The sequence below is a fragment of the Sinocyclocheilus grahami genome, unplaced genomic scaffold (assembly GCF_001515645.1).
Source record: "Sinocyclocheilus grahami isolate Dianchi unplaced genomic scaffold, SAMN03320097.WGS_v1.1 scaffold286.1, whole genome shotgun sequence".
NCBI classification, from domain to species: Eukaryota; Metazoa; Chordata; class Actinopteri; order Cypriniformes; family Cyprinidae; genus Sinocyclocheilus; species Sinocyclocheilus grahami.
In genome coordinates, this window is record NW_015505465.1 from 883607 (window position 1) to 955695 (window position 72089).

Sequence of the window (72089 nt, forward strand, 5' to 3'; positions counted from 1 at the left end):
AGGACCCTTCGGGGTGGACACGGAGGATGATGATGAGGACGAGGAAGACGAACGCTGCCACCAGTTCCTCCAGTTAGGAGCCGCCCAGCCAGGCTTGTTTTCTTTGCGTATTCCCTTCTCTGGCTCCGAACCTTCCAGGCTGTCCACCACTTCTATGGTAACCTAAAGATTTTAAAGGATACTATCATTAGTAGAGTTTACTGAGGCAAACATCGCTTATTATTGCTCATCCTCGAGGTTAGGGATTTAATACCTCAAGTATATACCAATAATATAAATTATATATTCATAGATACTTAAATAACCCTGAAATGGGGTCATAAAGATTCATTTAAATAAATGAATCATTTTATTCAGCAAGGACGCATAAATTTATCAAAAGTAATAGTAAAGATATTCATAATGTCACAAAAAATATTTTCTATTCTTTTGAACTATGTTCATCAAAGAATCTTGAAAAAAATAATCACTGTTTCCACAAAAATATTAAGCAGTGCAACTGTTTTCAACATTGATAACAATAATTCTTTAGCACAAAATCAGCACATTAGAGAATGATTTCTGAAGGATCACATGACATTGAAAACTGTAGTAATGGCTGGTGGAAATTCAGCTTTTTTAATATATTAAAATAGAGAAATATTTCAAAATATTAATACTTTTTTTTACATGTCTACTAACTCTCAGAGTAGACTTAGGTTTAGGGTTAGTAGAATAAGTTGACATATACTTGCACATTTTCTCATAGTATGTTGTATGTTGTGGATCTGTCAAAATAAGGTGTTAGAAGATATTAAGCAGACAGTCTACTAATACTCTAATGACTGCTAGTTGACTTGTAGTTGCAAAGTTGCTTACTGTTAGTAGAATGTCTAAAGTGGACAATAAAAATAAAGTGTTACCTTATTTATTAACATGATATATGATAGTACCATGGTAGTACCATTTGATACCATCATGCCTCCAACAATTTCCTTTTGTAAGACACATTTCAAAACAGTAATTTCATGCTGTGCTATAAAACTAAACCGAACACAGCAGTCTGCATCGGTCCCTTTTATTGCAAATCTAATTTGTTTACTTGCACATGTTGAGAATAATCCTACAGATCAAGGGTGTTTGTTGTACTGAGAGAGGGTTTTTGTGGAACATCAAACAGTGAGGGGTAGTGTGATCTTGTGGAGGTCCAGGTGGACTTTGGTTTAGGTCATGGTCATGCTCCGTGACTCGTTCTGAGACACTGCCATTCTGCAGTGACACCCCCACCCCACCAGTAACACATGTGCCTCCCAGATTGGGGCAAGGGGTGGGCTTCCCCTCTCTAGCCTCTCTTTCTCTCGCTCTCTCCACCTAAACATCAAGTTCAAAGGGCCTCTCCTTAAGACCATGAAAGCCAGATGATGCTTTGGATCAAAGATATCCATGCCCCCACCCCGAGCCTCACACACACACACACACACACACACACACATTCACTGCCATCTTAAGACATCGATACACTTTATCCTTTCTGCCATTCTTGGTCAAAATTCACATGTTTTTCCTTCTGATGTGGATGGAGCCCGTGGTGGATTAGTTGGTGGTTGGTGCTGTACAGGTGTGTGTGGTTACTAAGACTAAGCTAGATGAATGTTAGAGGTTGTGTGTGTGTGTGTGTGTGTGTAAAGATAGAGAGAGAGAAAGCGGGGGGACCAAAAGGCTCCATTCTTGAAAAGAAGTGCTGATGTGCATCAAGGCTTTCTGACACTTTCTGTTTGCCAAGATTTTACTTTATGTGCTTGGTCAGCCATGTCTCCTTTAAAAGTCTTTGTGTTTGTGCACAGCAAAAAATTTTTTTTATTAATCATTGTTGTCTTATGCAAAAATCTAAACATATTTAAAAACTAGATATATTTATTTGAGAGTTTATTAGTTATTAATAAATCGTTAAAAATTCTTTGCCAATTGGGTAGGAAAAATATCAAAAATTCCTTGAAAACAAATGCAACTTATTCCCATGGCGGTTATGCTGAATTTTCAGCAACCATTACTCCAGTCTTCAGTGTCACATGATCCTTCAGAAATCATTCTAATATGCTGATTTGGTGCTCGGTTTTTATCAATTGTGCTCAATTATCAATGTTGAAAACAGTTGTGCTGCTTAATATTTTGTAAAAAAAAATATTTTTTCAGGATTCTTTGGCACATTTCTGACTTCTTCCACCTCCTGCTTCCTCTTCATTCCCTTTGCTTAAGGAGCATGACAGCAATTCAATTAGAAGCCTCTCAGGGGGTCTTCCCAGGAGACTGGACAGGAAACGAATGTTAAACACAAAGTGCAAAAGGCCTTTCAATGCAACACCTATATCAAGTTGTAAAATATTTGTTTTCTGACATTATCTGAGGAAATACACAACTTCTTGTAGACTGGACAATTTTCATGACACTGTTAATCCTATAGATTAAATAATAAAAAAAGAGAAGAAAAAAGGTAATAATCGATGATGTTTATGTTTAAAGGTTTGTAGGTGCTGGTGGTTCTCTACTGCATCTGTACATTAAGTTCTTCAAGATCAGAAACTGCCAGTGGGGCTTAACTGGCCATCACCAGGCACTTGAGTGACGTGAGTGACGTGACATGTGGCCAAGTATGGTTACCCATACTAGGAATTAGTGCTCTGCAGTTAGTGCTCTCCATCCAAAGTGCACATACACAGCAGTGAACACACACACAGCGTGAACACACACCCGGAGCAGTGGGCAGCCATTTATGCTGCGGCGCCCGGGGAGCAGTTGGGGGTTCGGTGCCTTGCTCAAGGGCACCTCAGTCGTGGTATTGAAGGTGAGCGAGAGCGCTGTACATTCACTCCCCCCACATACAATCCCTGCCGGACCGGAGACTCGAACTTGTAACCTTTGAGTTACGAGTATGACTCTCTAACCATTAGGCCACGGCTTCCCCACATAACACTGTCCCCAAATAATGATCTGATTAGTGCTCTGCAGTTAGTGCTCTCCATCCAAAGTGCACATACACAGCAGTGAACACACACACACCGTGAACACACACCCGGAGCAGTGGGCAGCCATTTATGCTGCAGCGCCCGGGGAGCAGTTGGGGGTTCGGTGCCTTGCTCAAGGGCACCTCAGTCGTGGTATTGAAGGTGAGCGAGAGCGCTGTACATTCACTCCCCCCACATACAATCCCTGCCGGACCGGAGACTCGAACTTGTAACCTTTGAGTTACGAGTATGACTCTCTAACCATTAGGCCACGGCTTCCCCACATAACACTGTCCCCAAATAATGATCTGCAATCGTAGATATTGTTAAAAACAGTCAATACATACCCACAATGCTACAACAGATGCAAGATGTATGCAAATATCACAGTATAGCTTCTGCCTCCAACCTTCACTGCTGCCCCCAACTCTCCTCAAACCTGGTGATGTTTGACACATTCTGTGTACATTCCAGACATTTTTTCAACAGCCGTGTGTCATAAACGTGTTCCCAGAAAAGTGAGTTCTGTCCCAAGACTCTCCGTAACAAAAACCACAGAATTGACCTCCAGGGCTAAACTGTAAAGACTCACTCGGGATTCCTTCATTTCCTTTAGCAGCCACTGACTGTAGTAAAACCAGTAACAGACTGTTCAAATTCAAACTTTTAGCTTTCAGCTTCTGAAAATCCAAACAGCTGTTGGAGAACTACATAATAAAGGAAATATCATTAAACTGTTCAGCTGAATCACATTGCTGCTGCTATTCCTCTACAAGAGAGCCACCATAGTGGATAAACACACATTCATCATGGTGTTGTGCCAATGTTTGCAGACTGACAAAGGCATCTCGGTGTCATGCTAAAAATACATCAAAAAGCCAGCCGCAGGGTTTTTAATGCACCCAACAAAGCCCTGATGATCTCAAACCCTTCTTGACCCCTTGGTCCGGTCTCTGGGAGCATTGCACTTGCTCCATAAACAGATGGCAGAACACTTTTAGCTGAAATCTGCACAGAGTCATTAAAGCCAGGTCTAATCTCGGCTAACGGCACTAAAGGACAGTCTAAACTGAGAATGTATTCTGTAGCCCTGAAAGTCACCCTGCTTTATTTTAATGTTGTGCACCAATGTGTTGAACACATTTAGTCTATATTTGGCTTCCCCAACCCCCCTTTTTAATCTGGGCAAATGCATGGTTTGAAGCAAGAACATATTAACAGGATACTTGAGTGACACTGATGAACTAGTGGTGATAAATGATAGCCTGCAGCTAGTCAACTAGAGAGAAAGAGAACATCTCTGACCCTGGCTGAACCCCAGCTCAGTTTGAATGCTATGTCAAAACTAACTGACTAGATTCAAAACGGTGCATAAATCTGTGCAACATTACAAATAATGATGTTATGGTTGTTTTACCGTCACAATGTGTATGCATATTCTATTCATGTCTATCTATCTATCTATCTATCTATCTATCTATCTATCTATCTATCTATCTATCTATCTATCTATCTATCTATCTATCAGGGGATCGATTGATCAGTGCAATGCAAAGATGGTGAAACATATTCATATTTTTCATTTATTTACTGTAATGCACATATAAACAATAAATAAAATAAAAAGTCAAGATAAAGTCATATGTCAACCCCCAGTCAAATGAAATATATTCTCAGTGACAACAAAATAGATTTAATTTTCTTTGTGTTTTCTTTTGCCATATGATTTTTTTTCTTTAAAATTTCCCCCACAAATTCTCATTATGGTAAGGAAAAATATATATATATGATAAACATAAACAAATATATAATTGTGATTAAAAAATCGTAATGGTCTTGCAATTCATTTTATTGAAGCAAAAATAAAACAACTTTGATTTTTGGAGAAAAACAATAAGATCTGGACGTGTTTTCATAAAACTCACCTCCGCCACCTGCTCCGAGCTCACGGTGTCATTTCCGTGCTGCAGCGGGCTGCTCCGCAAAACCGTGATGTGTAACGTCAGAAGAAGGAGTCCCAACAGCAACAGCAGCTCCGCCGCCAGCCGCACCATCCTCTTCACTCGAGCACTCTTAGGACCCTGCGCCGCCGCCGCTGCTGCCGGGCTTCCGCTGTCGCCTCCTGCCGCTGCAGACACTCCGATCTCCGGATCCGCCGCGGACGAGGAGCCGCCACACCACTGCGGAGCCACCTCGGGGTCCAGAAGAGCAATACTCACGGGAAAAAGAGTAAGTGGCTAGAAATGATCTCAAAGAAGCCCAATCACTCCCCGTTTGAAAACGGATCAGATCAATGAGGGATCTATAGCTCCTGATCTTAAAAATGGTATACCCCCGATGTCCAAAAATAACTTGAATTTCCTTTAAAAAGCAAAAAAGTAAGTCCCACAAACTCCAAAGCTATGTACCATTCCATTGAGCATCAGTATAAAATGCAAAAGTAGATTCTATTTTGAGATAAAAAGTTTTACTTCTTCATTGGAGTTTTACTTGTGCGCAGGTAAATCAGGTACACTGGCACAAGAGCACAATTCTGAGAACCTGCAGCATTCTTCTTCTGTTTTAAAATAAAAAATAAAACAAAACAACAAAGTCTCGAGTTCAAACCACTTCAAATCCTCGTGGTCTATCCTTCACGTCTAATATAAAACTTTGGGTACATTGTTGCGCTCCGGTGCATTGCGCAAAGTGCTGTCATCCTCTCCAAATGCCACTGTGTCTTCAAGGATTAAGTGTAGTTCACTATAAGCCCATCTTCAGAGTGATGAAGATCCAAAGTTCCTCCTCTGACTAACTCATCTGAGCTCTGTCCTTAGGAGGGTGTATGAGCCGCTCTTGCGCAAGAGTATCCACACACACCTTCTGCGTAAAAGCGCGCTGTCAAATAACACACGACACCACAGTTCAAGACTAGTGTGTGTCCGCGTGTGTTCCCTTCTGTCGTTGTGTGTCTTTAGTCCAGCACAAACACAGCCAGACTCGTGCCCACGAAGCCTTTGGTGTTTTTATATCCCCCTCTTCTTTTGGTTTGCTGTCACCTCCCCTCCCCACCGATTTAACCCTTCATGTCCCATTACACTAGTGCACTCATCAGCAGAACACGTACCAAATGTCTTTATCTGTCAGTGGATGAGGAAAAGATGAAGAGATAACATTTTGCAGGCCAGACCAACATTTTAGATGGCATAACATATAAACTATTATTACTATAAAATGTTAAAATAAATAAATAAATCTGTATCTTCTTTAAAATTCAGAACTCATGACCCTCTCTATTAAAATCATGCAACATTTTTCATTTTGAAAATCCATTCAACTGATAACAAGTTTAATATAAAAATAAAAAGCTTGTAATCTATGGAGGACACAATTTACAAAAAATAACCTAATTTAAGGCAATTTTGAGCAAACTCTTTATAGTAACATTAATAAATGCTGCTAGATAAAACATGCATTTTGCAATTAGAACAAAACCTGCTCAACTCTACATCATTTCTGCAAAATACTTGAGGGATTTAAGTGATTAATTCAATTTAAAACACTAATTAAAAGTGATTAATGGGTCAGAGTTTGTAAAGTCCTATTGGCTTTGCCTTTGTTTGAGTGATTATAGTGCTAATGAACTTATTGTAGATTCTAAGCTGAGAGGTGATGTAACAATATAAGGCTTTCTTTACCTCTTCCAAATTTCACACTTTCAGGAATGTGAGGACGGAGGGAACGAGGTGTGTCACGATTTGCATTTGTTTGTTCTTCATGGGTCGTCTGAGAGCCCACATCAAAAAAGTGCGACAAATGTTGTACCTCTTGTCCTGAACTTGCGTATTGCGTGGTTCAAAGGGGTTTGTGTTTTTTCAAGAATACTTGAACTTTCAAAAATGTTTGTTTGGACTGTCTACCTTCTGATTAAGCATACAAATCTGCATCGATGAAAAGGTGGTATGCAGAGCTAAAGTATTGTACACTTCACATCTCAGTAACATTTAAAAATGATCTCATTTAGTGCTGTTGAGCACGGAGTAAAAGGGAGAGGAATCTGGCAGGGTTCAGAATACCTTTGCAGTTAGAGTGGCACACAGTCTTGTGAGTTTCAAAGGGTGGATGAGCCAATTCATGGGGCCCCTTTGCTGATGGTCAATACTTAGACAGATGTTTTCTTGGAGCAGCACATTGCTGCATTGGTAGCAAGGAGATGGAAGGAGACTTGACATCTGTTCTCCAGACCAGCTAGACCCTCTGACACACAGGGTGGGGGTAAACTGATGGAGAGAGGCCCATCCTGTTGCGTGTGCATGTGTATTTGTGTGCTTCTGCTGAAATGTGTGTCCGTCCTTGATTTTCATATAAACAAGGATTTTTTCCCAAGTTGGGCTGTTAGAATTCCAAAATGTCAATAATCAAAGAATGAGTCTGGGTTTACGTACCTTGCAGAAGTGATAGCTTAGGATTCATCCTTTGCTGGCCCAAATCTTTTACGACTACATCACACCACCTTAAAGACAATAGTGAAGGCAGGATTTCTTAACACCAGGGTCAGATAACCTGGGCTTGGGGTAAAAAAAAATGGCACTGAAAAATACCACAGACATTAAAATACCTCCACAGTTTTAACCTGTTGTGTAATATTTGAGATATTTCACAATAGATATTATTCTTCTAGGTCAGTCTAGTCGTTGTTTTGAGCCTCTGCAGATATTACAGTGACCTATAGCTGTCAGAATAGATTGTGACGGTGAATGTGTAGCTAATATGTATTGGTTTTCATGCATGATAAACACAAAAAAAATATATATATATACATACAAAGACAAAAGTATTCAAAATGTTGGGGTCAGTCGGGTTTTTTTCTTTCTTATTTTTTTCCCCTTTTTTTGTTGAAGAAATTTATACTTCGATTCAGCAAAGATGCATTCAATTGATCAAAAGTGGCAGTTAAGGCATCCACAAAAATACTAAGCAGCAGCACAATTGTTTTCAACAGTAATAATAATAAGAAATGTGCATCAAATCAGATCAAATGATTTCTCAAGGTTCATGTGACACCGAAGACTGGCGTAATGACTTACATTTTTTCAGCTTTGCCATCAAAATAAATTACATTTTAAAATATATTAAAATAGAAACAAGTTTTTTAAATTGCAATAATATTTTAATATCTTTAATTATATTTCACAAGTTTTAATTGGTATGGTGTATATACATAAAATGACAGATGGAAAGAATTTTGGTAATAAAAAAACATCCTTAAAGGTTTAAAATTGCCCCTTAATAAAAAGTAAATTTCTGACAGGCAGAAGAGCTCATCCACTATGAATTTGTATTGGATGTCTTTTTTAGTAACACAACCTTGGTTGATAAATGTTGTTTTCCATCTGTTTGCAAATGTTTTCCAGTGCAACAACAAGTACTCCCACTGTGTCACTGAAATAGCTAGAACAAAAACATGCATTGTCCGATGAGTCTAGTCCCCAAGACATCTCCCCAGTTTCTCACCTCAGTCTTGAGAAATCTTCATCACTATGGTGTTGGTATTCTTGAAATAACAAACATTGTTTCAAACATAAGTGAAACAAGTGCAGACTAGACCCCATCTGTCTGTAGCATTTACTATCCGTCTTGATTCCTCCCAGCATTAATCAAGTGGTTACCCCACACCTGCGGAATGTGCATCTCTCTACTAATTACTAGTTTAAGGTGAATATTGGCTCGTGTGCAACATATTTGGCATGTTGAGCTCCAGCGCTCAGACAGCGATTTTGCGTCAAATGTAACAATTAAGTTTTGTCTCATTCAAAGCAGAGAATTTGGTAAAACATGTGCAGACACTACTTTTTGTTAGCACAAATAATTTTGCAGCAAATGAAAGTCAAAGAGGTAGTTACTATATGCTTTGGTGTTTACTGTGGTAAATACAGTTACTATAGAGACCATGTGAATGTGGAGGTGGCATGTCATAATTAAGGATGGAAATTGTAAGTTCTGTGCCTGATTCCTCTTAATGATTCTGATTCTCCAATCGTTTAATTAACGAAGTACTTTTGAACTTTGGAAGAGTATAACATAACAAGGGACAGTAAGCTGTATGTTTGATTCACTAAAAAGAACCCGCTCAAAGGAGTCATTTGTTTGGGAATCAGTTGGACTGCATTGGTTGTACTGCAGGATACTGATTCACTAAAAAGAACCGACTCAAGTTAATTTGAAAATCAGAGAACACCAAACCGAACTGGTGTTTTTTGAAAAGTGTAACTGTTTTTGAATGAGAAGTTTTCTTGGTGCCCAGTCCTAGGTACGGTCAAACTAGGTGTTTTGATTTCTGAAGAAAATATGAGTGAAATAAAATCTAAAATCCAGCAAATGAACAGAAGTTCTGCATCTGAAATATGCAAACAAATGACACGAAAACCCTTTCAAACTTTCCAAGCAAACATATGATTTTCAAGTACAATCAGTCTATAAATATTTTTTTATTATTATTATTATTTTATAATCAGAAGTAGTTTCCTGCACATGAAATACAAATAAATGCACGTCAGTGTAAATTTGAAGGACTTGGAGCTGAGGGCTGCAATGCGTGAATGTTTAATGATTGTGAATGAGTTGCACTGGGTCTGAAACACCCAGCCTTGTTCAATCTCTTTCAATCAATGTAGTTGTGGATCACACAAACACATAATCCAGCACAGAATGGAGCTCTTTCATCAGTCCATCTTAGCAGCAGGATAAAAAAACAAATAGGGCCACTTCAAGGGATTTCTTATCCGAAGCTAGTTTTGATGTAGGTCAGTGTTAAGGGAGTTAATTGTTTGATATATTTAGAGCAGCTTTTGATATACGTTCTATAAACACGGCCCCTCCCTTTTTCCCACAATCCCCTGAGGACAAAATAATTTAAAGGGGTCATATGATGCGATAAAAATGTTTCCTTTCTCTTTGAAGTGTTACAAGCTCTTGGTGCATAAAGAAGATCTGTAAAGTTGCAAAGACTAAAGTCTTAAATCCAAAGAGATATTCTTTATAAAAGTTAAGAGTCAACCACGCCTACCTAAAACGGTTCGTTCTAACACGCCCCCACATGTCTACGTCACGATGTGGGAAGATTTGCATAACAAATATTTCAACCCAAATGTTCGGATGTGTGCAGCTCATTTTATGGAGGATCCTGATCCTGGGAGAGTAGACTACAGTGCTGGCTGTTCTGACTCACAGACTGTAAGTACGTTTTTTATATTGAAAGAATTTGCCACCGACGATTCAAACACGATTTTTGAGCAGTGTAGAGTAGCGCTTGTTGTTTGTCATTTCTCTGATCACAAATGCAGACATGGTTTTATGTTTACATGGCGCGATGCAACGCAATGCATAAAAAGACAGTATAAGTCATTATAATCCGTAATTATGTTCCTCCTGGATCCAACAAATGCCTCGTTTATAATGGGTTATAATGTTTTTGTCTCGTCGCTCCGGCCGGGACAAGGCATCACAATATGGTAAGGGGCGTAACATTTCCGCCACACGCTTGAAGTATTCGGCCAATCACAACGCACTGGATAGCTGGCCAATCAGAGCACACCTCGCTTTTCAGACCGATGAGCTTTGTAAAAATCGACTCGTTTCAGAATAGAGCATAGGAGTAACAATAATGTACAGTATGTGGAAAATGTGTTTTTTTAACCTTAAACCGCATAAACACATTTCGTTACACCAAATACTAAAATAATGTTCTTTTTAGCAACATCATATGACCCCTTTAACAAACTTCTCAAAACTGTGAAACAGCAGTTAAAAAACCCAATTAAATATAATTTTACAAAATATACATGTAAAAATCAATGCCTCACAGTAAAACACACTTGAAAAAGCAATAACAAACAAAAATTCATCTTTTTTTTTGGAAAAGCAGAACTGTCCTGTGTGGAATTGCAGGACACTTTTTCTTCTAAAAACGAACAAGGCATTCACACCTTGGCAGTCTCTGGACAAGCCTTCACACTCACAGCGATGACGATGAGTGATTAGCTGTCCAGCTCAAAGTCTGTTTCATCATACAGCTCTGGTCGATAGGAAGATCTGTGACGGGAGAACTTCACCTTGATGTCGTCTCCAAGTTCATCAAGGCTCTGGAGAACCTGGAAGAACATGGAGTGAAATGTGAAGCTAAGAAAATCAGAGCTTGCTATATATATTTTTTTTGTTGGGAATATGTCTGAGATGAGTTGCGTCACTTCTGCTGCACTTTCCAGTGGCATTTTTTGAGGCATTAAATCTGCTTTGGATTGTAAAAAGCACTAAATCAATTGATCTAAAATTAAATTGAAGAGGTGTTCAATCAGTGTCATTCATCGCAACCCATGTAGTCCAACTGATTCTCAAACGAATTACTCTTTTGAGCCAATTCTTTACTCAATCAAAGATGTACAGCTTACCAAATACCATACCAAAATCATATTGGTCAAATTTGGGATATTTAATTGTGCATGCTTCCTCTATATTAACATTTAAAGTACATCATCTCATCGTAATCTATTGCTCAATCTAAATTAATCTGTAAAAACACTAATAATTGCATACTTGTTCAATGTAATCTTTACCCAATCTCAAAGTGAAATCCCCATTTCATTTTAATTTGGCAATGCCTACATTCACATAATTTTTTGTAATGTTTTATTTTTCCATTATTTAGACAAAAGAGTATAGAATTTTAATACTGGCCATATATCATAACATAATTCTGTCAATATGTATCACATAGAATTTGTATATCAGTGCATCCCTATTAGGAAATCTTTGGAAATAAACTAGATTTTCAGCTTTTATGTTTACAGATTTTTCTTTGTGCCTCAACACTAATTTTTATTTCACTGGACAAAAGTCTAACACTAACAGTGTGCGAAAACAACAACAAAGAATACAGATAGAGATAGATAGGTCTATGAGATGTTGGGTGTTGTAGTTTATTACCTTATCAAGCATTTCTCTGGTGTGGGCGGCAGACACACAGAAGCGAGCCCTGGCTTCTGTAATAGGTGTAGCTGGGAAACCTACAACTACAATGCCGATCTTTCTCTTCAACATGGCCCGTGAGAACGCCCTGTGAGCAGATGATTAACAACTTTTTGGCTTATCATCCCTATGGATTTTAGTGAAGTTTATACACACACACACACACAAGCAAATGTACTACTGCCAAGCAATCAAATGTTCTAGAACAACTTGCATCTTCATGTTTTTTAGTTTTTTTTTGGTAGGGCTGTTTAGTATCGATGTCATGATTGATGGTATATAACAGGCAGAGGTTTTCAAGCTAATCCTGAAAGCAGTACATGCCTTATCCAAAAGTGTTTTCTACATTCAAGCTTCCAGACATTATTAGTGCTCTTAGTATGACAATCTTCATTACAAACTTTTAGCATATCTAGAATTTAAAGTAGAAACTTTATGCAGGGTAAAGCTGTTGAGAATCCCATTCAGAGTTTGCACTGTCTGCTACCTTTCCTCACCCTTTGAGTGAAGGGAAATCCATTGTAAACCGCACAGCTGGACTGTCATTTGCATTAGCCAAGAGGGAGAAAAATAAATGGATTGACAGGGAGAGAAAGGCAAAGGGAAAGGTATAATGGAGGAGGAAAAGATTGAGAGCGAGAGGAGGAGAGTAGGCCTCAACTTTGTCAGCAGAGACGACGTAGAGTGAAAGCTGGATTTAAAAGGCCTCACAGCTGCCGTCGTCTTTGTTGGTGTGCCAGGAAGCTGTTATCTTTGGAGGAGTCTGAAACGCCTGTGCAGTGATGAGCCTCTCGCATGTCATGTTTTCTTTCTGCCTCTCTTGTTTTTTTTCCTCACCACTGATTCATGGATCAACCAGACCATCCAAGATGGCTACGGTCCAACGTCTTCTTGAAAAGACCACATCGCCGCCTTTGGAATGACCAGTGGAGATGACTGCAGCTTTTGTTGGGGTGTCCTCAAGCAGTCAGTACATTTTCCACATGGCATTCAAAGCTATCACCTTTGTAACCCGATGTAAGCCTGGCATTGTTGTTTTATTGGCAGCCCAAAATGTGGGCAGGTTCACAAGTTCAAAGAAGGATTACTATAGTGACCAGACAGTGGAAACTGTCCTTAATCACAAAGAAGACACGAAAAAAGCTCACAAAGAAACAATGTTTTGCTTCTCGCTGGCCCAGCGATCTAAGCTGAAGGCTTTCAAATAGACTAAATAGGGTTTGTGTAAATGCGAGCTTGGAGATTATATAGTGTAAACTGATGCTCTTTTATACATGTTGTGCGAATTGGACGAGGCCAGAATTGGTAATCCGAACGGGCCACTGGCTTTAGGAGCTGCTTACCCAACTTTCCCAGGTAGATAGAGCAGGAGCGGTACCACTGGAGAGTCCTGGTTGCCGTAAATGATGAAGCCCATCTTCTTCAGCCGAGATCTTAAGTAGCGTGTGTTCTCAGCCAGCTGCCGAACTCTTCGCTGGCCTGTGGGGGAGATGCAGACAGAGGCGTCATCGAGGAGAATTTGTTAGCTTTCATTGGAAAAGGAGAGACATAAATGGGAGACTACAATAAAGTAAAGGTCATGATTTACAACAGAGCAACCACAGGTCAAAAGGAAAAGTGCAAATAATCTCAAAGGGCTCCTCCACTGGGACTGTATCTGAAGGATTTGATTGTCCTCAGGATGAGAGGGATGCAGACTATGAAAGTGTCAGTTACAGTAGATGTCCTGCCATTATTTATAGGCCGATTACTAAGATGACAGTGAAACTTTATAGGCATATTTTTGCACTCAGAAAAGAAGTACAAAGGACCACAATAGTAAGTAAAACAATTTTTAACTAAAATCAAGTGGATGACAAAACATTGCCAGGAGTGCACTTAAGTGGTGAGCAGGTGCACATGCGCAACCAAAATAAAAAATGTGCTGGGTAAGTAAGTTCAGACCACTCATTTGCACACAGACACGGTTGACAGCTATTAATTTACAATCACCATTTTAGAACGACTAACTGTAATACTGTATAAGATTTTCATTCGAACTGAACTCATAAAAGCTTGCTGATTTTACATGTGAAAATGTTAAAATTCAGAAAAAAGAAGAAAATGTGAATATTAGCATTGTATTTTTTAAGTGTACTATAACATAACTTATTTAATACTCATTTTTTATTTAAAAATAGAATAGTATTATCAAACGTATATATTATTTTATTTAAAAAAACGAAATAAAGTGCAATAATACTTTTATTACTGTTATCTTTTTTATAGTTATATTTAATGGGTCACACTATGTGCAGTGTGGGAACCAAACCAAATCTCCAGGTGCTCTCATGAGAACCAGACTGAAAAAATTATGTGCACCCCTTTGCCATAGTCAATAACTGAAGTGCACAACAGTGAGTGAGTTTTAGTCACTTCTAATTGTAATGTTATTGTTAACATTTCAGTTTTTACTTCAAAATGACAAAATCTCCACTAAAGACCTAGTGACAATTGCATAACCACTATGTAAAGACTGTGTCTTAGGAACTAGTCTGACTAGCAGTTAACCAAGGTATGATCAGTCTTGCTTCAAATTAGAACAATTGATCTTTTTATGTCACTGAAATGTATGACCAGTCCTAATCAAAAAAATTATATGACTAAAGTAAGACTAGTTTAAGCAGTAGCACATCATTTACCAAATCATATCATGTTCAATTTATTTGTGCATAACCTAATTAATATTCATAAACTTTACCATTTTGTGACATTAAAGCACATCTGCGCACCTGCCTCCCAATTGTCCCCACAACCTGAAGGCTGTGACTGTGATGATTTGATAATTTATTTGACATTTTGTATAAACCTAAACTGTTTGAATCTGATGGTAATTAGAAAATACACTGTTAATTTTACAGCAATTTGTAGCACTCAGAGAGTCTGCACCCACTCTGCGGTAGCATGAACGCCAAACAGACCATGTCAGGCAAACCATAGAACAAATACGTCTACAAACTAGTTCTAAAAAGAGCTGGCACAGAGATTAGCCCACTTCTTTCCAATTTTTGACTACACTGTTTGCCTGAGAGTTGCATAGTTGTTTTACTTAAATATAGTTGAAAACACTGGGAAAATGGCCAAGGAATTGCAACATAATGTTGTGGCATACAGCCATACCACCAGCAGTTATTGCTCTTACAAAACAGTCCTAGCAATACCTTAACTTTCCTTTTCCTAGACAAACTAGAATGTAAACATTTCACCCTTTTATTCTGCAGGTATAATCAAGAAGAATTTATAAACAACTATTAGTTCCCTTTAGGATATAGGCTGATTGTATGTGAAAGACTAGGAAAGGGGCCCAAAAAAGGAGACGGGAAATGACATTATATGCACTGCCGTTCAAATCCCAGGATCGGTCTTTTAATAGCCCCTCATTAAGACCATTAAGTAGTTAAGTGAGACACAGCAGACCCATTCATAAAATAATTCAAAAATATAGTAACAAACAAAAACAGGAAGAAAACAGAAAACTATAAAGTATTACGGATGTTCTACGTTTTCATTACATTTTGAGGCTCATTTCTGTACTCTCTTCAAAACGCCTCATAATGTGTGTGTGGAGTCAGTCAATGTGAAAAACAGTACCAGCTGGTTTTGTTTTGTCAGGCTGAATGGTAGACAAATTTCATCCTTTGCCAAGACACTCTTGGCTTGTTCATAGGATACAATGGATTTGGCACACAATTGGAGACTGGGGTAAACTGAGAAGCATGGAATGTGGTTAGCGGTAGCTTAGCGGTTACCGCTCTGGACTAGTAATCTGACCTTTGGCGGTTCGAACCACAAAGAGATAATTCTATAAACTTCATGTGATTGGAAACAATCAGTAGCTCAATGAACATTAATACCTTTGACTCTCTGTCTTTTTCAGTTTATGTCATTCCCTCCTCCATATTTAATTGGGTGAATCATGCAGTTCTGGGGGCTGGCCAGGTCCGCCTCCAGCACTCTTTGGCAACATGGCCTGAGTTTTTGGAAAATAACAGCATGTTTGCATATAATTACCTGTGAACCGATTGGCAGGTATTTCAAAAGGAGATGGGCTGTAAAGCTAAGCTCAGAAGGCCTTATGTCAGCAGAACGAATACAACCGGTGTTAACTTTCATTACATTAGAAACTCTTCAACAGAAACACTGAACACTGGCAAATGCTAGAAACAGCAGGTTAAGCTCAGACTAAACAATTAGTCATGGGCGTGGTACAAGTTTAGATATGGCAGGTCTTCTGCAGCCTATTGTGTTGTATTCAGAGTGAGATCCAGCATTGTAAAGCGAACTCTCAGATCAGTGTGACTCACCCTCCACAGAGCTGCACATCATGCCAGTAATGACACACATGGGCGGCTTGTCCAAGTCTGATATAGACATCATAGTGTTCAACAACTCAAAACAGCCTAGAGAGATTCTCTTCGGAAGTTTGGGCTAGAATCACTTGTACAACTGAAGCAGAGGAGTTTAGCTAGTTAATTAACCCTGCACTATATTCATGTCTCAATTTGTATTAAAAGGTTTGATTTTGATGATTCCACATCTGATTTTGATCTTCCACGAACTCTTTATTTTGTATTCAATAATTTTTATGCATATACTTTAATGCTTATTTCATTTTTAATGCATAAAACTATTTATTGGCCAGTTTAATTGCTCTTCTGTTGACTCACACTACTGTTTAAAAGTTTGGGGTCAGTAAGATTCTTCTTTTTTTTTTTTTTTAAAGAAATTAATACTTTTATTCAACAAAGATGCATTGCATTAAGTGATGGTAAGAATATTATACCGTTACAAAACATTTATATTTGAAATAAATGCTGTTCTTTTGAACTTTCTGTTCATCATAACATCCTGAAAAAATGTTTCAAAGTTTCCACAAAAATTATTAAGCAGTACAACTTTTCGATATTGATAATGAGAAATGTTTCTTGAGCAGCAAATCAGCATATGAGAATGCTTTCTGAAGGATCATGTGACACTGAAGACTGGAGTAATAGCTGCTGAAATGTCAGCTTTGCATAACAGGAATAAATAACATTTTAAAATATTAAAAAACATATTAAAAAAGTTATTTGAAATTATAATCATATTTCACATTATTACAGTTTTTTTCTGCATTCTTGATCAAATAAATTTGGCTTTGTTGCACATAAGCTTTCAAGAACATTAAAAAAATCTCACAGATTCCACATTTTTTAACAGTAGTGTGCTGAACTTAAGGCTGCCCCTCAATACAGTCTGAATCCCTTCCTATCATGGTGTGAACTGCGGTGAAATAAAAATGAAACATGATGTATTCTCTAAAAACATAAATATATGGATTAATGCATATCAAAAACAGAAGAGAGCTTGGGAAACCCTTTTAACATCTGGTGCCATTCTGCTGACTCCTAATACCTGGAAATATGTGACCTTTCCCTGACTAAAGGTCTTTAAGCTAGTCCTGTATTTTATTGAAATCTGTTTTCCATGAGTTATACGCTGTAGCAAAATAAATTTCTATTGTTATTAAATCCACGTGATTCCCCATGTGATTGAGAAGTGTTGGGTGGAGAATTTCAGTGTCGTCCGATATTAGAATGACTGACTAGTTTGAAATCTGGGTCTCAACATCCTCTGACACATCAAGTGTAAAGTAGTGCATCTGTTGACTTCAGTCATGTGACTTTTTAAGTTTTACAGCTTCACAGTCTTTTTCATGATTTTATGTCGTAGTATTGCTTCAGTGTCTATAAATTGCTTTTTTATACCAACCTTCTGTTGTTCCATCGACACCCATGATGCATTTAATTGCCCTGATGATCTGCTCCACGACAGGTGGGGACATGGCTGTAGCGTACACGGCACTGTGAGAGTGACTTCGCAAATAATCCACCAACTCCTGCAGAAAAACACAACATGTCCATCATTAAAGGAATACTTTCATAATTTGTTCACATTTATGTCACTGAAGTTCAGACATTCTGCCTAAGATCTCTTTCCGTGCTTCAAAGAAAGAAGAAAAATAATAGATTAAAAAAATATAAAAGAAATAAATTATTTATATTAATTAAATAAATTACAATTAAACAAATTAAATTTAATTAATTTAATTAAAGATAAATTACATCAAATTGAAAAAATAAATTAATACTGCTGTAACAGTGAGTAATTACTGCCAAAAATGTTAGAATGAGCTTTCCTTTTAACTATTTTATGGTCAACACTATGTGTCAATGTTTCACAAGCTGTGGTAGTATTATGGTTAAAGTTATGGTTTGTAAGTTTGAACTTTTGAGCAGGTGATCCATGAGAAGTGTATTGCACCCTAGAGCAATATATTTAACCTCAGGTTTGTTCAGAGGAGGAAAACCTGTAAAAAGTGATTTAAAATGTCACTTAAAATAACGTACTCGGTTACTAACGTAACCTCAGTTCCCTGAGATACGGGAACGAGTACTGCGTCTGCTAAGACGCTTTGGGGGAAACTCCTTTTTCAATCACGCAGTGTAACTGCACGGCCATTGGTTCGTGCAGTGTATTATTAAAAACGAACCAATAGCTCAGCAGCGGAATTGAACGAGCCTATGGCAACACAGCCCGCCAGAGCCCACCAATTTGGGCGGGGCATCTGGCTATACAAGTGTGCACTTCGCCATAGGATCCTCAGGTTACTTCGACTGAAGCGACGACCGAGTCGTGCAGCTACATAGCATGGCCAGCAACGCAGTACTCGTTCCCGTATCTCAGGGAACCGAGGTTACATTAGTAACCGTGTACATTCCCTATCGATATTTCACTCGTACTGCGTCTGCTAAGACACTTTGGGGAACCAGTACAATCCCACCGTGTTATGTTAAAGGAACGACCAATGCTTGAATTTGCCTTGAGCACCAAGGGCCCAGAGGGACCAAGTAATTGCAGGGAAGCCCCACAGGAAGCGATAGGGTCAAGCTCACAGAGGTCGGCCCGGCCTTAAGTAAGCATTCCAAGAAAAATCGTACAGCCTTGGAACCCAGTGGGGGCCAAGAAGCCAAGAAGGCAAAGGCCTGATTTAAGTCCATTTAAGCAGAAAGGACCAGAGCCTGTAAAGTAGGGACATCCAGATTATAAAACCTGGTAAATGTGGACGGCGAGGCCCAGCCGGCCGCCACACAAATTTCTGCAATGGAAACTCCGCTAGACCAAGCCCAGGAAGAGGCAATGCCTCTTGTTGAGTGGACTCTTACTCCCATGGGGCATTGAAGGCCCAAAGTAGAGTACGCTAGCTTGATAGCGTCAATTATCCATTTGGAAAGTCTCTGCTTCGTGACCGGAGACCCTCTGGTGCGGTCACCGAAGCATACAAAAAGCTGATCCGACAGCCTGAATGGGGCAGAATGCTCAATGTATATTCTAAATGCCCTGACGGGGCAGAGTAGATTTAGCTCTTGGTCCTGCCCCGAAGGAGGAAGCGCCGAAAGAGCTATCACCTGTGCTCTGAATGGAGTCGAGAGCACTTTAGGTACATAACCATGCCTCGGCTTCAGGATGACCTTGGGCCCAAATTTGAAGCAGGTAGGGCTCACCGAGAGTGCCTGCAGATCTCCCATATGCTTTACCGATGCTAACGCCAGTAGCAGGGCAGTTTTTAGCATCAGGGGATGAAGGTCAAAGCACTGTAGCGTAAAGTAGGAGGTTGGGCCAGTCGTGGGCTAATGCATCTGTGTCCTTCGAAAAGTAAATTGGGCAGTGAGAGTTGTCTTCTGAGGCTAAGAGGTCGACCTCTGCCTTGCCGAAGATCTCCCAGATTCTTTGAACCATATGTGGGTGGAGCATCCATTCTTCTGAGGGGATGTTGCTCCAAGATAGCATGTCTGGTCCTTGGTTCAACCTGCCCGGCACACCCGTGTTGGAAGTGTCTGTCGAGACCACCTTCCTTCTGCAGAACATTCCCTGGAGTACGCCACGTTCTATCCACCGAGTCCGTCACCGAGCCAAGATGAGCCAGTCATCGAGGTAATTCAAAATGTGGATTCCCATCTGTCTCACTTCATAAAAATGTGAGGAGCTAGGGACAGTCCAAAGGCAAGGACCGTGTATTGATATGCCACTCCCTCGAAGGTGAATCTCAAGAATCGTCTGTGGTGGGGGCTATCTGGATGTGAAAGTAGGTGTCTTTCAGATCCAGCGAAAAGAACCAGTCCCCTGGGCACACTTGCGAGAGGATCTGTTTCAATGTAATCATCCTGAACAGCCGTTTCATGAGGGCTGGTGCCTGAGATCGAGGATGGGCCTTAGATTGCCATCCATTTTGGGGACAAGGAAATAGCGGCTGTGGAAGCCTGACTTGCTTTGAGCTGGGGGAACCATTTCTACGGTTCCTATCGCCAGCAAATTCATCACCTAGGAGCGCAGGACGTGTGCGTCTTTGCTCTAAACTGAGGTGGGAACCACACTGCTGAATCGCGGGGGTCTTCGAGCGAATTGCAGTGAATAACCTCGCTTTATTCTCCCCAAAACCCAGTCTGGCACTCCGGGGATGGCCTGCCAGGCCTCAGCCCGCGTGACAAGGGGTTGGATTAGTTCCAGTGGCTGGTCGCCGTACGGGGACCCCACACTCAGAATTTTTTTGACTTAATGCTCTCATAACGAGAGCAGTCAGCCCCCATGTGCGCTGCCTCAGCGTGGGCGTGACCCAGACGCGTCCAATTTGAAGCTGTCAGTGATAATCATTAGTGACAGCATTCTCTTTTAATCCGCCTAAAAAGATCAAACCACTCATTAGAAGAGGAGTACTGATGATCTTTGTGTAAACATTCAGGCAGATCAAAAGTGCTGCGCGCATTCTCTCAGATCCACTCATGGTGGACGAGAGGAGGGGCGGGGCCACCTTCATTGAAGACGAGCCGCGAGCAAAGCAGAGCGAGACATGAACTCTCGTAGTGAGAGCGTGAGACCTACTTTACATCAGCGAGCGCAGCCTCAGCGTGGGCGTGGCCCAGGCGAGAGGCGCATTCAAATACGAAGCTGTCAGCAATATTGAATAATTGGTGACAGCGTTCTGCTGCGATCCTCATAGAAGGATTGCGCCACTCGACAACGGGAGGCCCGATCCTCACGTGTGAACACACTGGCGGATCAAAGAGCTGCGTGGAGAGTGATGCACACGGGGGCTTTTGCCGGCATTAAATCACTCATGCCTGATCGCTCATCCCCACGAGAAACACAAGAGCAGGGGAAGCGGGGGAAGCGACGCACACAAAAATGCGAAGCTGCCAGCGTTCTGCTTTGATCTGTCTAGGAGGATTAAGCCGCTCGGTGTAACGAGGGGCGCTGATCCTCACATGTAACACACACTGGCAGATTAAGCATGCATGATGTGTGCCAGCATGAAATTGCTCAAGCCTGATCACTCAACCCGTGAGCTTCCTCCGAGGTAACTGGGAGGAGAGAAACATGAGAGCGGGGAGGCGGGTCTGCCTTCAGCGAACGAACAGGGCCAGACTGCTTTCGTGGTAAAAGCAGCCCGTCTCTGTGAGCGCAGCCATAGCGACACACACACAAATTTGAAGCTGTCAGTGACAGTGTTCTGCTTCGATTAACGTAGGAAGATAGAGCCTCTTGATGTAACGAGGGGCACTGATCTTCATGTGTAAGACACGGATCGACACGCAGCTGGGACAGCAAGCACACAGGCTCCAAGTGTGAGATTGCTCAGACCTGGTTTGCTTAACTCCCAGACTTCGCTGTTTCTTTCTCTGAGGCTCGCTGAGAGAGGAGAAATGGGATAGCGGGGCTGCCTCATTGGAGACGGTCCACGAGCGGAGAAGAGCGAGACTCATGCTCTGAGTGAGCATTCTGTCTCAGTGAGCGCGCAGCTCACTGCCCTTCTCCGGCGGATCAAAGTGCAGCGGGGAGAGCGAGCACGCGGGTACAGTGCCGGCATGTGATCGCTCAGACAAGTTGCTTAATTCCCTGACTCCGCTGTTTCTCTCTCCGAGGCTCGCTGAGAGAGGAGAAACGGAAGAGGGGGGCTGTCTTCAATGAAGGTGGTCCGCGAGTGGAGAAGAGCGAGACTCATGCTCTGAGTAAGCATTCGGTCTCAGTGAGCGCGCAGCTCACTGCCCTTCTGCGGCAGATTAAAATGCAGCGGGGAGAGCGAGCACACGGGTACAGTGCCGGCATGCGATCGCTCAGACCAGGTTGCTTAGCTTCCTGACTCTGCTGTTTCTTTCTCCAAGGCTCGCTGAGAGAGGAGAAACGGAAGAGGGGGGCTGTCTTCAATGAAGGTGGTCCGCGAGTGGAGAAGAGCGAGACTCATGCTCTGAGTAAGCATTCGGTCTCAGTGAGCGCGCAGCTCACTGCCCTTCTGCGGCAGATTAAAATGCAGCGGGGATAGCGAGCACACGGGTACAGTGCCGGCATGCGATCGCTCAGACCAGGTTGCTTAGCTTCCTGACTCTGCTGTTTCTTTCTCCAAGGCTCGCTTAGAGAGGAGAAACGGGAGAGCAGGGCTGGCTTCAATGAAGGCGGTCCACGAGTTGAGAAGAGCGAGACTCATGCTCTCAGCGAGAGCATTCTGTCTCAGTGAGCGCGCAGCTCACTGCCCTTCTCCCGCAGATTAAAATGCAGCGGGGAGAGCGAGCACACGGGTACAGTGCCGGCATGCGATCGCTCAGACCAGGTTGCTTAGCTTCCTGACTCTGCTGTTTCTTTCTCCAAGGCTCGCTTAGAGAGGAGAAACGGGAGAGCAGGGCTGCCTTCAATGAAGGCGGTCCACGAGTTGAGAAGAGCGAGACTCATGCTCTCAGCGAGAGCATTCTGTCTCAGTGAAGTGCAGTCTCTGCGTGGGGGCTGCCCAGACAGGCGACACACTCACTGCCCTTCTGCATCGTGCAAGATTCTGTGCACGAGCTACACTCGCAGCACGACATTTGCAACAACGTCGCTAGAAATTTTGCTCTTTTAGAACTTACCTCTTAGAAATAAGCTCTTTTAGGCTCGCCGGATGGCAGCAGGGGATCAGCTGGGACTGATCCCCACTGACTTCTCTACCGCTGAAGGCTTCAATATTCAGAGAAAAATTTGTTTTCCCCAAAGCGTCTTAGCAGACGCAGTACGAATGAAGTATTGATAGGGAACTATTTGCAAGAGCAGTTGAACTGAAACACAGTGCTGTCCAAATTACACCACTAGAGGGAGATGAAACCACACAGCACACACCTGAGACACTGATCATCGAGTGATAATGATAGCTTCTCTATTGGTAGTCATTGTGTAAAATCTGTTTGTTTGTTTGTTTGTTACAATACAGGCTAATACAGGATGTTAATTTTTCAAACTGCTTGTATTGGAGTCCCTGAACTGGTTATACTAACAGCAGATCTGACTATGAGGCAAACAAACACATATGGACACTAATACAGGCTTTTCTGTACAAACTATTACAGCTGTCATTCAATAAGGTGACACTTTGTGCATTACAAACAAGCAGTTTTGGAGATTGTGTCTGTCCTGCATCCATTATAAAAGGCTTCTGAGCAGAAGCCGGGGCCAATATTCAGCTGTTAATCTCTGTCCTCAGACATCTGCATCCACTGTGGAGGGGTGAGGGGAGGGGACGCACCTCGCAGTGCACACGGGCCTCTGCATCCAGATGTGTCCTCTACTTTGAGGATGGGGGTTTTAGGGGAAAAATCTGCAAAGCAAACATCTGCTTCCACTTAGAGTGCAAGATTTGAAGTGCTTTAGGTCCTGGGAGCTTTGTGGAAACAGCATAAGATAAGTCAGTTAAGAGAACGTGTCCGAAAATCCACCCACATCTGTGAAGCGAGGGACTGGCTGGAGCCGTTTGGCGGCTCTCTTTGCGAACCTCCCACTGCGCCTGTGTACAGTGTCCTTCTTGCTGCTGAGAGCATGTGTTTTACTCTGCTGCTGTTGAGTACCTTTATAAAAAAATGGTAAACCTACAGGAAAGGAACAGAAGTTTTCTTTGACAAGCTGACAAGTATGACTAGCAAGGTCTGCTGACTAGCAGCACCACTCATTTCACTACATTCAGATAGAAAAATAGTATTACAAACAGTCTCACCTTATTAAATTCTCAATATTACATAGCACATGTATGGGTTCTCTCTCTCTCTCTGTTCTCCATAGAATGTGTAATTCAAAAAAGCTGCAGTCTTTTTCATTTTCAGTCTTTTATAATCAACTGCCATGTCCGTGATGTGGTTATGAAATGAAGTGGTCTTTTTTAATGGAGTAATTAGATGAGAGAGGCGGTGTGACAGGAGCGTGAGTGACATTTGGGGAACATATGTAGTTTCACATCATGAAACAAGACCATGTGTGCGAGTTTGAAAGAGAAGGGAAGGGAGAATGGTGTGCACGCTGAGTAAAGGTGACGCAAGTAATTTCTGTACCACGAGCATCACCAAACGACAAACAGCAGCTCAACGATCCGAATTTCTGTAAAACCTTGTGCTTTCTGCCTCAGGAAATGTCTTGTTAAAAGCCTGACAGTAAGGTATTACGTAATGCCTACCTTTTTCCCAGCTATGTACCCGCCAGCAGCCCCGAAGCTCTTAGTGAAGGTGCCCATTAGAACGTCCACTTCATTGGGGTCCACTCCAAAATGTTCTGTAACCCCCCGACCTGTGGGCCCCACGGCCCCGATGCTGTGGGCCTCATCGAGGTACAGATAAGCCTTGTACTTCTTCTTTAGCGCTAAGATCTCCGGCAACCGGACTAGAGAGCCTTCCATACTGAAAGAAATAGACAAAGACATTTCAGTTAGGGTGTAAGAAATCAGATTATGGACATATATATATATATGACTATAAATATTAAAAATTATTGAAATAGTTTAATAAACTGTATTTATTTATATATATATATATATATATATGTGTGTGTGTGTGTGTGTGTGTGTGTATAAATATAAAAATGTATAACATATATATGAATATATTAAAATATACAGACAGACAGACAGACATACACATATTAAAATGTAATTTAAAAAAAATATATTTTTTAACCTTTGTAATCCATAAACTTAAATGTTTTAAATTTAACAACTTTTCATATCTTTCAATATTAATGGTGCTGTAAGGGATTTGTTAAACAAAATGTCTCCAACTACTTAGCAGATATATCTGAAATAGGTGTCCTGAGAAATCACCTGTCTCAGTGACGGCAATAGGCACTGTAAATAGTATTATGTGGCTACCGGTACAGTGGTTGTAAGTTAGTGAATCATTCATAATCGTCTATAATCATGCATGAATTTCATATAAAGTTCATGAACCTTTAGTGTTCACTTCAAAGCACACAGAGCACAGATTTATGCAATAAATGACCTCAGAAAAAGGGTTATCGATGCTCACGAGGCTGGAAAGGGTCACACAACCATGACTGAAGACTGTGGCCTCAATAAACTAACAATCAGACAGGCAGTGTTCAAATGGGTGACATCACACATCAGAAAACCTCAAACAAGCAAGAGTGATAATAAAGATAATTTTGTTTGTGCCACCAGTTATTAAATCCAATTGCTTTAGCTGTTCTCCAACAATGATAATAAATGTATTTTGTATTGTTTAATTAACATTCTGCTGCTTTGTAAAGCATCTTGAGCTATACTTTTGTAGGAAAACCTCTCTATAAATGTAGTTTTTATTAATTTGCTCAATTAGATCCTCTTTCATTTGATGTAGCTTCTTACCTTAAGGCTGTAGTGAATGGAACTGTAAATATTCACAAACACACTGACCTGTGAATGCCCTCCACCATGATGAGGATCTTCTTCCAGGCGCGATGGGTGCGAGGTTGACCTGAGCAAATTGACTCCTTTAGCATTTTTTCTAGACTCTGCATGTCTGTAACCAAACACAAAACAGGCACATTATGACACAATCAGGTATTAAAATAAATATAAATTGTTAGTTGGTATTTTACCCTAACTCAGACATTTTCTTGTGCCAGTTATGAGCGCAAGTGGAAACTTGATTCAATTAAAGCATTTTTAGGAATATATATGGCTGTAATATTACATCACTAATTTCTTTACAAATTATGAACAACCCAGCATGTTTCTAGATGCTTCTTCTGTATGTGGCCAACAAATTTTTTGATATACAGAACAGTGTTTCTCAACCCTTCTTCTGTAGAGATGCCCCAGCAATGCACACACCTCATTAGCTCAGTAGAGGCTGCATGAATTGAAAGACCTGAATTGAATGTTTTAGATTGCTGAGACACAATCTGACAGTGTTGCCAGACCTTGCTAGGAAGGAAAAAGAAGGAACATGGTCTGGTAAAACAAACCCAAAATAAGTGACATACAGTGTATCTCACCAAAATAAGCATTAATAGTTTTTGTGCTTCTAGGAGGGTGAGGGTTTTTATGGATCAAGGAGAACTGCTTGAATTCAGTGATCTGATTTATTATAGCATAAAACAAACAGTAACCAAGATTAAATTACATCTTACATCTTATTTCCATTAGTTGTATCCTAGATGAAGGGCTGGAAAAGCCAGAAACATTGAAAAAAAAAGGAAACAAATTATATTAATAGTAATGCTAAGTAAAACTGAGCTCTAACAGCACACTGGGATATTCAACAATGCTATTATTGGTAGGCCATATTTTATCGTGTAAGTCCAAATGTGTGACTGTATTCTATAAATAAGCCCACAAACCAATAACCCACCCGTGACCCCAATATTTATAAGCAAATAACCTGAAGTCGCTTATAACAACCAGACATGGCAACACTACAAACTGGCCAACAGATGGCAGAGTTTAACTGCAAAATTACAGATTTTGAAAGCCAACACAGGTTTAATTCTGGCCTGTGTTGCATCTGATCCCATTCTTCCACTTTTACCCTATTAACTTACTGCCTTCTCTACTGTCTCTATGAATAAAAAGTGACAAAAAGCCCAAAGAAAAGAATGTTCCATATAGTCTCTCATTAAAGTGACCCCATTTCAAACAGGTGGACGTATTTAGGCCAGTGAAGGCCAATGTGGACGCGGCCTGCTTTCACTATCCATGCAGTCCTGAAATACTACACTCACCTTAACAGATCCGCCAAAGGTTTCAGGCCAAGAACAACTATACAATACAGAATGACAAGTAGATTGTTTGTGGACATAAATGCCAAACTATGTTTGGCTGATGTTTAAGTGTGTTATGTTGTCACCAGTTAATTCAAGATGACAATGACAGTATTTGCAGCTTGGTTATAGAGACTTTGAGCCAGAATAATTGTGTTTGTAATACAAAAACATACTCTGTTTGCAGGGAAAATCCACCCACTCGCTTCAAAATATGTCTCATTGACATATACAAAACAGCAATGATCATTATTCAAAACAATGATGTGCAAATTAAACAAAAATCCATTCTTTTATTCGGTGTACCATATTTACAGCTTCAATCTTTTCCCTGAGAAAAAACAAGTCTTCCAGCAAGTCCTTACGTAACTGATAAACTAAAAAAGCTAAATCAAAGGCCTAAATACTCCTGATGTCAACAACACATTTAGGGCATTTGTTCAAATGCCTTAAATGTGTTATTGACATCAGGAATATTTAGGCCTAGGTGATAAGTTATCAGAGTTCATTTATCTCTGATTTTCTGAATGATCGCTCATTCAAAAAGCACATTTTGAATGGGCGATCATTCAGAAAATCAGAGATAAATTATCCTCTTCATTTTCTGAGGAAGCTGAACATGGCATTAGTTTGCACCATAATTAAACAAACCTGAACCAGCTAATCAAGTTGTTTTTTTTATTAGTTTTTTTATTTGAACAATCGCAGCCAAGCGCAATGGACTAGGGTTGATAAACTCCTCTGTCACTTTTTATAAGACCATTTTCAGGTCAGACAGTGGCATTTGGAGGCTTTCGGGTTTGATGTAAGGACCCACAACCAACTATTACATGGCGCTGTCAGAGTACATTCATGCTTTGGTTGTTCATGCATCATGTATTCTCATCCATCCTCTGGAGAAAGATGCACACTAGTTTTCCAGTAGCTACACAAGAATATCATTAACCACTATGGATTCCCTAAAGCACAGCTTTTAGAAAACCCAAATATGCTTCACTGCAGACTAATGCTTAAATTAAGTTTGCTAACCATCACAAAATTTGAAGACGATTGACCTCAGTATTTACAAAGGCTGAACCTTGAGCTGTTGTGTGGATAACTGAACACACCGTGACCTGATGTCTTTAAACTTCATAATATTTTGAATATGTACTCACTGTTGTGCTTGAAGACTCGAATGGTTGCCCCAGACAACCTGGCTCCCAGAATGAGGGACGTGTGATTTAGCTCATCGCTCAGAATCAGGCAGCCCTGGAAACAGACATCGTTACTGCACTGCTCTGAACAAATTATGAAGCAGGAATCCATCAATAATAATAATAATAATGTTGTGAGGGTCCATTCAGAAATATCATGAATAATCACAAACAATCAAGTGTTTTTTTATGTAGCACCCTTTAAAAAGAAAAAAAAAATGAAAAAAGTGCTACTATAGTTCAAAGTGTAAAAATAAAAGAATAAAATAAAACTACAAATTATAAAGCATTCTCTTCATCTTATTCTAGTTTGCACTTAATATCATACATCACTTTCAATTTGTTTTCTTAGTTTATCTGTTCATTTATCTATTTTTCTTCTCTCCCTCATTTTCTGTCATCAAATCTTAATTGCCAATTCTAGTTTAACCATCTGAACCCCAGGTACAATGCTGTCCCAAATAGGAAGTGATCTATATGGAACCCAGATCCGCTTCATTGCCTCTTACAGTGATCTCCAGTGAGGTGGTCCTTGACCACTTACACAAAGAATAGTTAGAAAACCCATTTAAGGAGAAAAGAGAATTAAGTCCATCCTTATATTTATTTAGTCTACAAAAAAGACATATACTTTACAAAGACTTCTGGGAACACTACTGTGTAATGACTTTAATCATTTGAGTTACATTTATGCATTTGGAAGACACTTTTACTCAAAAGCATCTTACAGTGCATTTTATCACTAAATGTGTTCGCTGGGAATAGAACCCTCATACTGGGTGTTACTAGGTGTCGCCATGCTTTTTGTGTTAAAAAGAATTGGACTTCTTAATGTATCTTCTGATGTGAACTGGAAGATACAGTCTCAATAGCTGCAGAACACTGCCTGATTCAACAATGGTTGCTGTCATCTCCTCTTCAACTTTAGAGGCCTTGAACTGACACCTCCTCCAGAAGGCCCAAGTTGTTGGACCCACTGCTTAACCAATTCTCTTGAGGCTGTGACATCATTAAGACTTTGCTTGAGGAAAAACACCCCCCTAAACGCAATCCAACCAGTTGCAGTTTTCTGGCACCTCAAGACAGTCCTCTAGCCTTCTGGATCTCAACCAGTTCCTGAGGTCTTCTAATCTGAGCTGAATATGACCGATGACATCATTGGACCCAGCATAAACAAACCCTAATGAGACACCCTAAACAAGTACTGTCAGTTCTAACTGTGTTTGCCTATCTGATTGAGCATTACTTTTAACAAGAGTTTGTTTAGTGTGCTGGTTCATTGGGTTATTCTGTGGTGCGTGAAAAACTGTTTATAGTAGCAATTAATAGCAGGCGCCCAGAGATAATAGATTAATACCACACTTCTGAGCTCACTTCAACAGATAAAACTGAGTGATTTAAGACAGATGTTAAAATAAAAAGGCACTGCTGATGATTAAATTTGAAATGCTCACCTTTCCAACTAGTGCCGGAATGTTCATGGAATTGGTGGCGAAACCCATTCCAAACGCCATGGCAGACTCCACCCCCAAGAACTCTGCCACAAGTCGCTCCAGTTTTTCATGAATGCTTAAGTTGCCTATAAAAATAAAAAAAATAAATGTATTATTAAGCTGACACTTTTATCAAAATTACAAGAGTCTCCTCTTGGTGACTTTTGGCTACACGAGTGCCACGGCTCAACATGTCAGGAACACATACTGGCTGGTTCATTTAACTACAAGACCACAATTTGTCAAGAAGAAAGTGATTTGTGAGAAAAAGAAACTGAATCTGCTCTTGAGATTATCAACACCTTGAGGAGGCTTTTGAACAAATAAAATCCAAGGCCACTAACAGTAGTAGGAGACAACGGTAGCCCTCATTTATTCAACTTTTTATTTTACTTACTTTACATGGATACTAAAAAACTAAAATAACACCTTTTATTCAACAAATTGTCTCCTCCATGTCTCCCTGGTGCCATTTTGGAGAGTATCCACTGAACGTAAACAACATATGCTGTTCTGGGTGAAGGGTGGCGCCAGGGTGACGTGGAGGAGACGAATTGTTGAATAAAGTCGTTATTTTTGTTTTCTTTGTGCACAAAAAGTATTCTCGTAGCTTCGCAAAATTACGGTTGAATCACCTGATGTCACTGATGTCCTTGCTACGTTTCTGGACCTTGATCGTGTAAGGACCCTTGCTGTCTATGGGAGGGTCAGAGAGCTCTCGGAATGCATCAAAAATATCTTAATTTGTGTTCTGAAGATGAACGAAGGTCTTACAGGTTTGGAACAACATGAGGGTGAGTAATTAATTAAATTTTTGGTTGAACCATTCCTTTAATGTTATGAGGACCACAGAATGAATGTAAAAGTGCCTCACACCACTGTTAACAGAAAGCAGAGATACACACTTTAAGAATTCATTAGCCCACAGTCTTTCCCAGTCAGATGAGGTGTTCTAACCGCTTTGAAGGAAATTCGATTTTCCTGCATGCCTCCTTCAGCTTTTCTAGTTTTAGAGGCTCAGACAGGGTCAGCATGGAGGAAACGAACGAGATCTGTCAGAACATGTGAGGTGAAAGGTCATTAATCACTCAGTAGGTGCCTTCAGAGAATAAAGACATAACTGCAGACAAGAATACTGTCATAATGTTGGTACATAAATGTCAAGAAGACAAAAACAAAAAGAACATCTGATACTGTGAGATAAAATGTGACCCAGTGTCCTGTACAGGTTAAATATAGATAGAGAAACTGGCTATAGGTATGTGCCATAAATCTCTTGTGTTTTTATTACTACTGTAAAACAATGTCATTACCTTTTCAAAGGCCGTTTAAACAGGCCCTAAAGTCAGAAGTTATCACATCTAAACACCAGTGTTGAGGGAAAAAAAAAATTTTTAAGAGAAAGTTATTTTCTTTTTTTGGCGTTTTTGCCTTTTATTGATAGGATAGTAGTGCGACAGGAAGCGAAGTGGGAGAGAGAGGGGGGATGGGATCGGGAAAGTTCCATGAGCTGGGACTCGAACATGGGAAGCCCGACGCGCAATGGCACTACATGTCGACGCGCTGCCCACAAGGCTATCGGTGACGACCACTTTTAAGGGAAAGTTAAATTAAAATAAAATTTATTCAATGTAATTTTGATTCAAACCTGTATGACTGTCTTTCTTTCACAGAACACAACAGAAGATAGTTTGAAGAATTTTGGTAACTAAACAGTTTTAATGACCATTGACTTCCACTGTATGGACAAAAACACTAAGATATTTCTTAAAATATCTTCTTTTAAGTTCCAGGGGCCAGTTGCATAAACTTAGCCTCTATGTTAAGACAGTGACTTAAGAACTAGTCTGACCAACTAGCAGTTAGCCAAAGGGTAATCAATCTTATTTTTGGATTCAACTCAGATTAATCTACATTTTTATGTAACAGAATAAAAAAAAAATATGACCAGTATTAAATAAAAAAATTAGCTGACTAACTTTTAAGACTAGTCTTAACCTTTTATGCAACCGGCCCCAGAATAGAAAGTAAGTCATACAGTTTTAGAATGAGTAAATAAATTGAATAAGGGTGACTTTTCATTTTTGGGTGAACTTTTTGAATTAGTTCTGCATCCCGTTTGCTGTCTTAAAGGTGCACTAAGTGACTTTTGAAAAACGCTTTTGACCACAGCGTCGGACCGAGTCCCAAAACACAAGTGTAGCCAATCAGCAGTAAGGGGGCATGTCTTGTAATGATAAAGAGAAGAGAGCGCTCAATTTGATTGCACAGGACGGATATTAGCAGATCGATTATTGATAGATAGAGATGGCAGATAAAAAAAGAGGAAAATATCAGAGAAACAAAACATTAAAAAGAAGGGTTATGATCAGGCAAGAGGTTAGGACCTGCGTAAATATCGGTGCAGCTTTCCAGCGGTGGAGAGAACTCAAGGAGCGGGAAGGCCTGGAATCGGATGCCAAAGTTGGGTTGTTTCTTCTTGATAGGGGAGTAACGTTGATTTTGCTTCATTTCACACAGCTTATCCGTGTTGGCTTTTGTTTAAATATGCTTGTGTGTCATCTTCACTTGCTTCCGCGATCGTTGTTGTGCCAAGGTTGTGTACATACGTGTGGGGCGAAGATTTCAAAATAAGCGCGAGGTCCTGTTGGGGTATGGGCATGTTTGTTTTGGTGCTTTCAAATATCAACATTGTTTGGCAAAAATCGCTTAGTGCACCTTTAATTTAAATTCATAAAAATTCTGGAATGTTAATGACATGCATTATTAAGTCATGCACAATTTCTAAACACACACATACATACAAATATGTATTAATACATTTATAAACACTATGTAGTTGTAGCAATGTTAACATGCATGCTCAGCCACAGTGCTTATGTGGGCATAATTTCCTGATCCCATTAATGCCTTACCCATCAAAGTGGCAAAAATACCATAATGACCTGACTGCTAGAAATGTTTAACAGCTTTAAGCAAGAAACTCTGTCTAAAGATATATTTCCTACTGAATAAGACAGCAGTCCAGAGTGGTTGTACAACACCTAGTGTTAGTCTGTGAGAAAACGCCTCTCCTTTTACATGATTCCTATAGAGAGCTTTGTACTCTAAAACACCATTGATTACTCCAGACCTCCGATCATTCCCTCTCACAGCAGCAGCTGAAGCGTGATGTGTTTGATTAAACCTGAATCAGGGCCGGGCGGCCACACTGCACTTCAATGTGATAACTGAGATGCTCTCTCTACAGAGGAAACTCATAAGGGTCTTGACTTCTAACCAGGATATTGTAGTAGTTTAATGAAGTGAGAAATGAGAGCGAGACCCATGAAGAGCTCATTCACCTGGTGGGAGTGTATACACAAGAAGAAACTACCCATAAAACAGCAAGTTCTCAAAGCATCTTAACCTAATAGAATTTAAATGAATGGAAACGGCTCTGAAAACTGTAACAACAGGGTTCAGGGTTAAATACAAATTAAGCCCAAACAACATCATCGGTGACCACAGATTACCACAGAAAATTATGTTTACAGTAATACTTGCAGTCAAAGTGGGACAAAGCACTGCCAGAATAAACATCAAAGTACATACGTGTAAATGTATGTACTTTAAAATACTAACATACTATTTAACATATTGGACCATAACACTGACCTTTTAGCATTAAAATGAGACTAATATAATACAATTGCTTATTAATCCTGTCTGTGTAATGTCATACTTTTTCAACTCCTGTTATGCAAAATTGGTAAACACTGTACTTTTTAAACCAGTAAACAGGTTTATCCACCTAAAACAGTAGTCCCAACCCTAAAAAGATTTACAAAACTTTGCAGCTTAAATAAAAGACACATTTTCATATGAAACCATTAACATCGCATTTCAAGCTTCACATTTTTTTGTTTTTAAGCCCTCCAGAGATTGCCACTAGAAATATAAATGCATTTTTTTTTAATCTCCAATAAGACAAAAAACAAATATCAGACACATTTGAATGCAGCTCAAAGATTCTGGTTTACAAGTCACTTAAGAACCCTCAAGTGGAAGACAACTCTTGTCTAATAGGAAACTATAGCAAACAGCATTTGCCACTCGCTGGTTATAGTCATCCAGGTGAAACATTTAGCTCTTGTTACAATAATTGTGACACTTAAATGGCCCATTATGTTGTCGACTCCTCCATTCCGGAGTGCCACGTGCTTCAGTGATATTAGTGTTTGACAACTATAACAATTTCAAACAAACCTATAAACTCTTTGTACATTGATTTAAATAGTCCATGGTGACTGAAAACACACACATTATAATAAAATCTAAAGACACACAGACACTCCTACAGCAGAATTTCTGTAAATGATTGATGCATCTGTCTTAAAACCTGTCACCAAAAACGAACACGGACCTTATTGATCTTGCAGTCAGAACAAAAAAGTGTTGTCAACTGTGACCGTACTGTTATAGTTAAAAACCTATTACCCAACATCACATGGGTTTTCTGTAAAATAGTAACCTAATGTAACTTGGGAAACACAATAACATCTTCACAAATCTCCAATAAGTAAAACACTTTAAAGCAAGAATTGATTAAATAATGTAGTTATTTATTTTTATATTTATGAATAAGTATATACTTTATGTAATATAATATTTTACATGTTTCATGTATTTAGTTTTTAAGAATCTATAATTTATATATTATTCTATACTTATTTGACTCATTTTTATGTTTTGGAATTCTACAAAATGATTTAAAAATGCCCATCCCTAATATGCACATGCATACACAGGCGACTAATTAGGAACTGCATTTTAATAAGGAGTCGTGTGGTTAGTTGTTATTGCTCATTTTACAGAAGGCCTGCAGAAATATATCTGAAAGAAACAACAACCTTTGAGAGATGCAAAAAAATAAATGAATCCCTCAAATGAATAATGAATGATAAGAAAAAGACACAAATACTCCCATGCCTCGTGATCACGTGTTTTTTTTTTGTGTCTGTTTCTGATGTGGTTTTTGGCTTAAATTCACCACAGTCACTGCATAGCACCACAGATAAAAGATCTCAGATGACCTACTTTACTATGAAAATGATCTGATATCTGGTAAAACAATTATATCATTAAGAAGGGTGTGTATTTATACTGTGTGTATGTGAGAGGAGGAGACAGAAAAGTAGTGAGTGACGGCGAGAAAGTGAGAGAAAACAGTAAAATATTTCCAGCTTTACTGTCGTGTCTTGACCCGACTGTGCTCACGTGATGTTTTACGGCCTTGCTGATGTCAGAAAAGGTAGCGACACTCATCAAGCAGCTGAAAAATTTCACACATGCAACAAACCAGAATAACCCGTTCCTTGAACATTCGTCACACCAAAAGGTGTTTACAACTGTGCCTGAACAGGTCTAATCTCTAAACCCCCATCAAGGATTTCCACGCCATTTTTTTGTGATTATTCAATCAGCATTTTTAAAAGTCATTTTAAAGAGAATGCACTCACAAAAAGTAATTTTATAACCAATTAATTGTTTTAGAGCTTAGCATTAATAAAGAAAAATACATATGTATTCACTACATAGCTTTTCAAGCCTGAAAATCTATCACTGTGGGAAACTTAACATGAGTGCTTTAAAAAAACTTGCATGCACCCAGATAACCATTTCACCTCTTAGCCTTAGTGCAAACAAGCTAGCTTTTAACCTAAAATAAACATATTTCCGCATGGAAATACGAGGAAGATCATTATGGGTCATTTGACTAATCATAATACATGTAATAAACCTATAGAGAGAGATATGAAACAGTTCAGTCAATCATCAACTTGTGCTGCAAATTCAAAAACAGGTTGGGCCTTTAATGAATTACCCAGAAAAAAAATCTATTTGCGAAGGAGGAATTCTATGAATGCTGCTCAAAGCAGGTCTGATCACAAGTGGGAAAAAAAAAGCTTTTGACAGGTTAATGATGGCATTAACTAAACCAAAATAGTTGCTCAATAACCTACTATGCTTGTTCTTATGCAAACAGTGTTGGATGCTATGGGTGACCCGTTTCTGTGATTGTAGGTGTTTCGTTTGTGGTGTAACCACACACATACCTAGTTCCTGTCTTGTGCTGCAGACACCCACCCCATACTGTCTGGTCTCCTCTGCCACAGTTTTCAGGAAGTCGACATTGTTTTCAGCGAAACCCAGGTAGTTGTAGGAGCCCATGTTTATGACGTTCTCAATGGTTCTCCCTGTTAACCTGTCAAAGAAGTAACACGGCATCAACCGAGTTTTAGATTTTTTTTTTTACTATAGCACGTACATAGATCTTTCTTGTTCCAGGTTGCAACTGAAATCAATGGGTGTAATATAGGAGAACTGCATGTATTGCAAAGCAGCAGTTAGTGGGAGTACTGTAGGTGCGGCTGTTGAAAGAAAATATTAGATGAAATTACAAAATGGGAAAAAATTGAGCCATAATCATATAACTGGCACACCATATTAGTTTATCAAATATTCATATATTTATCCCCTAATGAAATATTTTATTATTATTTAATTTACATTACCATTCAAAGGTTTGAGGTTTTTGTAATAAGTATGCTCACCAAGGCTGCATTTATCTGATCCAAAAACAGTATTTTTACATATTTTTACAATTTAAAATATATTTAAAAATGCAATTTATTACTTTGATGGCAAAGCTTGTATTTTCAGCAGACATTACTCCAGTCTAAAGTGTCAACATTTCGTATTATTATCAATATTGACAACCGTTGTGCTGCTTTGTATTTTTGAGGAAATCATGATGCATTTTTTCCCCAAACTTTTCAACTGTAGTTATAATAATATTATATTTGAATATATTTCTCCCATGATGCTGGTCCAAAAAGTTGGCTCATCGACTTGCTAGTTAAGCTAGTTAAGAAGTATTGCAAGGACACAGACATCCTGCCGGAATCGGCACCTAAACAACATGTCCTGGTCTTTACAACAGGGTCATAACTGTTTGTATGAATGCAAAGCATATACCTGAAAGTCCAGTTGTAATCATCTGAGACCCTTTCCATGATGTCAAAAAACGGACCAGGAAAACTGCATATAGGCCGGTTCCAGTTATCCCTGACTCTCGTGTACAGGTTCCGTTTGTAAAAGTTTTCAAAATCTTGGTACAGTGGAACAAAGTTCTGTAATACAAGAAATTGGTTACAACATAATGACCATAAGCACTTTTAATATAACCTAACATTAGTATTTTGTGCTATCCTCACCACAATATGCCCTATTCATTAAAAAATAAGAGGCACAGCTGACACAAGATCAGCCATAAAAAGACACTGTTTGTATGTGGGTAGTTACAATCGGGTGAATGTTTCAAAACCATCTGCTCTGTGAGTATCAGAATCCTGAGAGACTCACCCACATCTTGTCCTTAAGTAAACTCTGCCAAACAACAAGGGAGAAGCTAATCAGACTCCTCATTGTGCTGCCTTTATTAAACTTACTTTGAACTGCTCAGAATCTTAATTATAGAGACAGCTAAGACAGTAGAAAATAACAAAGGAGCAACAAATTACCGCCTGACTTTAACAAGTTTTGCATAAGCTTTTGACTGCCACTCATAAGTTTTTCTGGTCAATGAGGAGGTGTCGGATCTTTGCCCAACGTTTCAGATCATGCATTCAAAGCGTTCTTTTTAGACACCAAGAAAGCTTTAAAAAAACTGCATAGCATTTTTTTGTCTTTTCTCATTTAACACAAAGAATAGCCTACACAAAGCACACAGTTTAAAGCTTGGCTGGTGTGTAACTCAAACAGCAATGTTTGCAAATAACACAGCACACAGTATATATCATTATATATTACAGCAAATAAACCCCTGTTAAACAGGAAAAGGAGAACAGAAATGCTGCAAGATCATTTGAGACCACATGTAAATTTTGCTCTTAAATGCTAATAGAGTGTATAGGCCTACATATCAAGCGCACTCTGTGAAATGTGCAGAGCTGAAGTAAAAACTGTTCTTTTCCAGTGTACTCCCTTCTTACTGATTTGTGTTTAATGCACTTTACAGATTAGAGCTAGGTTAGAAGATTTAGACACTGCCAATTTGGCTGAAGTGATTTACACTGATCATGGAAAACATGGCAAGCACAGTGCAGAAAATCCACAATGTGTTACTCATATCATCAGTATAACACAATTTTCACTCCCTTCTTACTGATTTGTGTTTAATGCACTTTACAGATTAGAGCTAGGTTAGAAGATTTAGACACTGCCAATTTGGCTGAAGTGATTCACACTGAAAACATGGCAAGCACAGTGCAGAAAATCCACAATGTGTTACTCATATCATCAGTATAACACAATTTTAGCATTTAAGTTTGCTAAAGGTGTGACTCCATCTGAAAGCTTACCGTTTCATTATCTTGCCAGCTAAACTTCAAAAAACTCAATTTATGCCTTTGAATAATCGCATCTGATGTAATGCCACCAGCTTCGAGTTAGAAATGTGCATGAAAGAGGCATCTTTTTGAAGGCGGCATTCTCAGCGGACAGACTGAGAGCAGAAATAATGAACCCACACTCCTTTGGGGTTTAATTGCGTCTTTAACCTCCCCGGCATCACCTCACACATATCATGGAGATTTTCCATAGTTAACAGTGTGTAAATTATATGACATGAAAGAAAACACTTTTGTGTTTGACAGTAAATTTGTCTTGACAAATACTCATCTTTTTACAGTTATTATTTCTAAATGCTATTTAGACACACAGAAAGTTGTTATTCTAATCCAAAAATAAAAGTTCCACCAATCAAGTGGAAGGTTTACATGAGGTAAAGCTAAAAATAATTATAAAAAATATATTTTCCCCCCAGTTTGTACTGAACAAGACAAACTGGAACAAACAAACTTTTCTACACATGATGGTTATAACATTTTGAGAAATATATTAGATGGATATCTATAAAGGTAATATAAATATATTACCCTTTGCTCTTCTCTCTCCTGGGCCTGATGGCACTTCTCTAAGCCAACAGCTCTTAAGAAATCCCTGAAATAGCCAAAAAGGATGACAATTCCATAATTCATGTATGTCAGGACAGCCACGTACATGGGGGCCTCCTCAAATGAATCTTCACCCCTAACTCGAGGTTGATGAAAACAGTCTCCCTTATCATTTTTCTGCACCTAAAATACCATTGACAAAACATTAAAGTTAATAATGTTTTAACTGCAATGCAATTTAATAGACAAAAGACATTCAAACATATAGGTCTACGGCATAAACTAAACACCTCAATTTACAGAATTGAATAATAATTGTAATTTCTGCATTTGCTTAAGCCATATCTTTCACAGCCAATATGACACATTAAATGACAAATACTATAGTTTGTTTTATAGAAACCATAGTTAAATTAAGAGAGAAGCTAACCCACCAGTGTTTTGCCTGTGGCTAGGAATACAAATTTTACAGTTAAACTATATATGGTTACTAATGCAACTATTTTCATAAGAGTAAACATTTATTTCATTACGAAAATAGCACTTGGACTTAAAGCATATTTCAGTGATTACTAACTGGTGACTCGTATTTCGAAGGGATTCATTAAATGAACCATCTGAACGAACCGATTCGCTGAAATGAATCGTTCCTCAATGCTATACTAAGTCAAACCTGTTGTAAAAGTTTCAACGTCTGTAAAAACTACGTAGTACTTCAAGTCCGCCTTAAAAATCACTCCTTGTATTTTAACTTTCCTTTTTAAAATAACACATTTAACTTGACGCATTGAGCAGAAGTGATGCACTTTGACTTACCTTTTCTTTTCTGTGATATCCATTTTTCAAACTGTTGCTTTCCTGTTGTTTCTGGTCAGAATGACACTTCAGGGTTCCATTGCATGAATGTTCATCTGTTCGTATCATGTTCGCGACGCGTCAACACTGAAGAATGAATTATATAGGCTATTAAACTTCTCTTTTCTGTCCCTCAGTTTAGAGAAGTGTGTGTGTGTCCGTTGAAGTGTATTTCTCTGATGTGACTTCACCATCCGACTTCATTCTCAATTGACTTTGATTTGTGTACACACAACTTTGGACCAGGAAGTATCCACAGACATCAGGGACACGACGCGACGCGACGCGACATGGGCGCTGCCTTTGACGGCTTCGTTGATGAAAATGGAAGAGTTTCCAGGCTTGTGCAGTGAAGACGCGTTTGGTAGTTTCAAAGTTGGCGACAGTCGTTCTGAATCTGCTTCTGAATGAGTTTTATATTGGCTTAAATGAACAGCAAAACTAAAAGTAAAATTCCTGCAGCCGCTAAAACCGAGTTGTCAGTGGTAAAAGAGAAACTGTTGAAAAATGCATACGATGCAATCTGCCTATGATACAACCAATTAGCAAACAGCATGAAAAAATGACTTACTTTACTTAGTTTATATATTAGGGATGCACCGAATTATAGGCCGCCGAAAATGGCATTTTCGGTTTTCGGCCGAAAGAGAAAAACGGCCGAAAATAATATGCCACACCGCACCGCCCGGCAGTGTTCAGGCTGATTCATACTCGACTAATGAAATTGTTAATAAAATAAAATGAAATGACTAATGAGAATTTTTATTATTTTTTTTTACTGTTGTTCAATTTAGTTTTATTAGTTTCATTCATATATCCATATACAGTATTTTGTTTTAACTGCACAAAATAATCTCAAGATTTACAGGGTTTTACATGATTCTTTGATTCCTTTGTAGTGTGTCTTCCAAATGAACCCACAACCTAATAAGTTTATACATCAAGTAATTCATTAAAGGTGGGGTAAGCAATTTTTCAAAAACACTTTAGAAAACCGATTCGGGCCGAATAGCAAAACAAACTTGTAGCCAATCAGCAGTAAGGGGCGTAACTACTCAGGATGTATGCAACAGCTAAAGTCTGTCTAGTACACTGGACGCGACAAAGCGAACGTTGAAAATCATTTGAAATTTGTGTCAATACTTCATGAATGGAACGCAACAGCAGTTTTGCTTTGTTTCACAGAACTAATCCGTTGCCTGGGTTGCGTACGTATGTGTGGGGTGGAGCTATCAAAATAGGGGCGAGACACTTTTGGGGTAGGGGCGTGTTTGTTTTGGGGATTTCAAATGTCAACATTGGCTACCAGAAATCGCTTACCCCACCTTTAATTCATTCATCCACTCTACGCTAGAGGCAAAGTTTGCTACTTCTCACCACTGTTTCCTGAGTTTTAGAAGGCAATTACTCCTCGTCGCCCCCTGTCGTTGTGTGGTGTCCGTTTCGGGAGGCGTTCAGATTTCTCTCCTCGTTGGTTTGACGCGCCGCTCAATTTTCCGCTCGCCGGAAAAGCAAAGTCCGCTCAAATAACGCGCAGACAGAAAACTTCTATTGTTATTTTTCGTCACTACCTCTCCGAGTCGGAAATGGGTAATTTGCGCGCCTTGCACAATCCTGAGTAGTTACGCCCCTTACTGTTGATTGGCTACAAGTTTGTTTTGCTATTCGGCCCGAATCGGTTTTCTAAAGTGTTTTTGAAAAATCGCTTACCCCACCTTTAATGAATTTCTTGATGTATAAACTTATTAGGTTACAGTGTTTTTTTTGTTAATCTACTCAAATCTTTACCCCTTTCTCAAATCGAGCAGATCTCAGATGCCTGTCTGTGTGACGAAACACACAGACAGGCCCCTCCCACGATAGTTTGATTGACAGTAGCATTTCAGCAGTTAAAGTAAACAGTCTCTCTGAGAGTGGCTCGGAAGAGAGGGGCGGGGTCAGCAGAGCTCATTAACATTTAAAGGAAAATGCTACAAATCTGCATGCTCTGAAAAGAGCTGTTTTTGACAGGGTAAAAAAAGGTGTTTTTTTACACTACCATTGAGAAATTTTAACCAAACTATGTTACAGACTTTTCATTAAGACCCTAAAGAATCATATCAACTTGTGGAAAATGGGCATCCTATGACCCCTTTAAGAACAAGTAACAAGGGATGGATTATGAACCAGGCCCCAGTCTGTCTGACAGGGTCCTTACTCTTTGAGGCCCCTCAGAAAGAGGTACTGCAAATGTTGAATGTTTAGTATGTTATCAAAGTTGTTGTAATTGTTGCAATGCATTAAACATGGTGTTTTCATTAAATTAACTGTAACATTGTCTTATATTTGTGGTGCCATTTTTCCTCGTGTATTACATCTCTCAGTTACATAATTTATACATCTACATTGATTTTTTTTGTGTGCTGCTTATCAATTCATGTTTCCATTGTAAACAAATGGATTCATATTTCCTATAAATTTTAACAGGGATCATTTTGAAAGAAAAGAAAATTCTGCAATTTGAAGTCACAAATCATCATTAAAAATGAAGTCACAGTTCAGTAGCCTATATGTTTTTTGTGTTGCATAAAGTTTCCTACAAAGCATCTCTAAAAGACTTATGTACTGTACATGAGACATAAGTTAACGTCTATAAAATATGATAGTCATAGCTCTTAAGAGGTCTATGAAATGGTGTCGTTAGATCAATGTAACGGTGATATTAGCCAAACTATTATGAGAAAATAGAAATAAAAACACTTTATTTTATTAATTTTTATATGTTTAGTATTAGGACAACAGTTTTGTTCAGATACAATAGTTAGTAATTAGCATTATTTTTTTTAGCATTAGCTTTTATTATTAACAATGACAGCACTGAGGAGCTCATGTGGTCTCGTTTTATTTCTCAATAAGTGAAAGTTAACCTGTATTTTAGCTAAGTACTTTTGTCTTCCATAACATGTATGATTCTTACATTGTATTTCATAAGTTTGTAACAGAAGTGACATGCTTTTCTTCCTGGTATCCAAGATGAGCTATCTTTGAATCTTTTGCTGCCTTTTGAATATCTTCCGTTCCGACGTCTTCACCACAGAACAAGAAGTCATTGTGATTACACAAATGAAGAAAGCATGAAGCCAGACTTTCCTTCCTTGCCCGTTCAATGGGTCTGTGCTGTTGTTGGATGGACCAAAAAAAACACCTGAGTGAGTGAATGAATGGGAGGAACAGATCTATCTAGATGGAAATGAAGAGAGAATTAGAATGGCAACGTGTGGCACTGGTAGCTGGCAGCAGCCTGCAGCTGTCTGAACCAATGCTGGACCAACTGTGGAACTGTCACTGCTAATTAACCACAGCTCCACTCTGTCTTGCTCTCCCTCTCTTTCTCTCCTTACTAAACTCTGAACTGTCCCCTCTGTGCACCGCTATCCCTCATTTCTTCACATCCAATGAGCTTCCCAATCCTCTGCCAGAGACTTCGTGCTAAGGGAGATGTGCTAGCCTAGATCTGTCAAGCATCATTAGCTTTATTAATATTAGCACTCATTATTTATCTCGTATTTGCATGACAGGTGTTTCTATGCGCCCTCATAGACCTCTAATGACTTATCAGTTATAGGCTTAAAATTATTATTGCAGAGAGCCCTTGTTGTTTTATTACTTTTGATATTATCTCATTGGGCATTTAACATCCTTTTTTTAAATGTGGTATTTTTTTTACTTTTATTAGGCTACTTTAGCTCCAGTAGGTAGGTGAACGCCTCTTTACCAAGCTAATTTCAATATGTCTAACAAACTGTTCTTTGTGCGTCTTGCCACCGTTACACTGATAAATCCGTTTTTTAGATGAGAAATTACCATATACCAACCTGAAACATTTTCCTCATGATATTTCAATTAAAAGTAATGTCCCAATCATGTCCCTGTTTTCACTCGGTTGTTTACAAGCACTAATCACAATGCCCAATTCGAGAATTAATCACTCGGATGACCCACCCCACACTGCCAAAGGTCCAGAATTTAAGTAGCCTATTTTATTTTATTTTATTTTTAAAACAAATGTAACAAACCAAAAACTAACGTTCTATTTCCGTTAAGAAAACTTTCCTGTCTAACCAAAGACAAACTTTAAACTAACGTTCTGGGAACATTCTGGGAATGTTACACTCTAAAAAATGTTGGGTTGTTTCAACCCAACTTTGTGTAAATTATGGACTAACCCAGCTGTTGGGTTCAATGTTTCAATAAAAATTTTAACCCAAAAAGTTGGGTTAGTCCATATTTGACCCAAAGTTGGGTTGAAACAACCCAGCATTTTTTAGAGTGTAAAATAACGTTATTTTAACATTAGACTAACGTTACTCTAACGTTAGAATAACATTCTATAAACCAGAAACTAATGTTCTATTTCCGTAAAGAAAACTTTCCTGGCTAACCAAAAACTAACCTTAAAAAAGAACGTTCTGGGAACCAAATACTAACGTTAGTAGGGAAGTAGCCTATTTTATTTTATTTTTTTTATTTTTTTAAACAAACAAATGTTCTTTTAAATAACAATAGCATTTAAAGCCATAAAAAGTTATTAAATACCTTAATTGGTGTAATAAAAGTCTTAAAGGGGTCATATGATGCGATTTCAATTTTTCCTTTCTCTTTGGAGTGTTACAAGCTCTTGGTGCATAAAGAAGATCTGTAAAGTTGCAAAGACTAAAGTATCAAATCCAAAGAGATATTCTTTATAAAAGTTAAGAGTCAGCCACATCTACCTAAAACGGCTCGTTCTAACACACCCCCACATGTCTACGTCACTATGTGGGAAGATTTGCATAACGCCGCCCAAATGTTCACGCAAAGAAAGAAGGCGTAACTTTTATTCTCGCAGTAGTATTGTTGCCACCGCCGTCATGTCGTGAAGGCAATGTGTGCTTCGTTGTGAAAGCGAAACTACTTTGTTTGGCCTTCCAAAAGAGGACGATATCGCTTTGTCATGCCTGGAGCTGATCCGTGCTGGTCGCTGAGGAAATACTTAAACTTAGCGCTGTCGATCACCAGATCGGCTTTCACCGTGGACGAAGCGGAGTCCAGCCCGGGGTCGTCACATGTGGTTGCCGCAGGCATCACAATATGGTAAGGGACGTAACATTTCCGTCACACACTTGAGGAATTCAGCCAATCACAACGCACTGGAAAACACTTTGAAACGTGCAGGTGTTTTTATATGAATGTATCTTTCAAGGGAACTCACAGACTTCAGAAAAGTTTCGATGCCATTTTCATTTAAAGTAGGCTAGCATTTATGAACGCAGCGCCTCTTTGTGTACAGCCTTTACCAGGGAAACCGCAGTAATTCAGACGTTTATGTCCCCGGACCCCCCTAGAGGGATACAGGACAGGTCCACCCACCACTGGCTCACTAAATCTTACGTGAGCATGATGTGAACCCCTACCCATCACCATTAGCCCCTGTTGTTTTGGCCGCAGCCCCAGATGTTTTCAAATCCTATAAAAGCCCCTGATCATAAACAAACAATACTGGATGTGTATCAATATAATGGATCTGTACATTTATTGCATTAATAACGTTATTCAAACAAAAGAAAAATTGAGAATCACTCACTGCTCTTAGTTAACTTATTGCTTTACTAGTTATTTGTGAATATTTACTGAAGAAGGTATAAGTGATCTTGCTAAACAATTTGACAACAGTGGAGGAAATAATTTTGGTGCATCAAAAATCGTGCCCATTAACCTCATGTGGTGTTCGGGTCCTTTTTGCTTGGAAAATTTTTTCTTTTTCCCGAAAATACTAGTTAATGTTATCGCATTGGACTGAAATTTTGTGACTTTGTTCACAAAGGGTATAACTACTTCTAAAAAAATATTTCATAATTTTCATACTTTTCTGGGGGAGATTTTTCACCTTGTTACACCTACGAGGTTATAGAGCAAAAAAGGCACTCCCTCAAAAAATTGCTTATAAATCACTCATTATGCTATATTATCACCAAATATTGGATTCAATCTTTTTGTCAACTTCAACTTCTTATTTATATTTGCTTCTGATTAATCGTAGGCCTCATTTATCTGAGAGTAGGCACCTCATTTTTTGAGTGAAAAAAGCATTATTTATGAATAATTTTCACAATATTAAATAAAAACTGATGAAAATTTGCACTATTTATCACACTAGTGTACTTTAATGTTTAATCAGGGAGTTTCTTAAATAGAGAACATTTCATGGAACAACAAACCAATCTTTATACTGTCACAAAAAAATAACACTGACACTGTCATACAGAGACAATGTCATGCAACAACAAATCTGACCATTGTGACATGAAAAAACAGCACTGCCATATCGAGAACATTTCATGGTTCAACAATATTTATATGCTCTGTCTTTGTGCTAAAGCATTTATTAGTAAACTTTTGTCTGCTTTGTGAGAACATGAAAGCCTCAAAACCTATTGTCATAATATTTTGTCTAGAAGGTGTGATGAAAGAAAAATTATTTTGAAGCAGGGTGAAGCCAGTTCGTTCATGTGTGTGTGTGTGTGTGGGTGAGTGAGTGAGAGAGAGTTAGAGAAAGAGAGAGTTATACTATCAGATTGATGAAATTATATTGGATGCAGTTCAGGGTAGGATGAAATAGAAAACTTGTAACACTCCCAATATTTGTATAAGTGTGTGTGTGTGTGTGTGTTAGCGTGAGTATGCATGCATCCAAACATGAACAGGTCCAAGGCCTTTATGTTTGCAAGCACACGTACATATGTGAACGTGATCAACATGCTCCTGAACACTAATAGTTTCTATTACTTTCATTCTTTCCCATTCACTTTGAATGGCTGGACATTTTTGCCCTGGAACACCACAAGTGTGACTTTGTGCTATTTTGTACAAAATAAAAGCCTTTCAAAACAAACTCCCTGATTAAACATTAAAGTACACTAGTGTGATAAACAGTGCAAATTTTCATCAGTTTTTTTATTTAATATTGTGAAAATTATTCATAAATAATGCTTTTTTTCACTCAAAAATGAGGTGCCTACTCTCAGATAAATGAGGCCTACGATTAATCAGAAGCAAATATAAATACAAAACCAGTCCTAAATGAAAGAAAACAAGTTGACAAAAAGAATGAATCCAATCTTTGGTGATAATATAGCATAATGAGTGATTTATAAACAATTTTTGAGGCCGGGTCCTTTTTGCTCTGTAACCTCGTTAGTGTGAAAGGGTTCTGAACACAACACAAGGGTTAAGAGACCAACAGACATGCTAATCCAGCACAAATTAGTACATGAAAAGTCACCGAAATGAAGTAGGCCTATTTGAACTTCATGATTAAATATAAAATGGGTGTAAACATGAAAAGGGTCTACTTTTTGAAAAAGAAAAGAACCCCCCTTCCACTAGGTTGGCTACGGGCCTGACAAACTTATACCAACATGGGATATTTGCCCTCAAACTCTTTCAAGACGTGTGTCATTTCCTGCTGGTTGAATCAGAAGTACCGATGCCCGATTCGAGAACGAATTATTCTTTTGCGTCAGCTGTTTGCAGTGTTTCTGCATTTCCTAGAGCCAACTATGGTCGCAAGTTCTGTTGTTGCCAACGGAGTTCAATGGAACTGGCAAACATTTGCTAATGATGCTTTTGGGAAATGCACCCCTGGTTAGCAAAACTGTCTGAGTCGTTTCGAAATTTAGCATGTGAGTATTAATTTGTTTGAATCAGCTCACTTAAGTAGGCTACTGTATCCTTCGTACTTGGGAGCAGTTGCTCACTTGCTTACTGCTTTACGTAATGCTTTAATTGTCTGCTTTACGACACAGTTTACCGACAAGCATAAAGATATGAGAGTACACCTGCATGTGCAACTTGTGATGACTCAGTATTGCAGGTAAGGACACTTCCCCACTTGTATCGAAACACTACAGTCCATGTAGTGGTAAAAAGATGTACTTTAGAGTACCATGTAAATATTGCGGTAAATAAGAGTAATAATTATGCAGTACCATAGTATATTGAAATAAATTCCATATATTTTAAAGTACCAATGTATTTCTATCTGATACCATCACTGTACCACTGCCTGAGTGTCCTATTTTGAGAGAAACTTTAACTTGTGCTTAATGTAGGCCTGCATAAGTCTTTCAGAGATGCTTTGTAGCATAGTAGCCTTACCATGGTTCATCACAGATCATATTCACTATATAATTTTCCTAACAATTTGAGTCAAAGGTTGAATGAAAAAACGAACAGCATTTTCAGAATTTCCTTATTTGGTATTTCCCATTTTTTATCAGCTTTAATAACAACTTCATGAAAACCCTGGTGAATTGAATGGAAAACTATTCAATAAGCATATGCAATAATGTGTAAATGTCTTGCACATTGTAAGACATTTAAATGTAAATGCAATAATGTGTAAATGGGCAGTGTCAAAAAATGTGCTTATTACGATTAGTGACTTTGAAATCTCTATTTCTTCATTCACAATATTTCACAACTTTTCCCCAAATCCTAATACAGTACATGCTTCTTATTTCCACATCTACATTAGATATACTTATTTAGATTTACAATGTGGTCTAATACTTTTGGACTGCACTGTAGGTAACTTACAATACAAAGTTCTGTATTTCTCCAGATGCAGTTTGACAGAATTTTTGCAATGGTTTAACAAGAATACCCGCTGAGCCACATGTCTGCCTGCTAACCAAACCCTTCCCGGCAGTATTTCTTAAGTAAGGTGACAGGTTAAGCAAAGATAAAAGAAGAAGATTATCACTTTTACGCTTCAGGAAACCTTGCTGTTTAGAGCTCTCCTGACTTCATTTTACAAGACTACATGTCTGCGTGTGTTTGTGTTTGAAGTAGATTCTTATTTTGCAAATGACTATGCAAATAAAGTTCACAACGCAGCATACATCTGCACCTACAATAACAGATGGAAAAAAATATATTCTTAATGGAATACAGTGGGAGAGTTAATCCAGCATTGCTTCATTTAAATGTTTTGTGTACAAAGCCTCTTCCTAAAAAGGTTCTCATTTCTTTTGATCTTGAATGAGAATGTTTTCTGTTCTGTGTAACCGTACTGTGACTCATGTTGTGTTTTCTTCCAAAATTTTGTAGCGCATTCTTTGCATTTCTTAGTGGTGATGCTAAAATGAGATAAAATACCCTGGAAAGGTGAGCACACCTGCTGTAAAAGAGTTCCTCCTCCACCTAGTGGTCAAATCAAAGAAGTAAGTAAGGCACTGACAGAATAAAGAATCAAAAGAATAAAAGTAGTCATGGAAATGAAAGTAGGCCTACATTCTTTCATTAATAGGATTTGTAATACAGAATATTTCCAGAGCTGCACTTAATCAGATAATGAAATGAACAGTTATGATAGTATGCATAAAGAAAGTGAATATGTGAATCGAAATGAATGGCATAATGTAATTTTGTTCGTTATCATTTCACCATCCGCTTTATTTATTGTAGGCAGTGCTTCGTCTGTGTCGTGTCTCTCTCTTGATGTTTATGGGTGATGTCCTTGCTGCTCTGTCCTAGGAGGGGCCAGAGTTAATGCAGTGCTATATTTGTGTTGACCCTCAGGGGCCATTAAATCACATAATTTCTTCATCAGCTGGGTCTGACCTGATTTTCTAGACGGCCTCCTCAAGCAATGTGGGGGAAAAAAATGTAATGGTACGGAAATGTAGATACATTTGTGTAATAGTGCATTTTATTTTTATGTTTGCCCTGCAGGGAAAGAAAATGCTATAGAACTTTACTTTAACTAGTAATTTGGCTGATCATGGATTTCTTACAGTACATAGTCTTATTTTTTAAATAACTTTACTTTTTTTTTGTATGTCTGTGTGTGTGCTAGCACAGGTTAGATTAAAGTAATTATTCACCCCAAAATGAAAATGTGCAAAAAATGTACTCGCACTTAGGCCATCCATGATGTAGATGGGTTTGTTTCTTTATTGGAACACATTTGGAGAAATGTAGTATTCACTTGCTCACCAATGGATCATCAAAATGAAGTTCAGCGAGAGAGAGAGAGAGAGAGAGAGAGAGAGAGAGAGAGAGAGAGAGAGAGCTGATAAAAACATCACAATAATCCACATTACTCCAGTTGATCAGTTAACATCCGGTGAACACGTCTTGTTTTTAGAACTTTTTGGACTGTTTTTTGTTTTTAAACATGCTTGATATGTGTATATTTCTCTCCTGATTCTGAGAAGACAACTTTTTCACTGGAGAAAGCAATTTAATGGATAGAGGAGCAATGGTTTAGTTAAAAACATCTTGATGAATTAGTTTATTACAGACATGCACCTTTTCACTTCACAAGATATTAATGGATGAACTGGAGTTGTGTCGATTACTTTGTGATGATTGTGATGTTTTGTCCACCTGTTTGGACTCTTATTCTGACGGCACCCGTTCACTGCAGAGGATCCAATGGTGCGCAAGTGATATAATGCTACATTTCTCCAAATCGGTTTCGATGAAGGAACAACGTTCACTAGATAATTAAAATACAGTGAAATTTAGGTTGCAAGTCAATGGCTGTGTACTATAGGGCGCCATCCCTGAGGTCTTGTGAAGTGTGCAGTAAGGTCATGGCTGTTTATCCAACCTTGAATTGGACAGGTGAGCTCCAGGGGGTGGCGGAGGCCACGTAACATTCCTCTGACCTGTCATTGCTGGTGAGGGAGGGGAGGTAAAGAAAGCACCCTCTGTCTGTCAGAGAGGGAAAAACAGATGGTAAGAGAAGAGAGAGATGTTGTAAGCCAGTGGTAGGTCATGACCCAAATTGGGTCAGTGATCTGTTTTGAATGCAGGAACAAAATAATGGTAAATCCAAACAATACCATTCAACTAATTAAATTGTGCATGGCAAATTAAATTGACTTTATTAAACTTTAAACAGACAAATTGTAAAAGGAATTGAAAAAAGTGGCTGTTGGCATTCATCTGTTGCTTGATGGAAACTAGCCAAATTAGTAGGGATGCATAATAAATTGGCACCATGTTGGTTATATTAGATAACCAGCCTATATTAGATAATTGGCCTATATTCTTTTTCTTTTTTTTGTATTTCTCATTTCCCTTAGTTCCCTTATTATTTAGTTTACATTTGCTGCACTATTGTTCACTTGAAGTGATAATTTAATATAATGAATGTAATTTAACACTGTCAAGTGTAATCTTTAGCAAATCTCTAAATCATTATCTTTTTTTATGTTGTACATTGTTGTGAAGCCTAAATTCACTTATAAATTTAAAATTGATTTTGTTCTGACTACAAAACTGTACAGTGAATTATTAGCTGCTGAGAATGTGAAACCATCAAATTTAAGACTTGGTAAACTATGATAGTTTTTCATAGTAATATTAAATTTAAATTTTTGGTTTTAAGGACATTTTTGTATGATTTACTGTCGCCTCTTGATGTTCACCATAAAATCTAGGTCTTTACATGGTCAGAGGGTCAGAAAAGTCTCTTAGCCGCTGTTTCCTTCACAGCAGCTCTAATTAAGATCTCCAAAGCACATGACTCAATTATGATGAAGCAGGCGTTTATTATTGAGAAAAAAACTGCCTTGACTAATGAAAGTTTCAGGCAATATCCAGAGGCACTTCCTTTCACCGTTTCTCTCGCTGCCTAGTTTTGTTCTCTCTCTCTCATATCTTTTTGCTCTCTTGCTTTCAATCAGACAGCATCTTCTCCACCCCTCTCTTTCTTTGCATTGCTGTTTTATCTCCTCCAACCTGCTTCTGCAGCAAGTCAGTCTCAGTTTGACTAAACAGTGAGGAATGTCTGTGTTAAGGCAGCCATGCCTTGATGCTTGTGTCTGTTACTGTATAGATAAAAAGTTAGAAATTTTCAGTCCGTAACCCAGATTATGAAAGCCAGTGAAGCGATGCAGAATCAGAATGGCTATGGTTTGCTTCTGTCTGTTTTTCCAATGTACTTTCATTAGTATTTTTAGAGTGTATGTAGAGTTTGTGTCTTGAAGACGCTACTACTTTTTGTATAGACGCTCATACGTACAATACCAATGTTTAGATCCCTTCTAAAATGTAAACTGCATTTCGTATGTACAACTTTAAGATGCACTAGCAGATCTTAAATGGTCTGTTTAGAATCCACCATGCAAAAACTACAAATTTAAAGTTTTGCATTTCTGTATTTCATTTATACTGTAAATTTGCTATTTAAAAGGTCTTTATTGGATAAAGTTTTACCTGTAAGTGACTTATTTTACAGACAAGTTAGTGTTAATTTCATTAAAGAAAACTATGACGAAAAATGTTTGTTGACAAGCTTTTTTCCTATGAATAAAACTAGATGATGACGAGAACACAATAAGGTCAATAAACGGTAACTGTGACTGTATCAACATGCAGTATCGTTGACGATAAAAGACAAGACTAAAATGTATCTTTAAAAAATAAAAACCATACAAAAATCTCTTATTTTCGTCGAAAAAAAAGGAGACAAATTTATTATTGTGGACTGTGGTATACCTGCCTCTACTACATGAGGTTTCGTGTGCGGTTGCCAGATATCAAGAGTTCAAATCCCCAAATCAGCAATCTTTGAGATTATAATTTTTAGAATTTTTTTTTAACAGTTTAACCACTATAAAGCATGACGAAAAGTTTAATAACTAAAACTAGATTAAAATGCTCAGACATTTAGTTGACTAAAACTTGACTAAACAAAAACAGGACATGGTTGGCTAATATGATAAATAATAACTAAAAAGTACATTTGACACAGGACTAAAATAAGACTAAATTAAAAGTGGCTGACAAAATTAATACTACAATAAGTCATTTGGTAGTAGAGCCACAAAACATTTTAGAGGTTCATGTTTTATTTGTAATTTATTTGCGCTAAAATAGTACAGAATTTTTAATTGGTTATAGGCCATCATTTTTAGATCTCCAGTAAAAGTATTCACATTTCAGAAGCATTCCTGTTGTGCCTATGTACAATGTGTACCAAAGCATAAAAAAACTCTTTGTCTACAAATACATTTTTCTATTTTATTTGTGGGACACCATTTGCTGTCCTGTCTCACTTTTGGTGACTTGGACAAGAAAAGACATAAACGAAGGGAAAAACAAGCACTGCTTCCTATAAGTGTAAGATGGGATAGACTAGTGGAACAACTTTTGTTTAGCGTGAACAGAGTTCAAATCCCAACATGAGGTAGTTGATGTGTTCAACTTCATTCTTTATCATGTCTGACCAGATTTTACTCAAGTAAATCTCCTCTCCATCAGTATTTGTTGTGGTTTTTTGGCAGGTTCACTCACACTCTCTCCAAATCCTTTTTTACTAAAAACAGAAACTATTCATCTTGACTGCCTGCTTGCTTCATGGCCTGTATCACACAACATCTTTGGGGTTTAGTGAGTGATGCTGAGCTCTGATGCCCCTTTCTGTAGTCCATACAAGGCTGCAGCCATCTATAAACTATTGGGATTGGAACACTGCCCTTCTCCGGAACAGCACTCCTGTGATGGTGCCTGCCATCAGGGTACTGATGCATGGACTCCAGGAAACTCACCTCAGTGTCTGGTAGTAATGTATTACTGTTGGCAGGCAGAATGTACACACGGCTTTCAGGAGATAGATGGCTGTTTGCAGAGGCCGGTGGGGCTGTAGACAGGATGGATCAGCGTTTCAGTCTGCCGGGAAGGTGTCTTAAAGAGAGATGGGGAAAATGCAATAGAGAAATAGCAGGCTTAGGTGCTGTTCGGTCAGAAGTGTGACAGGAGTCTTTGGGGAGAGAAGGGAGATGATTTTGCTGAAATATATGAAGGTCATGAACAGTGCTGGAAACAAAGTTTTTCTTTATAAGGGATACAATTTGCCAGCTGAAACTGATTTTCAAAGGCGTTTTTTACCATTGAGATGAGAATTTTAAAATGTCTCTCATGCACACCAAGAATACATTTATTTGATCAAAAATACAGTTAAAAACAATAAATCTTGGGCAAGTTACTTTGCAAAAAATTGTGGTGTGTGTATATTCATCAACTATACTTCATACGTCATACACTGAAAAAAAAAGATTCATTGAATTTACTAAATTTTTGTAATCACAATTTTGATTTCTATTACACTAAAAAATTATACTAATTTTTTTAAGGTTATTTTAGCTACATTTAAATAAACAAATTTAGTTGACTAACTTTCAACATTATTTTTTATTATTATTATTATTATTATTTTTCATTATTATTGCAACCACTTACCTTAAAAAAATTAGTATCATTTTTTGTGTGTGTGTGTAATAGAAATCAGAATTGTGATTGTTAATGAAAATGAAATGAGAACTCATTAATGGGAATCTGTTGACTTTGAAAAATGCACATTAATGAGTGACAAAGAAATACATGAAAAGGATTCCGTTTTTTGATAAATCACCAGGAAAAATCAGATAATGTCATCTCACACCTCATCTTTTCACAAATCCCTTTGGAAGCAAAGATGTTTACTGAAAGCCAGGCCTCATTTGCATATCTTGTCATTTATCATCTCAACAAAGAGGTGTCAAAGAACATCACATCAACCATTTCTAACAACTTCATCAGCGAAATAGCCTTTTCAAGTGTCTAACTTTAGCGTGGTGCAAGCCTACCACGTAATACTAAATCAGAATATAAGACATCGATGTCTCAGCGGCTCTGTTTTGCCATCATGTTACTCCAACAACTGTGTTTGTGCACTAGTTTAAAAATATGGATCAAAAAAGCCATGGACTAGGCTTTGCCTGTGAGACCTGTCCTTGATGTAGACGCTTATCTGTCTCCAATCCAGAAACATATTCCCTCACTTTCAACTGAACATTTGCATCCAAGCTCCAGTTTCTGTTTTCTCAAAAAAGTGTGGTTTCTGTCATAAATATTTTGGGAGCGTTTCACCTGAAGTTAATGGAAATCCTTTTAAAACACATGCAGGAATGGCAGGCACAACCACACAGAAATATTTTCTGACCAAGATTGGATTACCGTTGACAAATTCCAGAGCACACGTTTAAAAAATTGAACAGACCATTCTGTTTCTCTGAAACCATCATAAAACCATCACGGGAGTCATCCAACTAGAAAAAGAAAACAATGCAGAGAAGACAGGAAATCTCACAAATGTCAGAAAGATGGACAGAATTCATTGAACATGTCAGCAGGCCAGCAAATGTTCTTTTGATTATTGCCATAAATATCTGGTGTGCAGTTTATTCTTGCCAAGAACTACCAACTACCAACACAGAAAATGTCTGTCTACTTGACACAAACTGACCAATCACAGTTCGCTTTGGTTTATTTGCTGTTTAAGTGTGGATTTATTTGAAATAGTAGAAAGACTTTCAACTATTTGCCACTAACTTGGAAAAATCGCATAGTAACAGCCAGTCAGATTGGAGCTGGTGATTCCAGCAATCTCTTGCTCTTTATTGTGTAATATTTGTCATTGGACTGAATGTAAGTAGTACGTGAACATGCCTTTGGAAAATTATGTCTCAAACAAACAAACAAAAACCTCAATATGTACCTACAAACCACATACATAAATTATATACCTATGTCTGTCACATTTCTTAAAGGGTTTTTCCTTGTGTTCCACAGACGAAAGAAAGCCATATGGGTTTGGAACGACATGAGGGTGAGTAAATGATGATAACATTTTTATTTTGGTGTGAACTGGCCCTTTAAGATGCATGCATATGATACATTTCAAGACTAATCACATAAACATAACTGGCTGAGTGGGAGCAGGTGATACACTGAGATTTTCATGGCAGAGATGAGTCATTTGCATTGATTTGCAGCAGTCAGGTCTGGGGACCTTCGAGAAACACACAGCTTTTTCAACATTAAAGAGATGCTTGAATGGTAAATCCATATCTAAGATACTGCATCGGTCTTTGTGGTTTTGTATAAAAGTTCTTTGACAAGGAATAAAATGTATTTCATCACCCAAGTCTATTCATAGTTCTGATCAATCGAAGTAGTTCATATTTATTCGAGCTTTATCCATGTGGAACATAGCTGGTCCAAAGGAAGTGCCAGTAGGTGACCCTGAGGAGCCCGATCTCATTTAATCTTTGTCCTAGTGTGCATCTGGACAAGCAGACTCTCCTTCAGAGCAGTGTTTCATGTTGTGTCAGTTCCACAGAGACCCACACAGAACAATCAATGCAGGAAAAGCTCTCAGAACTGAGGGAAGTTAATGGCCCTGCCTTGTTTTGCATCAGATATGATCAATATAACAAATGAGTACAGTTAAGACTTCTCACCATATCAGAAGCTCATAGAAGACAAGCACTTTGTTTAAGCTGTTTAAACATTGATGTGTTTGGTTTTGAGGAGGGTTTGTTTTCTCAGAAATGTTAGTCTTAAAGGAATTGTTCACCTCAAAATTAAAAATGTCGTCATTTACTCACCTTTGTCAGTCCAAACCTGTTTTGGCTTTCTTCCATATATATCAAAAGGAGAACTTTAGAAAAATCTCTGCTGTGCTGCTTTTCATATAGTGCACAAGAATGGGAATAAGTTGTTAATGCGACTCATGCAATACTTTTTAAGTCTTCTGAAACCATTTCTTAGAAAGAGACTGAAATTCAATAATTTCATCTATTATGCCTCTCAGATCGCTTTGAGATTTCCTGCTTGATTTGCCAAATTAGATATCAGAATGATATTGGTTGTTGCATACACTACCACTGGGGTCGGTAAGATTATTTAATGTATTTTAAACAAGTCTCATCTGGCTCACCAATTCTACATTTATTTGATCAAACAGTAAAACAGTCTTTTAAATAATTTAAAATAACCGTTTTCTGTTTGAAGATATTAAAGTATTATTCATTCTCTAGTTTTGTACAGCCATGGTTCCAGTCTTCAGTGTCACATTATCCTTCAGAAATAATTTTAATATGCTGGTGCTCAAGAAACATTTCTTCTTATTGTTATTATCAATGTTGAAAACAGTTGTGCTGCTTAATGATTTTTTTTGGAAACCATGATAAATTTTTCCCCCCAAGATTCTTTGATGAATAGAAAGTTTAGAAAACCAGCATTCATTTGAAATAGAAATCTTCTGTAACAATGTAAGTGTCACAGTTATGGACTGATTTGGTCGTTTCTGTTCTCATGTGTCACTATTAGTTGATCCTCCTCACCTGTCTGTCCCTCATTAGCACCCCTCTTATAGTCAAGTCTGTTCACGTCTCGGTCTGTGAACTTGAATACGAAACTGTGTATATCTTTGCCTTACATCTCTCTCTCTATATATATATATATATATATTATATATATATATATATCCATCGAGTGAAATGTATACTTTCAAATGAACCAATTCAAATGGAAAACAAATTCTCAGATTATGTAATCCGTATGAAACATGAATACAGGCGCATCCACTAGTACTGCGGAGTCAGTGTTGCTGACTTCATCTCTTAATCTGAAAACAAAGAAAGCACTAGTTTATCAAATTATTAAAATGTTAATGCAGTCTCCTTACTGTTTTTCCCTGACACATTCATAATCATTAGGCTACTTCTGCCGGTGCTTGAGCACTTATTAGGCTATGTATGCAATTAAAGGCTCATTATAATGATTTAAATGGTTTATTAATAAACGTGCGAGTAGTCGACTAATGCTTCAAATGAATGACTACTAGTCGACCAGAAAAATCCTTAGTCGAGGGCAGCCCTAGTTCGTAGCTACCCGTAATGCTTCAAAAGATGTGAAATGTACTGTAGTAGCAAACAAGTTTTATGGGCAACTTCTGGAATCTTAACACTCACCTGAGAGTAGATTTTCAAATTAATCCACTATCCATTATATTGATACTCAAAAATCAGCTTAAACTAAAGATTTATAGTTTTGTGTCTAGGAAAGTTCAAATAATAGCTTGAGCGAGGTCAACATTTCTGAACAGCAGACAAAGTGCTAAAAGCCCAAGTGCAAAAGCCTGTTCGTGTTGCACTACACAAATTCACTGATAGAAAGGCAGTTTGTGATGGATAACAAGACAGCTCAGACACAGGGGACTGAACTGGGATCAGATTGGACAGATCATCAGAGGTGAGATGTGTGGAGAAATGGGTGACGCTCTCAAAGCCTGAGGTTACTAGATTGAGCGACAGGATTGTCACCTCCCCCAGCACATAACGAACTCTTGCCTTCTAATTGGAATGAGGTGTCAGAGAAGTTGATCATCACTATCATCATTTTCATTTCGACTCAGATGCTCCATCAGCACCCTGGCGTTGTTTGAAAGGAGAGAAGGTTAGCTCTCTCCTTGACAAGGATGTCTAGTTTCTAGTGACCTTCAGCACACATTGCCACCTATACTCTCTCACCATGTTTTGTGTGGTTATATAGTGGTAAAAGCTCTGGTAGCTGGGGAGTTCCATTGGTGTAACCATTGTGGTGGTATATTGGTCCGTAATGGATATTTAATTGTGCACACTCATTTCCCCTATTTTACATTTAAGTTAAATTAAATTATAGGTCATGTAAAGCTTGCTTAAATTTACTATTTAATAGCACTAATAATAAACACTGTTACATGTAATCATTATCAAATCTGAACATTGAACATTTTTAATTTTTTCATCCATTTTTGCATAATCATAATAATAATAATAATAATAAATGACAAATAATTTAAAGGGATAGTTCACCCAAAAATTAAAATTCTGTCATTAACTACTCACCCTCATGTCGTTCCAAACCCGTAAGACCGTTCATCTTCAGAACACAAATGAAGATATTTTTGATTAAATCCAAGCTCTTTCTGATGCTGCATAGACAGCAATGCAACTACCACGTTCAAGGCCAGAAAGTTAGTAAGGACATCATTAAAATAGACCATTTTACATCAGTGGTTCAACCGTAATGCTATGAAGCTATGATAATACTTTTTGTGCACAAAGCAAACAAAATGAAACAACATTGTGGTTCTTTTGTGAACACGTGTCGAATACTGTCACGGAAAAGAAGAAATTGTCAAATAAAGTCATTATTTTTGTATTCTTTGCACACAAAAAGTATTCTCATAGCTTCTTAACGATGTCCTTACTACCTTTCTGGGCTTTGAACGTGTCAGTTGCGTTGCTATCTATGCAGGGTCAGAAAGCTCTCGGATTTCATCAAAAATATCTTAATTTTTGTTCTGAAGATGAACAAAGGTCTTACGGGTTTGGGACTACATGAGGGTGAGTAATTATTGACAGAATTTTCATTTTTGGGTGAACTATCCCTTTAATTAGACAAAACAAAATGTAGAATTTTAATATCAGCTCCAATATTAAAATAATTATATCTAAAAAAAAAAAAATTTTAATCAAATATTGACCAATAACCAATATGGTACCAATATTAAACGGATAAATTTACACTAAATACAACTAAAACACGATGTGTGGAATCAGCAGTTAAAAATTATTTTGCTAAGCTAAACATGTTGGAACAAATAGCTTGTTACTCAAAATTATGCACTAATTTGAACACAGATGAACTAATGTCACGCTACTGAAAAATGTAGTTACAGTAGCAGTGTTCAATCTGAAAATCATAGAAATAAATTCCACTCACTCTTATCTCATTGATATGCATGCCTTCTAAGCATTTTTAGTAGAAATTGAAATTCAGCTCAGGGACTACTAAGAGCACTGATAACATGAGGCTCGACACAAGTCATAACAGATAAGTTTTTACTAAAGTTACTGTGGGGTCTTCTTTGACCTCTATTTGTTTGCTGCAGTACACTGAATCCCCTTGGTGGCTTCCTGTGGGAAATAACCCAGTGAAAATGAACAGAGTGGAGCACGACATTGAATATGTGACGTGACGTGACATGTGGCCAAGTATGGTGACCCATACTTGGAATTAGTGCTCTGCATTTACCCATCCTAAGTGCACACACACAGCAGTGAACACACACACACCGTGAACACACACCCGGAGCAGTGGGGGATACGCTATGTGAATACGCTATGTGATTTAAAAGACCTGCCTACTGCCTCTGGAAAACAGTCATTTGTGAGCGGTTGCATAACAGACAGGACAAATGAATACGGTTTAAAAGCTTTTTAGTGCTGCAGTATAGCTTTATTAGCCTTAACTGCTCTTCACCGCTGCCGTGGATATGAGCTACACAGGAAGTACTTGATGCAGCAAATAACAGCTCTCCTTTTAAGGTCATTGGTCATGATGGATGTAGCAGGAAAGCAGAGATTATTTTGCACTGTTTTTGTTGGTTGGTTTCACCTAGCAAAAGCATTTGAAAGTGTGTGTGCCACAAAGCAAAAAAAGCCACTTTCCTTTCCTTTATCATTTTAATGGCTTTATAATGGCCAAATTCAGCACTCAACAGTCAGGATTATTCAAATTCCCGGCTGAACGTCTCTGGAGGTCATTGATGCCCTTGAAACGGTCACTGTTGAGTCCAGTGGCCTAAAGTAAGTGTCTTTGAGAGATCCTTATTTCCATATCACCTAAAGTCAGAAAACCATGTAGTAGCTACTTCAGCATGATTACCCATCCTTATCCAGCAGGCGTGTAACTGACTTTGTGGCAACTCTGGGTTGTTGGTAGGAACAGTGTCTTCTGTGTTGCTCAGACTAATTGGATCTTTAGCCTTCAGGAGTCTTGATAGCTAAGCAAGACAAGAGGGGCACTGGCATTGTAGATATTTTTAAAAAAAAACTGCAATCTTTCATGTCCAATGATGAGAAGATAAGAAAAGGCAAGAACAGGTCTCACAGATATTGGTTAATGTGTCAACTTTTTTTTTTTTTTTTTTCATAAGACGACAATTTCTTTAACTATAATAACATTTGTCCCTTTGGACTTTTAGAAAATCTTTTAAACTTTGCATTTTCTGATTGGTTTATTTAATTTGTCCACTAACAATGTTCAATCTCTGGAATACAATGGCGCACACCCAGTGTTGTTATTGTTTACTAAAGCTATGAAAAATCGTTCTTATTAACTGAAATACAGCTGCAATATTAAACTTAATGAAATGAAATATTAAAATTAATAAACTAAAAAGTTGACTGAAATAATTAGTCATTTTAGTGCTTCATCTTAAACAGAACAAAAACTGAATTCAAAAAAAGCTAAATAGAGATTAAAAAAAATAACTAAAGTAAAAGCTAATTCAAAATGTTAAATACTCTAACTATTTATGTAATACTAAAATAACCCTGCTGAATCTTTTGTTTTGCTAAGGTTAACTTCATAGCTTATTAGCTATATAACTTTTAATAAAACTTTTTGAGGAGCAAAATTGTTCTAGTGATGCTGTCAACTATACAATAGTTGTAGTTTGTATAAATGAATAATAATAATTTTCAGCCAATAAATATTATGATTATTTCACTAGTTGTTTAAATAATCATATTTTTTCTTTATATATAATTTTATAATTGATTTTTGTAGTTTCAGATTAAAGTCTGAATAAGGTTTTGATCAAGGGTAAAAAACTCCCCGAAATAAATAACTGTAAAAAAGGGTAAAAAAAAATCTATTAAATCTATATAGAAGCTGTTTGAAAAGTAGCCAAAACAAATGAAAATAATTCGTTTTAATTAATTTCTTAAAATTAATGTTTTTCTCAACTCCAGGGACATAAAAGAGCTTGATAAAACACTCAAATGTGCACAGTTATGAACTTCACTGTTCTCATTTTATGTATATGTTCATTCTGAGGCCATGCCAAGTGCACTCCTGCTTTTTTTTTAAGCTTGATTCCTCTCTGTGCATTTTGTATATGAGCCAACAAACTCCTTATTGAGGGTAAACTGCAAAACAAGCTGTTTAAAAACATTAAAAGTTTCATGGACGACATGCCTGCAATAGCACTGGCTTGTACCAAGTGAACGTAATAGAATGTGTAAACCACACGCAGAGGCGTAACAATGATAAAGGAGACATCAGCGTCAATGAGTAATTGATAATTGCAGCCATGCAGCAAGAGAGAACCGTGAGCAGTCGCAGCAAGCAAACAATCATTCCAGGCGACAGCAAATATATTAAAATTGGATCCTTGACACCTATGGGAGATGGAAGGAACCATCCAATTTTCATTTTACCTATAGAAATTGCATTTCGTTCACCTCTGACAGTCTGAGCCCAGTTACTACGTGGCACTCCAATGATTTTTCCTGGTTTATGAAAGCTCACAGAGGCAGCCGCAGCTGGTGGAAGGCAGAGATTTTATTTGAGAAATAAAATACGCTAGCGCTACAGTTTATGTGCGATGCAAAAACCACAACCGTCCCAAGTTATCATTCTTCAGTGACCTTTGTGCATTGTTGACATGGAAACGCAGATCATGAATGTTTAATGGGAAAAAGAGACTAATGAGAGACCCAGGATGACATTAACTCAAAGCTGCAGGGTTAAAAGGACAAGCGGCATAATCAACCCTGCCAGCAGAACACAAGGAGAGGGCAGAGAGAGGACGTCACACATGAGCAGAGGTGTTAGTGGCACACATTGATGATGCTTTTGCATATTCACACACTTACACAGACCACATAATGTTTACCTACACGCGCACTGCTTTGCTGTAGCCAGAGATAAGGCACATCCTGGAGAGAAGTAAATAGTAAACATTCAGGATGAATGTTTCAATCCTCTCAGGCAATATTTTCCTCTCTTGGCTTTGAAGCTCCTAGTCATGAACTAAATCTCAAGGTCTAACCTTAGCTAGTGTGCAGACAAATTATCATCTTTGCAGAGCAGAACAAAGATTGTGGGTAACTTATCAGTATCATAGTGTGCTTTATGCTCGGAGTCTTCTGAAGACATGTGCAAGGAACAAACTTAAATTTAAGATCTCTTTTCTTATAATTTAGCTGGTAACCGCTGAAACCACATCATTGAGTCAGAACTGGGTCAGTCAGATTTGTGAAATGTATTAAATTGGATTATTATTATTATTATTACCGGTATTATTGTTTTAAGTCAGTATGTTGAGCTTGTGTTAAAAATCGTTACGATTTTTGAAATCTTTTTGAAATAATTCTCCTATGCTCACTAAGTCTGTAATTATTTGATAAAAAATACAGTAAAAACATTAATGCAAATAACATAAAATAACTGTTTTCTTTTTTTAATATTTTCAAAAATAGAATTTAATCCTTTGATGGCAAACCTGAATGTCAGCAGCAATTACTCCAGCCTTCAGTGTCACTTCAGTGTTCTTCAGAAATCTTTTGAATAATTTGATGATAATGTTTCTGGAGCACCAGCGTTGAAAACAATTGTGCTGCATAAAAGTTTTGTGCAAACCATGATATATTTTTTAGGATGCTTTGATGAATAGAAGGTTCAAAAGAACAACATTTATTTGAAATATAATTATTATTGTAATCTTTGCTGTCACTTTTAAACAATTTAATCCATCTTTACTTATGTATTAATTTATTTTAAAAAACATATTGACCAACTTTCTGACCCAAACTTTTTATTTTTATATTATTTTATGTAGTTCATATTATTTGTTTATTTTTAGAATATATCTTACATGATATAATAAAATAAATAATATTTTTCATTAAATTATAACCTTCTATGTCCCATGGTTTTAAAATAGCCTCATTTTCTTAAAGCTATTAGGTAACACCTGTTTTTATCCTCTAAATATGGTTTAAAGCTAAAAACAACAACAACAAAAAAACAGGAATTTATTATATATACACTTTTTTTATGATACTATTTGACTGTTTTGAATTACAATTAGTATATGAATTGAATTGACTCTTTTCTCTTAATTATCAGCATGTAATCCTGTGAATGTTGCAGAAATGCATCAGTGAGTCTTTATGATCTTCAGTTTTTTTAATGTTGTTCACACAACTGAGTCCATTCGGTAATCCATAGATACGCTTCTCCAAATGATATTCAGTGTAGTCTAATGATACTTTATAGAGTGCTAGAGGGCTGAGGTACCAAGGCTTCAGCCTTCTATCTTTCTGGAAAGCCTTTTATAGAGGTCAATGCATCTGTGCTGTAGGCCTCTTAATATTGCAATTTCAGGTTCTTTACAGGAGGTCAGTGTAGTCTAGAAATATTAGAGGAACATGACATTTTAAAGAGTGTCAGAGGATTGCACAGAGAAGGTCAAAGCATTTGTGTTTCTGTGCTTTAAAACTGTGAAATTTTGCTATACTTTAGCCCCTAAACATCATTGTTGATATCCAGGTTTAAGGGAGAGTCGGCTTTGATCATGAATATAAACTTGGTTTGTGTGGAGAACATAAGAGATGATATGATATTGCAATTCGGTTGTTTCCCTGACATATGTAAGGATGTAACTTTTTTTTTTTCAGTTAGCCAGCGTTCCTCTCCTGTTCCGATGCGATACAGTGAACAAAGGAACGTGGGAATGATGTTTTCGAGGCTAAAGAAAACTTTCCCTTCTGTGTATTTCTCTGACATTTCTGTCGAGAAGGCGAGGCAGGATAAAACCTAGTTTGCAGAAAAAATTCATTCGGCAAGAGCAAGCTGTAACGATTAAGCTCACTGCCAGCTTTAAACAGTTTAATAAATCTCCAGCACACTAAACATTTCAATCAGCGTGCATCATTTGCATAACTCAGTCTGCGGACAGACATGATAACTGTGCTAATTACAGCGTAGATCGTCGCTAGTAAAAATATTGCATGCGTTAAAATCATACACAAGGATTAATTTTTAATAACTCTGAAAGTTTCGTGTTACTGCATTCGTGATGTGAATAATGGTATTGTAGAGTTAATACCTCACGGATTAGGAATGTCTTTGCTGGCATCCGAAAGACTTAAAAGTAACTTCCTGAGCTGGGTGGAAGATAATGTAGTTCTCCTGAGTCTGGAGATTTGTGGAAACTTATAGATAATGCATCAAGGAGACCAATCAAGGTCAGCGCTAACTCATATTTATATTCAAATGTATTTAAATAATATATTTAGGCAGTTTGGTATGCAGGAAGGCTTTAGTGACCTTTGCTCCTTAGCATTTAGCTGAACTGAGGTTGTGAGCTGTGTGAGAGAGCAGCATGGTTTTTTGTGAGAATTTTGTATCATTATCTACAAAGCTCCAAAATGGACTGTAGGTCACTCCTGAGAGTTCAATAATTGCTGTCTCACAAAAAAAAAAAAAATTCTTGTTCTCCTGGAATTCTCAAAAGGTTCAGTCCGGAAGTAGTAAAGACAGTGAAAACGTTGAGAGAAATGGGGGAGCTGGCATTTTTTTGTCGCTTTGTTGTGCTGCTGACCTTTGGAAATATCACAGATTAGATCTTTAATTATTTATGAAGGGCAGCAGTGTTGGGTTGAGGCAGAAACAGTCTTGTCACACACAATGAGGTTGTGTTGTTGGCGTATTAAGAAGGACAGAATGGATCAGGCTTGAAGGTTGCTCTTATAGAACACTGAAAAGGCTATACATTAGCGAGGTGAACGCATTGGGAAAACATACATTGGTGAAATTGTGCATGTGCTGCCTGTGTTGTTTTAGGGCTTGATTCAACAGAGAAGTGATGCCTGATGAAGGTCGCATGACCAAAACATTGTATATAAAATGTTCAAGTTGTAGCAGTGTGCGGGATGCAGAAATTTTAGTTTGCTTCTATTTTTCCTACATTCATGTGATTTATGAGGAGTTGCTGTGGCTTTTTATTTTTGTTAAGGCTTGTTTCACTGAAAGAATTATCACCAAAAGTGCGCTCATTAACTCAAGTGTTTTATATATACTGTATGCCTTTTTATAATCAGTGTTGGGGGTAACGCATTACAATGAACATGGACAGATCATTCACCACTTTATTATGAGTTTAAAAGAGCATGAGCGCGTTGACGCGCCCAAACGTAATGCTTTGAATTTGAGCGGAGGGGAGAGTGGGGTAAGATGAGCCACTTTTTACTTATGTGGTCCTCAAGATAAGGGAAAATGACGCAGAAGTACAATCAAAGTATCTAAAGTAACTTCAGGATGTTTCCGATCATTTTAAATGATCAGAATGTATCTATGACAAAGGGTTCTAAAAATATGGCTTCTTATAAAAAAGTGTTCCTGTGGCTCCAAAGTTGTAATCTTCCCAAACACAGACTAAACAGAGAGTTTGTTGAGTAAAATTAAAATAAAAACTGAATTAGAATGAAGGAATAAATGTCACTGAAACTAATGAACAATTTAGTCAAAAGATTCTTGGCATGGTAGCTTTTCTGCAATGTCGAACAGGCCATTAGGGACTACAGGTGGAAAGATATATTGGATTATAATGTGATGAAAAGCATCTTCTGGTTCTTATCAGATATGGATTTGGTGCACTTGTACACTGTCCCTATCAAATAAACTACAAATAATAATATGTATATATATGATAAACTAAATCAGTTGTGTACTATCACATTAAACTACCAGTTTATACTTCAGAGATTTAACTTAACTTCAGTGCCTTATGGTAGGGTAAGATAAAATGCTGGCTCAATTTACCCCACAGCGTTTGGCTTACTTTGACCCAAAGCTGCCATTTTGGAAAAAAACTAGCTTGCTTACTAATTCAGGCTAATATTTAGCTAAATGATTTACATGGTTTTATACATTGCTAAATCACTTATATGCATCATAAATATTTTTAGACCTGGATAAATTTACTTTGATGTAACAGCCATTACATATGTTATGCTAAAATTGTACTTTGACAAGCCAAAAACAGTTTTTAAAGGGGTCATATGATGCTTTTTTAAAGATCATTATTTTGTGTATTTGGTGTGACAGAATATGTTGATATGCTTTAATGTTCAAAAAACACATAATTTTTCAAATACTGTACATTATTGTAAGTCCTCTATGCCTCGCCTCTCTCAAACGCTTCGTTTTCTACAAAGCCCCCTCCTTTGACAAGCGCAGTCTGCTCTGATTGGCCAGCTGACCCAGTGCATTGTGATTGGCCGAACACCGCAAGCACTCGTCGGAAATGTAACGCCCCTTACCATAATCGCGAGCTTCATCTTTCAAAATAAATGTTAAAGACAGTAAATAATGTCATTAGTCTTACCATCAGTTCAAGCCCAAAAGGGGAACAGACACAGTAATGATGCAGTACACAATAGTGATGGGAAGTTCGGATTATTTTACCGACTCTGACATTTGAGTCTCGTTCAGCAAAATGAACGAATCTTTTTTCGAGTCATTTCGTTCATTTTAGCAAAATATAATTCAAATGTTACGTGTTACTTCCCTAACACGTCTACTACTTACGCAAACGTTGATCACACTACAAACAATACAAAACTGCTATAAGAAACAGAAAAGATTAATTAATTGTTTACCTGCTTCAGGCTATGATTAGCTCACCTCACCTCACCTCTTATCTGACAAGTCTTCGGGTTTGGGCTTAAGGGGCTGTCACGTGATGAATGAACGACTCAAACCCGAAGACTCGAGAGATGAACTAATCAATTCACGAATGAACGATGAACGAATCGTTCAAGAATGACCCAACACTAGTACACAAGCCGCGGTAAAGACAGCTGACTCCACTGTGATGTGACCCTGTCTCTCTCTCTCTCTCTCTCTCTCTCTCTCTCTCTCTCTCTCTCTCTCACACACACACACGCACACACACACACGATGTGCAAAACTCCGCATTTGAACTGTCAATAGCAAATATTTAAACTAATAACAAAACAGTTGCTGATTCAGAAGCGCCAGATTGTCGTAGCAAAGTCAGAATTACCTCCTCTCCTAGGTTCACGAAACGGTCGTCCATAAAATGCATTGCCGTTCTGTTGTAAGTAATCTTAAAGATTCTAAATGCATCTACGTCTGGAAGGCCAAATAAAGTGCTTTTGCTTTCGCCTAGAAACACACAGCGTCTCCCTGACATGGCTGCTTCAACACTAACTGCGGTTACTGAAACCACGCCTTCTTTCTTTGAGTGAACATTTGGGCGGCATTATGCAAATATTCCAACTGATCTCATGATAATTTGTATGTATTTTACGTAAAATGTGGTACTATAAAATGTACATTTTTGTACTTACATTTTTACAGGCACTAAAACGTACAATACTGACATATTTTCAGCCTCTAAACATACAAATACTTACATATTTTCAGCATTTAAATGTACAAAACTGACGTATTGACGACACCTAAAAATGAATCCTTATGAATATTGAAATCGCGGCATTAATTTTATTAGTTTTTAGTTGTCATATGAATTACCTTGTTTTCAGTTGCATTGTTAAATTGTTTACTCATTTACTTATGAAATGATAACATTTCGTTTTGTTGTGTGATTTCTGCTGCCAGCTCGTTTCCAAGAATATGCATAATCAGCTTGTAACACTCCAAAGAGAAAGGAAAACTTGAAATCGCATTATATGACCCCTTTAAAGTAATTGGGTGCCTTCCACTCCTCCTGTGTGTTTCTTCTTTTCACAGTCTGGCAGAAATTATGGGTGGTTTCAAAATATATGGTCACATGACAATAAAAGTGTTTAGTAGGCAAGATACAGGGGGTGGGTCAACTTACACTGGCTCATCTTGCCCCACTCTCCCCTACAGTGAATGACATCGTGCCGGGAGCTGACAAACAGCATTAATTAAAATAGAAATCTTTTGTAACTATACCGTTCAAAAGTTTGCAATTCAATAGGTCAGTATTTTTTCTTTTCTTTTTTTTTTTAAATAAATAAATTATTTTATTCATAAGGATGTTAAATCGATGCTGAAAATTCAGCTATGACTCACAGAAATAGATATTTTAAAGTATGGTAAAAATAGAAACCCATTAGGCTATTGTACATTTTTTTTAAATGTAAATTATACATTTATATACACAATTATACCCGCTTTTATTAATTTATACATTATACAACCATTTCTTACATTTGGTGGTTACCCGCTGATATAAGAGGGACAATAAACAAACAAACAAAATACGAAAAAAAAACAATGATGACAAGAAAGATAAAAAACATTATAGCAACTATGATGCACCAGCACAATTTGGAGATTTGCCCATCAAATTGATAAATGACTCCCACATGCTCAAAAAAGCATGCTCCTTCCTTTCCTTAATAAAACGAATCCTTTCCAAATGCAAAATCTTTCCCAACTCCATAATCCACATATCAAATGTTGGTACTGCCTCAGACTTCCAATGTTGTAAAATCAGATGTTTTGCAAGTAACATGCTGAGGGCAACAGCTTGTATCTCATATTTGTCCAGCTCCGCTTCTGGTGCCACCACACCAAATAAAGTCATAATAGGATCCGGCTCAATAGTTCTTTTTATATACCTCAGAAAGATGACCAAACAGCCGATTCCAGAAAGTATTGAGCTTGTGACATGTGAGGAACTGGTGGCTAAGTGTCCCTTCTGCCGCCGAACACTTTAAACACAAAGATGATATCTCTGGAGAGAATTTTGACAACCTACTTTGGGGAAAATTGAATCTTTGTAAATTGTATCAGACCCAAATGTGCATTTATCGAACTGTTATGAATATCGTCAATGCAGGATTTCCATGTCTCCACCGATATATCTGTGCCCAATTCCTCTTCCCAGGACTGTTTAAATGCTCCTGAGGATGTTGGACTCTGCTCCAGAAAAACATTATAAGCTCTAGACACAGATCCCTTCTCAAAAGGCTTAATATCTGCTGTAACGAATCAGCTCATGAGGAAATATGAATAATTAATCATAACTAGTTATAATTAAATATGAATATTTAGATCCGCTGTAGATATTTAGCTGACCTCTCAGGGGCAATTGTTTTGTCAATTCTAAGAATGTTAATTTCCTGGTTAAGGGAAATAACTTTCTTACTGTACAATTCTACAAAAGCTTGTAGCATAAATCTGCATGATTAAGTGACTCCAGTTATAAGCAAACAATGAACCACATCAAGTGTGATACAAGTAAGGTTTTATTAACTACATAAACACTTAAACTAGTCCTATCCAAGTCCACATGTTGAGGTTTCTGCTCATAGTGTACAATGTATGTTCTCAATAAACGTCTTATTTGTAGATATCGAAAAAAATGAGAGGGACGTGAAAAGGCTTTTACATTTGCCAAAAATACAACGCTCAGGTGACAAAAAGTAATGAAAAAGTAACGTGATGCATTGCTTTCTATAAAAAGTAACTAAGAAACACAATTAGTTACTTTTTTGGAGTAGCATGATATTGTAATGCATTACTTTTAAAAGTAACTTCCCCCACACGAATTATAATGTTCTTTCCCATCATTTGATAATCATTTAATGAATTAATGAATTATACCATGCTCAATGTGCAATGTAAATCACTTCTATAATGCATAAAGTTTTCTTGTCATGCCCATATGTTCTCATTATAATGCTCTTCTTGATCATTTGATCAATTATGCAGTGTGAAAATGTATGCAATGTAAATTTACATAATTTCAATCCATACACTGTCAGCATTCACATTTTGTGCTGACAAATATCTACATAAAAAATAATTTATTTGAATTTTGAATTTCAGTTTCTTTTAATTCCTTAAATTGAAATTCAAAAGAGTCATTTTCAGTTCAATTCTGATTTGTGCACAACCAGGTCACAACACAGTACCATTATGGAGCATTTACCACCTGGTTAAACTGGATTGCATGTAGTGACCATCTACTTGGATTATAATCAGTTAGTAGTAAAAAGCACGTTCATTTTTGACATCTTCCTTTTTAGCTAAACTCAGAATCAACTCACCCAAAATCAGCAGGAACCTAGAATATACGCACCACATTAGCAGTGCAGCTAATAATGAATTCACTTTTGGCATCAGACCAAAACAACTTTGACTATCAACTTGCAAACAAACATGAGAATGAGCGCTGGAGGATTTGATGTCCTCCCTCGAGTGATAACTATGGAATGTTTGATATGCAAATTTCCTTCGGTATTACAGATCCTCTACGTTTCGTGAGGTAGAATTCACTGGAGGAGAAGTGAGCAACTCAATAGGAGCTCTGCACTGTGTGCGCCTCTAAATGCTGGGGGAAATGAAATCCGTCATTCAGATTCAGCAAGGGCATCAATGAGAATAGCTTAGCAACTTAGTACGAGCTGTGAGACTCTGCTTGATGATGTTACTTTCATAAACACGACTTTCAAACACTGGAAGTTATACTCAGTGGCAAATCCACTAAAGAGTTATTTGCGTGAAAGCTCTGAAATAGAACAGTGCACATTTAAATTATTTGTAATTTATTATTATTTTTATGCAAAAAATGCCTTCTTTCTATGTTAATTAGACATGTATTTATTTAATTAATAATAATAATAAAAAGCTTGCATTATTCTATTCAAATCAGACAATAAATGTAATTTCATTTAAAATATATGTTTGTGTACATTTACTATTGATTGTGGCAGTAGTAATTTATTAAATTATGGAAAGGAGTGTTGTAATCAGGCATATATCCAAAACATATGCCTGTGCGGAGTATTTGAGTAAATTTCTAGCATTTTAAAGAGCTAATTGTCTGAATCACAGAGCCAAATGCTCATGGTTGTACATATAAAATCTCAGCTTCTGCAGAATTTATGATAATGGAGAGGATCAAAGACGAGTGTACTAACAGCCCATCGAGACTGACTTAATAAAGCCGTATGGTGACAAGAGGGATAAAACAAGCAAATGGTGGAGACAGAGACCTGGCATCAACTTGAGTGTCACTGTGGGGCCATATTTGCCTGTACAAGTCAATTACATAGAGACAGTGAGGTGGAAAAACTAATTATCATCTTATTGTTTTAACAGAACATTAGTATAACAATAAAGGTGCTTAAAAGGTTCTTCATGCCATAGAAGAACCATTTTTGGTTCCACAGAGAACCATTCAGTCAAAGGTTTTTTAAAGAACCATCTCTTTTTATAATCTGAAGAACCTTCTTTTGCCACAAAGAACCTTTTGTGAAACAGAAAGGTTCTTCAGATGTTGAAGGTTCTTTATGGAACTATTTAGATAAAAAAGATTCTTCTATGGCATCGTGAAGCATGTTTATTTTTAACAGTGTAGACAAGGTCTTATAACAGCTGCAAGGAAGAAGGTCAGGACTGTTCTTGTTCTAAATTACCACTGTAGAGTTAAAATTAATGAGGAATATAATATAAATGTTCTAAATGAGTTGTTTATTAGTATGTAATATAGATGTATGCTATATAATATTAAACTTAAATGTCTAATACTTATACTTCCATTGAAGATGAGGCATATGTTAATGTATTATTTATTTAATTCATTTACCTTAATTGCGAATCATAAACTATGAGGTTATCGAGATATTTCAGGGCATAGTACCAAATAAAAAAGATTCTGCTGTAAAAAAAAACCAGGTAAATATCAAAATGTAGAACAGTAAATAGTTTCTGTTATTA

General features: G+C 37.8%; 2 protein-coding genes across 3 annotated transcripts in view; both read right to left on the reverse strand.

The window, feature by feature from the left end:
• ism1 (isthmin 1) overlaps window positions 1–956 on the reverse strand; it is a 7364-nt gene extending 6408 nt beyond the window's left edge. Inside the window, exons 1-2 of the mRNA XM_016292506.1 lie at window positions 933–956; window positions 1–162 (exon numbers count right to left, since the gene is read on the reverse strand). The exon at window positions 1–162 is cut by the window's left edge and continues 118 nt beyond it. Coding sequence (XP_016147992.1) covers window positions 1–162; window positions 933–956 — 186 coding nt within the window. The remainder of the gene's footprint in view (window positions 163–932) is intronic.
• Window positions 957–10734: 9778 nt separating this feature from the next.
• Window positions 10735–40383, reverse strand: sptlc3 (serine palmitoyltransferase, long chain base subunit 3). Of its 2 annotated transcripts, none has more exons than XM_016292496.1 (12): window positions 39609–40383; window positions 38775–38975; window positions 36814–36968; window positions 35892–36040; window positions 29755–29879; window positions 28262–28355; window positions 25756–25861; window positions 24526–24745; window positions 17775–17901; window positions 13328–13463; window positions 11943–12072; window positions 10735–11110 (listed from the first exon to the last, which is right to left on the reverse strand). In XM_016292496.1, exons 1-12 carry the CDS (start codon window positions 39714–39716, stop codon window positions 10997–10999), a joined length of 1665 nt encoding a protein of 554 aa, XP_016147982.1. In that variant the 5' UTR covers window positions 39717–40383; the 3' UTR covers window positions 10735–10996. The 2 variants fall into 2 exon arrangements, with proteins under 2 accessions (XP_016147982.1, XP_016147983.1); XM_016292497.1 differs by having other exon boundaries at window positions 38775–38838; window positions 39609–39699.
• Window positions 40384–72089: the final 31706 nt, after the last annotated feature.

Coding starts and splice junctions, on each gene's coding strand:
- sptlc3 (XM_016292496.1), bottom strand. CDS start 39,716: ATGATACGAACAGATGAACATTCATGCAATGGAACCCTGAAGTGTCAT. Junction 17,902..24,525: donor GGTACATAGCTGGGAAAAAG/GTAGGCATTACG, acceptor GTTTTTCTGCAG/GAGTTGGTGGATTATTTGCG. Junction 13,464..17,774: donor TGTCGATGGAACAACAGAAG/GTTGGTATAAAA, acceptor TCTCCCCCACAG/GCCAGCGAAGAGTTCGGCAG.